The 57,924-nt window shown below is 34.1% G+C and overlaps 3 protein-coding genes across 4 annotated transcripts in view; 2 read left to right on the top strand and 1 right to left on the bottom strand.

The window, feature by feature from the left end:
* The window catches only part of LOC107864055 (39S ribosomal protein L46, mitochondrial), a gene marked incomplete in the record, with an annotated part of 6,990 nt that extends 5,968 nt beyond the window's left edge, over nt 1-1,022 (top strand). The window contains 3 exon segments of the mRNA XM_047409228.1: nt 41-170; nt 257-379; nt 526-1,022. Of these exon segments, the coding sequence (XP_047265184.1) occupies nt 41-170; nt 257-379; nt 526-669 (397 nt within the window).
* Nucleotides 1,023-1,883: 861 nt separating this feature from the next.
* LOC107864054 (sucrose synthase 2) lies at nt 1,884-11,551 on the bottom strand. Of its 2 annotated transcripts, none has more exons than XM_016710308.2 (15): nt 10,857-11,551; nt 10,059-10,191; nt 8,678-8,829; nt 8,387-8,579; nt 7,987-8,105; nt 7,662-7,878; nt 7,359-7,454; nt 7,102-7,275; nt 6,643-6,759; nt 6,381-6,547; nt 5,092-5,316; nt 2,907-3,228; nt 2,586-2,830; nt 2,355-2,493; nt 1,884-2,212 (listed from the first exon to the last, which is right to left on the bottom strand). In XM_016710308.2, exons 1-15 carry the CDS (start codon nt 10,952-10,954, stop codon nt 2,162-2,164), a joined length of 2,448 nt encoding a protein of 815 aa, XP_016565794.1. In that variant the 5' UTR covers nt 10,955-11,551; the 3' UTR covers nt 1,884-2,161. The 2 variants fall into 2 exon arrangements, with proteins under 2 accessions (XP_016565794.1, XP_047265183.1); XM_047409227.1 differs by having other exon boundaries at nt 11,227-11,265.
* Nucleotides 11,552-32,481: 20,930 nt separating this feature from the next.
* On the top strand, nt 32,482-37,290 carry LOC124896620. Its single transcript, XM_047408216.1, has 2 exons — nt 32,482-32,821; nt 36,506-37,290. Exons 1-2 carry the CDS (start codon nt 32,482-32,484, stop codon nt 37,288-37,290), a joined length of 1,125 nt encoding a protein of 374 aa, XP_047264172.1.
* Nucleotides 37,291-57,924: the final 20,634 nt, after the last annotated feature.

The raw sequence follows: 57,924 nt of genomic DNA, 5'->3' as shown, positions 1-57,924 counted from the left end.
TTCATGTTACTGATCCTGAGATTTTATTGATATGCGTAAGGTCATTACAGCGAGCACTAGACAGAAGACTCTATCTTCTAGTTCATGGTACCACACATGGTTCTGATAGTGGAAAGCCTGTCTGGCATTTCCCTGAAAAAGTTTATGAGTCTGAAGAGACCTTGCGTAAGGTAAATAGCACTAATTCAGTTCATTTCTTTGGGGATTTGAGTAATTTGGGTTAGAAAAATGAAATATAAGTTGCAACTATTTGCAGTGTGCCGAGTCTGCCCTAGAGTCTTTAATTGGAGATCTTTCACATACATATTTTGTTGGAAATGCCCCTATGGGTCATATGGTCATTCAACCCACTGAAGACAAGAAAACTCCATCAATCAAGGTATGGTCATCAAAAAATTATTGTTGTGAAGAAAAGGACAGTCAGCAATTCTTTCGTCCCACAGGCAGGGAGGGAGGGAAATTCCCTGATAGCTTCTGCAAAATTTATGTGGTTCTAATGTATATATTCTATATTTATTGTGGCAGCGCTTCTTCTTCAAATCCCAAGTTATTGCAGTCAACAAATTTGATATTAAGAAGTGTGACGATTTTGTGTGGGTGACAAAAGATGAATTGTTGGAATACTTTCCTGAGCAAGGTGAATTCTTGAACAAAATGATCATCAGCTGATGTTAGTTTCTACTCAAACTTGAGGAAAGTAGGATAGCGGAAATAGTTTTGATTATATACTGATCTGAAAATCCATTTCTTTCTGCCAATGTAATGGCTTTGACTGCTGGAGACCAATTTTATGTCCGGAAAGTAGAAGATCTGACTGCAATTTGCCAGTGCGCCATTCATCAAATTTTGTAGAATTATAAACATAGGATATCACCATTCTGCCTCAGTTATCAGCATTCCTCTGTGAGAAGCTATGCTCAGAACTCTGAACTAGTCATGCAACTCAGTACGAATATGCTTGTAGATGAATGATTTCATCTCGTGTCATGAATAAGAAAACAAATTTCGTGTTGTAGCCTTTACATAGCTGCATTGTGCATAGAGAGTACTTGGATCATCAGCATCTTTGATCGTTAACTGCATGCTCTTTAAGTATGAAAATTCCTTAATATGGAGGTTTCAGATTCGTCTCCAGTGCTTTTTGCTCTGTTGTTTGCACATCGACTGCCTTTGCTAAATGCATTCATGTTTGTTGTGTCATTATTCTCTCCACTAATTAAAGGCCAATGTTATACGAGAGATTAGCCCCACGTTGCTTTCTTTAAAGCAAGGACCACTACGGCAGGTCAAACTATTGGATCAAATATTAAGGCCCGTAACATTCACCTCTTTATTGATTCAATACAATGAGGGCTGTGCTAGTGTTTGTTGATGCAAACGGTGATGTACTCAGCTACACAATTCTATGTAGTAAAATTTTCTTTTTTTTAATACCATAAGCAACTGAGTTTGTATGAGAGTGTATAATAAACAGCTTATAGTATACATTGGACAGTGAGTGATATTCAGTGCCATTGATGTTGCAAAGCTACTGACAAATGCCATATATCTTGGAACTTTAAAACTTGTTTTAAGACAAAAATTTAGCTATTGGATCCCTCGTCAATTAAGATCTACAAAATACATTTGGACCATCATTAATAATCTGAGGATTAGAAATGTAAAGATTTCAATGCATGAAGAGATTTTCGTCATCTAGTTGATGTACGTTCTCCATCTAAAAATAATACGTAAATCCCTTGATAAGTATGCTAACCTTCTATTGAGCACATTAAGTGAATAGTGATGATCTAAGTCAATCCTCTAAAAGCAGATTATGTAACGACATAACACAACAACAACAATACCAAGTGTCATCTCACGAGTGAGGTTTGGAGCGCAAATTACATAAACAGTAGGCAATATTTCCTAATAATAAGTGCGAACTGGTTTAACAACTACAGCAGAAAGACGGAAAAGCGATCATAAAGTGCATATATTGGTCCAAGTCATTTCGGGGGCAAGCGGAGGGGCAGTACATTTCTTTTTTACATAACATATATAAACCACGGTACACAATGAGTTAGGTGTAGTAACATTTATGTCTTCATTTTGCTATAGCTGCTCCCCTCTTAGTCCACATTATTATGTCTACTTTGCAAAATCCTATAGCTTTGCACCATCATATCATATGCTCAGTGCTGTCTTCAATTGCTAGAGGAACAGATTTTACCTGGAAAAACAGTAAACACTCGCATGAATCCTCTTGAAAAGTCCTTTCAACAGCCCCAAATGTGAACATGTTTGAGTATAATAGTATTGAATTGCATTTATATTTGATTGAGCTGAAAAGGAGCAAATTAAAAGGAACTCACCAACTCGCGGAGTTTGAGAATGTAGAACATCTCGAGGTATCGTCTAGTTTCACGCCTCTCAAGTTTTGAAACAAGCTTCCAGAAACCATATACACCAGCCAAAGTCATCAGCCTTTCGGAGTAAATCTTCCATGTATACCTTAAAATTGATTAAAAACAAGATAAATTGAGTAATGTTCAAAACAAGGGAACACTTTAATCTCCTTTCTATTCATGCACACAACTACAAACCTCTCAAGAATCCTTTGGAGACCAGATGAAGATATTTTTTCCCAGTAAGTAGGATCTTGTTTGCAGCGTTGGAAGAATTCCACCATGAGCTCAGCAGCTTTATTGGGATGATAAGGATCTACATGGAACCCCGATACACCGTCTTCAATGATCTCCATAGGACCACCATGGCAAGTTGCAAATGTTGGAAGACCACAATTCATAGCTTCAACCACAGTGAGTCCAAACGCTTCATAAAACGCAGGCTAAAACGAAGATATTTGTCACGATAACCACCTCTAGAAGAATGAAAGTGGAGATGATACGGTACAAACATCATACCTGAACAAATATACCTCGCTTGTCAGCTATATAGCGATAGAGCTCACCATTACGTGCCCTGTTTGTTTGGGATGATATCCATCTGAATTGGCCATTCAAGTTATGTTCCTTCATAAGAGCATGCATCTTCTCAATTTCAGCTATTTCTTCTCTATCACTTGATTTCTTTACATCGTTGTATCCAGCTACTACAACAAGGTTCGCCAATTCCCTGAGTGTAGTATTTTTAGCATAGCACTCAACTAGTCCCGTAATGTTCTTAACCCGATCAAGCCTTGCCATTGAAAAAATTAAGGGTTTTGATTGATCATCCAGGGTACCTCTGTAATCGAAAGAGTATGACATCAATCAACAGCCAGTTTACAGACTACAATAAAACTACCAATCAGAAACAAAGTACAAAACCCCATTCTCTAATATATATCTGGCACTCCCTCCGCTTCAATTTGTTCGCCTCGTTTTGACTACGCACGGAGTTTAAGAAACTAAAGATTTTAAATCTTGTGGTCTTAAACTATAGATATGTAAAATGTACAAAAATATCCTTTAATCTTGTGGTCTTGAACATGCTATGTGGAAAGTTAATATTAAAGAGTTGTCAAAAAAGGAAAGAGGCGTTCTTTTTGAAACGGACTAAAAAGGAAAATAAGGCAAACAAATTGGAAAGGAGGAAGTGTCTGGTATTTTCTTTGGAGACAAACCATTGATACTTAAAAAACTAACCAGTTCAACAACAACCACAACATACCCAGTGTAATCCCACAAGTGGGGTTCGAGGAGGGTAAGGTAGTGTGTACGCAAACCTTACCCTTGCCTTGAGAGATAAAGAGGTAACTTTTGCTAAACCCTCAGCTCAAGTAAACAACAACAACAACAACAACAAACCCAGTGTAATCCCACAGAGTGAGGTCTGGGGAGGGTAAGATGTACGCAGTCCATACCGCTACCTCTGAAGAAGTAGAGAGGCTGTTTCCGATAGACCCCCGGCTCAAGATAAAGAATACTAAACAAGAGAATGGATGACATAACAGAAATAAAGAGTAAGAAATGATAAAATAGAAATCAAAGCAATATGAAATACGAGAAATAAGGGCAACACGAAATAAGAAAATAGAAACTAAGAAATAAAGAATAGGACACCCACATAGTAGTAACATACACTTACAAACCAAAGACACCTATGTACACAGTCCTAGGATTACTAACCCGGCTACACAAGGTCTCTCTTGACTGCTAGCTACAATCCACACACTCACACTAGCCTTCTACCCTTATCTGCGATCTCCACACCTTCCTATCTAGGGTCATGTCCTCAGTAAGCTGCAGCTGCACCATGTCATGTCTAATCACCTCCCTCCAGTGTTTCTTCGGCCTACCTCTACTCTTCCTGAAGCCATCCAACGCTACCCTCTCACACCTACGAACTGGGGCATCCGCGCCCCTCCTCATCACATGCCCAAACCATCTCAGTCTTCCTTCCCTTCCCGCATCTTGTCCTCCACCGAAGCCACTCCCACCTTCTCCCGGATAATCTCATTCCTAACTCTGTCCCCTCTAGTAAGCCCACACATCCAACGAAACATCCTTATTTCCGCCACCTTCAATTTTTGGAAGTGGGAGTAAAAACAGCTCAAGTAAAAACAGTTCAAAAACGAAAACAATGGGAAAGAAGAAGCCAAGACAAAATGCTAAAGAAAGCATGACAAATTGACAATGTATACTAGAAAAGGAACGGTCACTACAACAAAATAATGCAATCTTAAAAGTGCAAGAAACACTAAATAGTAACAAACAAAAGAACAAGAAACTCCTAAAGTAATACTACGACTACTAATATGAAGGAAAAAGCAAAATAACTCTCACAACTATCCAAATGACCCTTCTAATTTGTAACCCCCATAACCTCCAATCTAAGGTAAAAAATATAGCATTAACCATTTATATAAGAACTTAAAAATACTATAAATAAGAAAGCAGAAACAGAAATAATTAGGGACATCTACGGCTGGTTCTCTTCTTTCCCTTGTACAATATCCAGGACATTTTGAGCAAATATCATTAGAAGTTCATTTGAGGAGAATCATATCATGCCCTTCTTTTTTAATGTAGGGGTGTCCGGTTCATATTTATGCAGACCATTATGTAATATACTCCAAATTATTAGGGCAGATAAATGGTCACTTACATATGCACTTCATTCTGCTCAGGATCAAATAACAACTCCTCAATCGAGCCATGCAAAGATGTTAGTCTCTTTTCTGTGTCAGAATATGGGAAGTAAATTGTCATATCGGCTCCTGGAGACACTATATTGAATTTGGGATCGAAAACATCAATGCCATGGACAACCCGATATAGGCCTGGGAGAGTGCAAGCAGTATGACTCTCGTACTGACCAACAGTATTCTTCCTGAAACAAGCAGCGATCAACATACAAGCAATCCATCTAATGTCTAACATCACTATGTCACTAGAACATTAAACGTATAAACATAGATGTGTAATTACGCAACCTGAATGAACTTTAAAAGACAAAATCATAGCCCCCCCACCAAACTGTCCATCTAACAAGTAGGTCAGAGCATGTTTACTGGATTAACAATCGACCATTTACTAGTTGTCAACCATCCAATTATGGTATCCCATTCGTGAATAGAGACACGAGTCACAATGCTATCCATAGGTACTAACACCGACGTGATTTAACAGGGAACTTTTTTCTGATTGGTCTTCACAGGGAAAACGTGTTTGCTGTGTTGTATCGATACTAACTGGTGGATTTTTCTATGATGCAGCTCAAACTAGAAAGGGGAGCGTGAATGGAGGATCAAAGTACAGGCATGAACAGGAACACTGAATTGAGTATCCAAATCATGAAGCCAACGGTGCCATCGTACGTTAGTATTCACCACAAGCATAAACAATTTCTACGTGCAACTTTCTAACAAGTCTTAACAATCCATTGAGGATGTTACATTTCTCTCTCCTTTTCTCTCTTGCTTATGAGGTGAATAAAGTCCAGATTTAATTTTTATTAAATAACATTGGTCATTCATGAAGCAATATATCTACTGATTTGTAAGCATTCAACGATAACGGATCAACTAGCATTCACTTTTGTTTTAGTTTCAGCCATGTAAACATGACCAACAACAAGAAAAGCCCAAATATATGTAAGACATCGAAAGATGGAATAGTAAATTGCCACACATAAAATATAGTTGCAGTATCATCCTACTTGACACATAGTGAATCTTGTTCTAGCTCAAACTTGACAAATTATTTCTGAATACATGCTCAATTGGAAACAAAATATTGCTTCTCCAATTACAAAAAAAAATTGTAGAACAATCCACAGACGTGATAAGCTTACCATCACAATTCCTCAAATCATGATATCGAACTAAACATGGACTCAATAGACAACCAGGGCAAGAGTATCATATATTAAACGACCATATTAAGATGACTTACGTTCCAGCAATCTCTTGATAGGTACTGGTGATTATGAAATCTGAATGGTTCATTGCCAGTAGATCAGCAGTAAACTGACATGAAAAATGATACTTCTCCTCAAACTTTTTCCAATAGATGTCAGAATCAGGATACTTTGTTTTCTCCAAAGCATGAGCAATGGTACACTGGGAAAAAAAAGGCAGCAACGCGTAAAATTACTATTGCAGATACATAGCTTCAAGAAATTGTGCTAGCCAGGTAAAGAGTCGTGATTTCCTACCTGCGTGATGCCCATTTTATGTGCTAACAGTGAGGCGACCAAATTTCCATCACTGTAGTTGCCAATAATCAGATCGGGTTTTCCCTGGAGCTCAGCAGAGATTTCACCTGCCACGTCCTGGTCAAGAAGACACATCGAAATGTTAGATGGGAAAATGTGTCGCTAATAGAAAAGTTCTGAGAAAATTATGAAAGGGCAAGCATGTCTTCTCCAATATAATATATATAAGCAGAAAAACATGAAAAGTGCATTATCCAGTATGACAAACCAACATATATAAATGAGGACCAAAAAGTATCCATTTATCAACATGTTCGCAAACACAACAGATGGGATACAACAGATGGCTACAAGTTTGCTCAATTTGTACTTGCGAGGAACTAATTGACATCATTCGCTTAAGCACACTGGAACAAACATCAGCAACAAAAAGCAATTTCCAAGGGACAAAGAGGTTACCTGAGTAAACGTTTCAAGGTAAGGCCATACATCAAACCTAGATATCCATTTATGAAGGATTCCATTCTCTGTCCTAAAAGGGACACGTAAAATATGCGAGTATTCAGTTCCACTAATTCTCTCCAACCTCTGGTTGCACGTGGTTCCTTTAGCATCAGGTATCAGTCGGGTGACCTTTTGCAATCAGAGAAGGCATATTTATGTCAACTGCAATTCCACAAATCAAATAGAATTTTGCATAACAAATATGTACTCACAACAAGGATTCTAGGCTTGAAGTTAAGTCCTTGTCGCTTTATTCTAAGAAGCATTTCAGCCTCCAAGGCACGCACTTGATCCAGTATATAGACAACCTACAAATCAACCCAAAGGAAAATAAAATCAAGGAAAACCATGGATGGGAAAGAGGACTTTAGATCGTAGGAAAAAACTAGGCGATAATGATTATGGGAAAGAAGAACTAGTTGATAGCAAACTGTTTAACGGGAATATCCCAAAAGAGATTGGAGCTGTAAGAAAACTAGTAACATAATACAAGACCCCTTTCTCCTTGTTATTACCTGTCCACCAGTGTCCGGTAAACCCAAGACATTTGCTTGGCCAAAGTATCCATGAGGAGATAATATGACAACATTGAACACCATTGGTAATCTACCAAGAAAGGCCTCCAAGGTTGAGGGATCAGGAGCCTGAAGAATGTCAGAAAGCAGATGCATGGACTCCAAAACACGTTTTGCAGTATCACCCCAACCTTTCTCAAAGCCCATTTCTTGCAATCTGCATGCACATTGTTCCATAAACAAAGTTTCAACTCCTATGTCATTCCCTTTTCTTGAGAAACTACATACACTTGTAAGAAAACAAAACAAATGTGTACAAACTCACGCATATTCAAACTCATGATAGGATGTATCTGATGGTAACTTTGAGAGGTAATCATCTGCTTTATTAAGAGCAGACTCCAGCCTGGAGATTCGCTGTATGCGATCATTCAACATCAAAACCTGCATAGATAGACAATCCATTTTACACATAGAAGTAGTTATACTTGCTGAACACTTTCAAGTGAGAAAATATTAATCCCAAATGTCAACTGTTACACAAAAAGTAACCGGGCTCTTCATCCAGCCATAGAGAATACAACAGCGATAGTCTGTTGATGATCAAATTAGAACTAGGAGCATTTTACATATTTTATAATGGTGGCACGTACTGAAAGATATGAGTGGTAAGACAATCAGGGGTGAGAAGACATCACAAAGGAAAAACTGCTTTTGGTACTTACATTCCCTTTATGATTGTGTCCTCTAAGGAAATCAAGTAACGGGTCCAGAGAATCTTTGTTGCGGAACATAATTGAGGACAAATGACGATTGAGGAATTGGACTCCATTGCCAATGGATGATGAGCGTGATGGACGAGGAACTGATGCATTAAATGGCTCAAAATCCAGCTCAAGCACAAAGGGATCATTACTCCTAGCATACATTTGAAATCAAAAAATCTTGTAAAGATATTCAACTTCTCTAGGTCTTGATGTTTAGTGTTTGCAATAGAGATGAAGAAAGTAACTTACTGTCCATCCACAAGTTCTTCCTTGAAACAAAGATATTCAGGAATTGTCAATTGCTCAACACTCAGATCATATACATTAACACGAACATATTCCCAAACACCTGGCCTTGGACGAACTGCTAATGCAACAAATGGCGGGAGCACAATGGCTTCCTATTTTGACAACAAAGCAAAAACATTAACAGAATACAACCTACTTGTCAGCAAAACAAACACGAAATGCAGTCAGAGACCAGTAAATCTCCAGAGTGAAACAACCGTGTAACCTATTAAAAAATGAAATATCAAAAGCTGCTCCGATATTAAGCAACATATTCAAACATCAAAACGAGTGCGTATTAGTCACATGAAGAAGTGGAAGCATAGAGACAGAGGCAGGTACAACCTACTGGTTATTGAGTTCAAATGAATCCAGTATTTTCATCATGGAGCTTAACTTTATATGTAGAAATTTGCAAATATGTTAGATAAATATTAAAGCATGACCCCATAATTACAAAAGTGAATTGGATTCAAGGACAGGATTTAAAGGATGAACTCCCCCACTGCATGTTAAAGGTATGATCAACAACAACAACAAACCCAGTGTATTCCCACGTAGTGGGGTCTGGAGAGGGTAAAATGTACGCAGTCCATACCACTACCTCCGAAGAAGTAGAGAGGTCGTATCCGATAGACCCCTGGCTCAAGACAAAGGACAGTAAACAAAGTCGTAATAAAACATGAAACAAGATGGAATATCAGAAATCCAAATAGCTGATTCCTTAAAAGAGAAAATGAACACCAGCTTTTACATCTTATTTCTTCATATCTTGAGCAGAACACCAGCTTTTACATCTTATTTCTTCATATCTTGGGCAGACTCTTCAAATGCTCTTTTCATACATAATAAAACAGTTCTCTTTTATTGATAACTGTGGGTGTCCGTACTAACTTGCAGGCACCTCGACTAATTCCATGCCTGTTACCTCCCACCAGCAACATCCTATCACCTCCCACCAGCAACAGGTACCAAGTAACTCTGTCCCTCAAGGCTATAACATATGGAAAGAAATCTCCTAGTGTTTTGTCTCTGCTGGAATAATTTGAAACTGAGACCTTATGTCTCTCAACCCACTTCCTTGACCACTACACCACACTCGAGCGCATAAAGAAGTTTTTATCGATAAACGAAGGATCTTTTAAGTGCATTTCCAGTTTGTTTTTTTTAGAAAAAAAAAGATCACTCTCATTAAGGCGACAAACAGACATGAGACAACAATTACATTTCATCCTCAATTTTCTTGAAAGACACACACACAAACACAAACACAGAAAACAAAACAAGAAAAAAAAAAAAAAAAACTTGTCTTATGTTTAATGGCCTGGATTGGTGAATGTACCTGAGTAGCTTTCAAGATTTCACAAAAGGGACCTTCTTGGAGCTTCACACAAGCAGTATCATCACATACAGCATTGTTGAACTCATCAATTAAGTGGTGAGGTTGCAATATCCCCTTCCCCTGTGCTACGTATCTTGAAAGAAACAAACACACACACACACACACATAGATAAATCACTAAAACTGGATAAACAAACAAACAAACCAAAAAACAAAAATCAGCAGTATATTAATCCTGAGCTATAAATCACCGAATCATTCGATCAACATAAACTAGACGAGGTCAAGATTTGTAGTAAGCTTATTTTTGCCAAGCTCACATCTTATATACTAGTTGAACCCATTCAAAATAAACCAAAATTAAGCTTTTGATATGTTTTGGCCACAAAAAAAGAATCAGAGTCAGGTGTAAGGCATAATATGATCAATCAATCAAGTAATTAAAAGTGCGATGTCTCGAATGTAGCTAACAAATTACAAGTTCAACATCTAATACGGAGCTTATATACATGAAAAAAAAATCAGTAAGATTTCAAAAAATATAACATCTTGAACTCATAATTCAAAAAAAAGTAAATGATTAAAGTGGAACACAAATCACGTGTTAGATTTCATAACAGTGTCTCAAATAGTTATTATCTGTACAAAAAAAATGACTTTCTGAATAATAATCTAACTCCAAATCATGCTCTATCAAAACCAAGATAATTTAACCAGAGCATGTAAAACAAAGGAAAATAGTTGAATTAAATTATGAGTTGATCTATCATGATCAAAGACAAAACATTTATGTTGTACCTAGAAAGGAGAGCCACTAGTTGATTACGATGAGCAGAGAGAGTATCCTCAACTCTCTCCCTCATGCTAGGTACTCTTGTGAACTTGGGATTAGACATTTTCAACCAACAATTCTAACCAAAAATTAAAATAAAAAAATAAAAAAATACAGAACAGCCTTGTAGAAATGTAAAGATGATATTGTATGAGTTCAATTAGGAGGATGAGACCTTGTAGAAATATATAGAGGTTTCTTAGCAGTATATAAGAGAAAATGGGTACATATTATTATCTGTATTCTGAAATAAATAGTATATTAGTCAGTAGTAGAAAAATGTGTGCAGATTAAAGACACACAACAGAGAAAAAGATGGCGGCTTACTGTCTATACCGTTTCAGACTAAAGGGTGTTTGGTATTGCGGGATGCGGGAGACAAAAGTCACTTCGGATGGGATAATAATATAAAATTAATTTTATCTCATGTATAGTCTAATATATAGTACTATTAACTAATTTTGTAATTATTTGTACTATCAAATTAGTGAGATGAATATTAGTACATACTAAGGGTGAATTTAAATAATTTCATATGATATTTCAATTTATAAAATATCCCTACTTATCTCATTTTTATATAAGAAACTAATAGAACATCAATTAGGAACAGGATACAGGGATTAGTCAGTGGTAACTCAACAACTAATTGTCTAATTCCATCATTTAATACAAATAATGAGATAAATAGTTTAAAAATTAACACTAATTACATGCAGATGTGAAATTACTATTTCATATTAGCAGTGATAGAATCAAAATTTTCTTAAAAAGGATTTAAAATTTTTAATGTACACATACAAATTAATCGAAGGAAATTTAATATTTATTATATATACATAAAAATAGCTTTAATCACACATAATAGGATACTTTCTTCGTTTAAAAAAGAATGAACTATTTTAACTTACATAAAATTTAAGAAAATAAATAAAACTTTTAAATTTTATGGGCTTAAATTAAAGTTGTGTCAAATGTATTAAAATGTTCTTTAATTTTGTGACTTTAAATATGTCACGTAAATAATTGAAATTAAAATATTATTAAAAAAAAATAATTCTTTTTTAAAATAGATTAAAAAAATCGGATCTACGCGCATGCGGACTAAGTGACTCTAGTCATAAACCTCGTCCCATGGGACCCATGCAGCCCATTGTAATACTGCATTAGTGTAAGAATATGATTGTTTGATGCATTCGTGTAAGGATATGATTGTTTGCTCCATCCCACAGGACCCACACTAATAGTTGATAATATTAAATCTTTTAATATAGAAATAAAACTAATTAATTTTTATAAATTTGAAAAATTCAAAGAGGTATTTAAATATGAATAAAATTAATTTAGTTTTATTTGTAAAGAAAAATAAAAGTAACTTTTTTTGAAGTATCCCTAAAAAGAACGAATTATTTTTCTTTTTGTTTTAAAAAGAATGATTTTTTTCTTTTGATAATATTTTAATTTTAACTTTTCATATAATATATTTGAGATCATAAAATTAAAAGACATTTTGATATATTTGATAAAATTTTAATTCAAAATCATAAAATTTAAAAATCTTATCTATTTTTTCTAAATTCCACGCTGAATTAAAAAAAAATTATTTATTTATTTTAAATGGAGGAACATATGATGAAAAAACATGATACGTAAACAAAGAGTAGAAATGTTGGAAGGAAAATGGAGACCCCTCCTACCATGCTAATGCTATCCAATCTAGTATCGGATTCAAAATTAAGAAATCATGAGTGCTCGAAAGATTTGAATACATATATTAATGTATAAAGTTATAAAATTTCGTTTACAAATTAAAGCACTCAATTATTTTCTTAATTTATTAAGTACTTTTTTAATTTTTATACCACATTTGATATCTTTTTATATAATTATATTTAGCTTGTATTGACTTTTATAGGCGTCAAAGTACCAAAACATAGGCTAGAAAAATGATTTACGTCTCTTAGGATTATCCAAATTTATGGGTGCGGATGTGATATGTCGACTCTGTAACCAGTTGAATTATCCAAAAGATTATATTATATTTAATTAGTTATAATAAGTGAAATTAATACTCTGAAGGCTCGTTTGGTACGAGTAGTTTCAAAATTGATTTTAAGATGAATTCATCTCATATTTAATTGAAATAAGATTATCGAATAATTTATTCTATGACTAATTATCTCAATCTTATGAGATTATTTTGATCTTACTTTATGAAATAACAATCCAAGAATAATTAATTTCAAAATAAATTACCTCAAGATAACTTATTTTCTAACGAAACGAGCCCCGAAATAAATATTATGCAATGTCGTATTCATAAGTTAAATTTAATTTTATTTTCACAACGAAGAAATAAATGCATAGATTTTATCTCATGTGGAAACAATTTTAGTTATATGAAATATGAACTTATTGTTATGCAAGTAATTCATCTGTTTTATGTGATAAAATTTTATTAGACACAATTCTTAAGATTCTAATTTGATATTTGTATTCTACCTTAAGTGAAAATACTGAAAATATTAAAGTAAAATAGTTTAGCAAATTTTTAATAATCTATTGAAAATAACCTCATTCTTTATTCATAAAAATTAGAGGAATTTTATGTACATTTGATCCTGATCTCCGGATCTCACCATATAGGATCATACTGGATGGATTGATTGTTGCTATTGGTTTTGAGACTCTGCAGTTTGCATCATGTTATAGAAATTGAAACAATGACAATTGACTGACAAATGTTGATGTACCATTGCCATTTGGCTTCTAGATATTGTTTCATATTTTCTTCCCTTATCTACTGTTCAAACAAATACCACTAGTATTGATTTTCGTGGTTTGAAAGAATTCAATGTGCTGTCGTTGTCTCAGCTCAAAATGGTGGCAAGTGTAACGTGACATGTGTCCATCCCCGAAATTTTAGGCAAATTAAAATACTCTCTCGATTGCCTTTCATAGGACACAAAATTTAAAAAATAAGTAATAATTTTATAAAGTTTATAATATTGTGTTGGATGTATGATCTTACTAGAGGGGATAGAGTTAGGAATGAAACAGTCTGAGAGAAGGTGGGAATGGCTTCCGTGGAGGATAAAATACGGGAAGAAAGGTTGAGATGGTTTGGACATATGATGAGGAGGGATACGGATGCCTCAATCCGCAGGTGTGAGAGGATAATGTTGGAGGGTTTCAGGAGGAGGAGAGGTAGGCTGAAGAAGTACTGGAGGGAAGTGATTAGACATGATATGGAGCAGCTGCAGCTTACCGAGGATATGACCCTAGATAGGAAGGCGTGGAGGTTGCGGATAAGGGTAGAAGGCTAGGATGAGTGCGTGAGTTGTAGCAAGTAGGTAGGAGCCACTAGTCAGGAGGGCCCAGGTGTTCCTGATCTGTGAATGTTTGTTACTACTAGGGGGTGTCGTATTCTGGATGCCCTATCGCTTATCTCTTATTTATTACGCCTATTTATTTTATTTAGTATTGCTCGAATTTATATTTTATTTTATTTTTATTTTAGTATGTCTTATTCTTTTTTATGTTATGTTATCCATCATGCTTCACTACGTTTTAGTTACTATTCACTACCTGGAACCGGGAGTCTATTGGAAATAGCCTCTTTACTTCTTTGAAGGTAGCGGTATGGACTACGTACATTTTATTCTCCTCAAACCTCACTTTGTGGAAATATACTAAATTTGTTGTTGTATAAATAGTTGTCAAATAAAGAAATTTTTTTTTTTTTTGGATAGATAAAAAATAAATGAACATGAACGACACAAAAAATAGACAAAGGGAGAGGGCGTAATATTTTAGTGTTGTGCTAAACAAACTAGACGTGTAGCAGCCATTCTTTCGTTATCCTTAATCCTGAGAGTTTGGATTAATTTGTGTGCTTATGTTGTAAGTTTTTATCATCCATGTAATTAATTTATTTTTGATTTAATAATAATTGAATAAGTTAAATTCTAAATCTGTATAGGTAAATTACCTATTAGATTAAAGCTACTGACTATTTTGTTAGTGAAATAATTACTGACTGTTAGTGAGATAATTACTAACTGTTAGTGGATAACTATTGTTAGTGGGATAAGTATTATATCCATAAATTACGATGGAATGTGAAAACATAACTGTTTATTTCCTGTGTTATAAAAGTGTTGCTTTCTCTGCCAAAAGAAAAATAAGCTCCATCAAAATTATTCTGAAAAGTAAGGATTAAAATTATTCTGAAAAGTAAGGTAAAGAGAGAAACAATTCAGTACTTCCGCTAATTTTGGTCAAATAGAAAAATTATGAAAAATTTCGCTATGTTCCTGACTTGCTTATTGTTATAGAATTATTATGAAAATCATATAGTTTTACGTTCCTGAATAATTGATAGAATTTTATATATAAGATTGTTTAAGTTATATAATCTGTTAAATCCTTACATGTGGTATTCGAGTAAGGTTTCGAAATTAATGATTTTTCATTAAAATTAATGTTTCTTCAAATCTTGTGAATTTTAATTATGTCTATTAAAAATTTCACAATTACTGAATAACGAAATTTGAAATATTGATATTCTTATAATTGATTCTATTTAAAATAATATAATTTAATAGCCTTTTTGCATATTAAGAGCTGAAACGGTGGATGTATGTTTCCGTACTTTAAGTGATTATATGTTTCCGTAGGTAATGTGATTATATGCATGAGAAATTCTAGATTCGCAAAATAGAATTATTCGTACTGCTATTGCATAAGAAGTTCTGAGATTTGGAAATGATTAATTTTTTTTTAAACTTGTTTTTTAACTGTTTCATAAAAAAATAATAAAAAAGATTATTATTATTCCTATTCATGATGTGTATCCACTGTTTGCATACGCATAACGTGATGTCATGGAGAATTTTGAATTCTGCTTTTTGAAGTTATTGAATATGCGTGATTTTATTTTATGATAAGATTACAATAAAAGAAATCTTTGACAGTAAGTTTAGTTATTTGGTTCACTGAATTTTCAAAAGAATTGTTCCTATTTTGTACCTTGACTAAAAATTTAATGAAAAATTAATGTTTTAAAATTTTCTTTTATTAGAATTATATCTATAAGATTCGTTAATCACTAAAGTGGTCGAATCTTTATAAAATTAATTTCAAAAGAAAGATTAAATTTAAAATCAGTTACTCATTAATCTTGATGCTTATAACCAATATAACAATTATGAGTAAATTGAAGTTTTTTTTTATTATAAGACATTTATGAATCACCCAAAGGTTGATTATTTGTTCTTATAATTAATAAACATTAAAGAGAAAATTTAAATGTATCGTTAGTTTTATTTATTTATTTATTCAAAGATAATAAATATTATTAATTGATACTTTAAATATTATCGATTTGTGTTACTTTCATGTTTCGCTCAAAGGAGAACATCAATATACATTTAAGTAAATCATTTTTGAATTAGATAATATGTTTAAACTCGTAACTCAAAGTAATAACAAATGAGCATGTTCTACTCGCAACATTTGCTCTTCATTCGCACTCTGCCTCTGTTACGACTTTTGACGGTCTTAACTTTTTAGATTGGTGCGAACAGATCAGATTCCATCTTGGGATTTTAGATCTTGATATTGCACTTTACTCTGAGAAGCCAACTGCTATTACTGAAACTAGCAGTGATGAAGAAAAGTCCTATTATAAGCATTGGGATCGGTCTAACAGATTAGGCCTAATGTTCATGAAAATGAATATTGTGGGCAACATTAAGACTACTCTTCCCAAAACTGAAAATGCAAAAGAACTTCTGAAACTTGTGGAAGAATCTTCCCAAATTGCTGATAAGTCTCTTGCTGGGACACTAATGGGTACTTTGACCACCATGAAGTTTGATGGTTCATGTACTATGCATGAGCATGTCATTGAAATGACAAACATAGCAGCATGACTTAAGTCTTTGGGAATGAAAGTGGAACAAAATTTCCTTGTGTAATTCATCATCAACTCATTACCGTCTGAGTATAGTTCTTTTCAAATGAACTACAACACCATGAAAGACAAATGGAACATGCATGAATGGCATGGTATGTTGGTTCAAGAGGAAATGATCTGAAGAATCAAGGAACCCACTCCATTAACTTTGTAAATCATCAAGGAGCTGAAAAGAAAGGAAAGAAGCATGGCAAGGAACAACAAAAGCAACTTAATGTTAATTAGTCCTTATCTCAAATACGTAAGAAATTAAACAAGAATGGTAAGTGTCATTTTTGTGGAAAAACTGAACACTTTCAGAAAGATTGCCTGAAATGTAAGATATGGTTTGAGAAGAAAGGTGAGCCTAGTGCTTTTATATGTCTTGAATCAAATTTAACTGAGGTTTATTATAATATTTGATGGATTGACTCTGGTTGTACTGTTCATTTTTTTAATACTATGCAGGGATTCCTTACAATCCAAACCATAAAGAAGAATGAAATTATGTTTACATGGGGAATAAAGTGAAGGCTCTAGTTGAAGCTATCAGGACTTATCGTCTGATTCTCGATATTGGGCATCACATAGATTTAGTTGAAATTTTTTATGTTCCTTCTCTTTCGAGAAATTTAGTTTCTTTGTCTAAGTTAGATAAGACTGGATATTCCTTTAATTTCGGTAATGAATGTTTTAGTTTGTTTAAACATAATTATCTCATTGGTACTAATACTCTTTATGATAACTTACACAAATTAAATCTTGATAATCTATTTGCTGAAACACTCTTAACTCTGTGAAGTTTATTGAATGAACAATCTGCTTACTTGTGACATAAACGTTTAGGTCACATATCTAAAGAAAGGTTGGAAAGATTAGTTAAGAATGAAATTCTTCCAGATTTAGATTTTACTGATCTTAAAATTTATGTAGATTGTATTAAAGGAAAACAAACCAGAAATACAAAGAAAGGAGCCACAAGAAGCACACAACTTCTTGAAATTATACACACTGATATATGTGGTCCTTTTGATATCACATCTTTCAATAAGAAAAAATATTTTATCACTTTTATTAATGATTTTTCACGTTATGAATATATCTATTTGTTGCATGAAAAATCTCAATTGATTAATGCCTTAGAGGTATTTATTGCTGAGGTTGAAAGACAATTAGATAGAAATGTGAAAATAATCAGGTCTAATAGAGGTGGTGAATATTATGAAAGATATGATGAAACTGGACAACACCCAGGTCCATTGGCTAAATTTCTCGAAAAACATGGCATATGTGCTCAGTACCCAATGCCTATCACACCACAATAAAATGGTATGGCAGAAAGGCATAATCGTACATTAATGGACATGGCTAGGAGTATGTTAAGTAATTCATCTTTACCTCCTTCGCTATGGATGTATGCTTTGAGGACTGTCGTTTACTTGCTAAATAGGGTTCCTGGTAAAGCAGTTTTAAAGACATCTTTTGAATTGTGGATTGGTAGGAAACCTATTTTGAGGCACCTACATGTTTGGGGTTGCCCGATAGAAGTTAGATTATACAATTCACAAGAAAAGAAACTGGATTCAAGAACAAGTAGTGATTTCTTCATTAGTTATCCAGAAAAATCAAAGGGGTATAGATTTTACTGTCCTAATCATAGTACGAGAATAGTTGAAACTGAAAACGCTAGGTTCATTGAGAATGACGAAGTTAGTGGGAGTGAAAAACCACATAATGTAGAAATTAAAGAAATTAAGGTGCGAAATACTCTACCCTTTACTTCTTTTAAATTTGTTGTTCTTGAAGCTGTTGTACAACAAAGTAATCAACAAGAACAACAAATTAACGCTCCTACTAATTATAATGAAGCCATAATTAATGAACCTGTAGTAGATGAACCACAAGAAGTAGAATCAAGAAGATCTCAAAGACAAAGATTTGTTATTTCTGACGATTATTTAGTATATCTACATGAGTCGGAAACTGACTTGGGAATTGATAATGATCCAGTTTCATTTTCATAAGCCATTGAGAGTAACAATTCTGATAAATGGATACATGTTATGAAAGATGAGTTAAAATCTATGAAACAGAATGAAGTTTGGGACCTTGTTGAATTACTCGAAGATTGCAAAAGATTTGGGTGTAAATAGGTTTTTAAGACCAAACGCGACTCAATTGTCAACATCGAACGTCACAAGGTCAAACTTGTTGCCAAAGGTTTCACTCAAAAGGATGACATTGACTATAAAGAGACGTTTTCACCTGTCTCTAGAAAAGATTCACTCAGAATTATAATGGCCTTGGTAGCTCATTATGACTTAGAGCTACATCAAATGGATGTGAAAACAACCTTTCTGAATGGAAATTTGGAGGAAGAAGTTTATATGAATCAACCTGAGGGGTTTTCTATTACAGAAAAGAAACACATGGCGTGTAAACTTAAGAAGTCAATATACGAATTTAAGCAAGTTTCTCGACAATGGTATCCTAAGTTTAATAAAAGATTGCCACCTTTGGATTTAAAAAAAACACTATTGATCGGTGTATATATCTGAAGGTCAGTAGGAGTAAGTTTATTATGTTAGTCTTGTATGTTGATGACATCTTACTTGCTACTAATGATCTTAGTTTTTTGCATGATACCAAGAAATATCTCTCTAACAACTTTGAAATGAAAGATATGGAAGAGGCATCCTATGTGATTGGAATAGAAATATTTCGAGATAGATCACAAGGATTGTTGGGATTGTCTCAGAAAACCTATATTAATCAAGTATTAGAGAGATTTAGAATGGAAAAATGCTCATCAAGTCCCGTTTCAATTCAGAAAGGAGATAAGTTTAGTCTCAATCAATGTTCAAAGAATGACTTAGAACGAAAGCAAACGAATGATATTCCTTATACATCAATAGTTGGGAGTCTAATGTATGCCCAAACATGTACAAGACTAGACAACAATTTTGCTGTTGGGATGCTGGGCCGATATCAAAGTAAACCTGGAATGGATCACTGGAAGGATGCAAAGAAAGTATTGCGATACTTACAAGGAACGAAAGATCATATGCTCACTTATAGAAGATCTGACCATCTAGATGTGGTTGGATATTCAGATTTAGATTATGCTGGTTGTGTGGATACAATAAAATCCATATTTTGATATTTGTTTTTGTTAGCTGGAGGAGCAATATCATGAAAGAGTGTGAAACAGTCTGTTATAGCTACATCCACTATGGAAGCGGAGTTTGTGGCATGCTTTGAGGCCACAGTCCAGGCTAATTGACTGTGGAATTTTATTTCAGGACTTGGACTAGTCGACAATATAGCCAGGTCGGTGAAAATTTATTGTGATAATACTGCCGTAGTTTTCTTCACTAAAAATGATAAGTATTCAAAAGATGCTAAGCATATGGAATTGAAATACTTTTTGGTTAAAGAGAAAGTCCAAAAACATAAAGTATCAATTAAACATTTAAGCACCAAGCTTATGATTGTTGATCCTTTGACGAAAGATTACCGCCCAAAACATTTGTTGAACTTGTTGAAATGATGGGTCTTATTGATAGCAATGAATGATTTTATGTAAAGATTTTATTATATTCATATAATTGACACTTTGAACTCAAATTATATATGTTTCGGTTGTTACCTGTTTTCTCTTGTATACATAATATTATGAATAATGATGACATGTTCTGATTTAGATAAAGCATTCTAAGTATTATCGTTGGACCCATTATGTATTTGAAAAGTTATGTTAGGTAATAGACTAATATTGTAGTACATGGAAGGAATTATGTCAAGTAAAGTGACGTACAACCGTCATGACTCATTTTAGTTGATTTATTTAACAATGACAAATGATGTTGGATTTAACGTTAATTGTGCACATGATTGACGTACATATTAAACCACTAAATTAACATTGTGTGTGCCAAGTGTGAGAATGTAAGTTTCTATGACCCACGTGATTAATTTATTTTGGTTTAATAATAATTGAATAAGTTAAATCCTAAATCTGTATGGGGAAGTTACCCACTAGATTAAAGCTACTGAATACTCTGTTAATGGAATAATTACTGACTGTTAATGGGATAATTACTGACTGTTAATGGATAACTAAGGATAATTATTGTATCCACAAGTCAGGTTGATGGAACGTGAAAATATAACTATTTATTCCCTGTATTATAAAAAGGGTCCTCTCTCTGCCAAAAGAAGAATAAGTTCCATTAAAATTATTTTGAAAAGTAAAGTAAAGAGAGAGAAAGAATCCAGTTCTCCCTCTAATCCGGTCAGATATAAAAACTATAGAAAATTTCGGTATGTTCCTGACCGGCTTATTATTATAGAATTATTGTGAAAATCATATAGTTCTACGTTTCTGAATAATTGATAGGATTTTATATATAAGATTGTTTAAGTTATATAATCTATTAAATCCTTACGCATGTATTTTCACACAAACTAGATAACTAGACAATGAAGAGCCCGTGTATTGACCTACAATTAAAAGTTTGGAATTTTTTGTGCTTTTATTATTTTGTCCTTTCTTATAATTATTTTATTTTATCTATGAATTGATTTTCAATGTATTCGAAAGTGTTAAAAATAAATTTATAATTTTAAACATTCCACTAAAAAAATTAATTTAATTTTAATCAAGATTTTGTGATTCGAACCTTCAATGATGATTTTGACACTTCGATTACATAGGAAACGTGGTGGATTTGACAAACGCCAACACTTGAAAAGAATGATTAAAGAATATGGCCTTTTAAATACGATTTGGTGTAAGGGAAAATTTGTACGTGCTCCAAATATTATAGGATGCACTTGAAACAGATGGAGTATTTTTATTTCTAGAATAATAACTCAATAGTTATTAATCAATACACTTGTATTTGATTAATTTGTGTTATGTTTTTTTTATTTACTGTAGTCATTAGTGCTGAACTCATCGTCTATTTGTCCTGATGTTTTAACTTGTTCATAGTAGCATATCAACTTCACAACCACCTTCTTTTCATGTACTACGTTAACTTTCAATTTTCTATCAACTCATTCAAATTAGAATTTAAATTTTATGCATTTAGTGTACTAAATATTCTAACACTATCAGATAAACTCGACCTGCTACTTCAGGTTACCCAATTTTTTACATAAAAAAAAAAAGATAACTTGCAATGACCGATCAAATGCAAGATCAAGTTTGCGTAATTGTTTAGAATATTTTATACACTAACGATGTAAACTTAAATTCTTCAATTTATTTGCTTCAGATCTCTTTTTTTTTTCTCATAACCCGGCCTATTGTGACAAATTACATTTGGATTCACCATAAAGGTACGAGCATACCAAAGAACAAAAAAAAATAGATAAGTGAAATTTTAGACTACTATTACAAACAACTAACGAAAAGCTTTTAGCATAAGTCCAAATAGATCAGTTCTCTCTCATATATATATATATATATATAGATAGATAGATAGATAGATAGATATAGGCATTTTTCCTGAGTCCCAAAGATATTTTGAAATATTTTTATATGAGATCTCCCACTGTGGCTAAATTTATAAAATGCAAGTCAAAAAGAACCTTACAATGTTCGAGTAAAATAGAAATAGCAACATCCACTTGACATTGGCATACATCAAACAAAAGATCCAAAGTAATATAAACACAACAATGACAAATTGATTTATATCCTCAGTGTTGCTTAAGTGTTCTAGAATCTTTTGTGTGGCGCATTTCATAGAAATGTAGTCAATAAACTAGTTTTGAATAGACAAAATTTGAGACCATCTTTTATTTTGTTCTTATCTTGGAACAGAGAGATATTAGATGCTAGTTGTGATTGATAGATCATACAATGCATACAAATTGTATAAATAATGGAAGCATGATCTAAAATCACAAACTTACGTTTAAACTAGATAATATAAACTGAAACAATATCACGAAAGCTATTTACCTATTGAAGCTTTCACACAATTCGTTGAATGTTTTATTCGCCTTGCTCGCCAAGTCTAAAGCCTTCAACTAATTTCTGACTAAATCTCAAATCAATACTTGTGTGGTCTAAGTGAGTTTTTAATCTGAAAAGGTGCATATCTTGGTAAAAAACAGTTGTTGGGTTTAATTGGTGTGAATGAAAAATAAAAAAATGCTAGGAAGGGACACAACTCTTTGAGTAAAAGATACACTATTTTGAAAAAAGGTATGACTGTTTGGATGATTATGGCTGTTCGAAAAAGACACACTCTTTCGAATAGACAGACATGACTGTTCAGAAAGGATACACTTTTCCAGTGAACCATTGTCACCTGTCGGAAGGGGCACTTAATGGCTATATAAACCTGCATTTTTCACAGGTTTAATACGAATTTTTATGCACTTTAAAACATTTATTGTTTTCTAAAATACTCCGTGTGATCATCTAACTGTTGAGTGAGTTCGAAGAGAATCCGATCATTTGAGGTACCACTATAGTCTGATTGTTAAGCCATTTTATCCTGGGAAGGGGGGAGGAAAATTCTGCAAACTCGGGTCCTTGAGGGAAATTATTTCCTTAAGGACACTCCGTGAATTTGGAGGACTTGGTTTATTTTCTATTTCATCTAATTTTCTGAAAAACACACTTCTTTGAAAGGTCATTTTGATCTTGTGTTGAGGGTGTTACATAACTTCATAAGTGTTCTTGTTTTATACTTGAACTTGTGTTGAATTTGTTGTGCCAAAATACAGATTTTGTGTACCCAATAACAACAATCTTAAGGAAATAATTGAAAAAAAATTATTTTTTTCTTGTTTGGTGAAATTTTCTTTTCACTAAAGTTTTTTTTTCATAATCTGTATTGTTTGGTTTCTGGAGATTAAAGCTTTAAGCTTTCTACTCCGTTTGAACTTAACAAGTGATTTGAAGAACTAAAATCTTCATTACAAGTTAGAGGTCATTTTGTTGACAATTGGAAGTCATAAAAACTTCATTGTTAAACTAGAAACAAGGGGTGTTTAAAGTTGCTACAACTTTATAAGTAGTATTTCGATATACTAAAAATTTGTTGTCTTTTTGTGATAGAAAAATGACTATTGACAGTTATATGAATGATGCTTCAACGACTGTGGCAGCAACTAGTGTTGCCACAATGAGTTGTACGAGTGCTTCACAGACAATGGCACCAGCGGAGAAATCCAAAAAATTCACAGGTGTTGATTTTAAAAGGTGGCAACAGAAGATGTTCTTCTACCTTACAACATTGTATCTTCAGAGATTTACATCTGAAGAAGCTCCAGAGTTGCCCGAAGGAACTTCTGTCCAAGAGCGATTTGTCATTATAGAGGCTCGGAAACACTCTGAATTTCTATGTAGGAATTATATTCTAAGTGGCCTCCAAGATGACCTATACAACGTGTATAGTGGAATGAAGACGACAAAAGAGTTATGGGGTACGCTAGAAAGAAAATACAAGATTGAGGATGCTGAAATCAAAAAGTTCTTTGTTGCAAGATTCCCTGAGTATAAGATGATTGACATCAAGTCTGTTGTATCTCAAGTTGCAAGTTATCATCTACGATCTCCTCGCGGAAGGTATGAATTTGATGAATACCTTAGTTGGACATGATAAAAATAATCTTAATGTTCACATGAACTTAATTGTAGGTATGGTTGTGAACGAGGCGTTTCAAGTCGCGGCAATAATAGAGAAGTTACCACCTATGTGGAAGGACTTCAAGAACTACTTGAAACATAAGCGAAAGGAGATGACAGTCGAAGATCATATAGTAAGACTGTGCATTGAAGAAGACAACAAAATCATAGAAAGAAGGTCAAAAGGAAATTCTGCAATAAGTGGAGCAAATATTGTAGAAGACGACCATAACAACTCCAAAAAGCGAAAGAAAGATGGACATAAAAGCAATCAACCCAAGAAATTCAAGGAAAAATACTTTAACTGTGGCAATATTGGCCACAAGCCAACGGATTGTCATGCCCCAAAGAAAGGAAAAAAAAAGGACCAAGTAAATATTACTGATCCAAGAAAGAAACGGATGATCCTGTGCCATGCTGTCAGAATGCAACTTGATGGAAAATCCTCGAGAATGGTGGATGAATTCCAGTGCCACCCGCCATATTTGTGCAAATAAGGAGTTGTTTGCTGCTTTTGCTCTGGCTCAAGGCGAAGAGAAGGTATATATGGCCAACTCCGCAACTGCAAAGGTTGAAAAAATAGGAAAAGTCTGCCTGAAAATGACGCCAGGCAAAGTGTTGACTTTGAACAATGTCCTATATGTACCAGAGTTAAGGGAGAACTTGATTTCTGTATCACTTCTAGACAAAAATAGATTCAAATATGTATTTGTCTCCGAAAAAATTGTACTTAGTAAAAGAGAAATGTACGTAGGAAACGGCTACCTCACTGAGGGCCTATTCAAAATGAATATAATGAATGTTGAAATCAATAAAAGTTTTGTTTCTTATTACTTGCTTGAGTTTAATGATTTGTGGCATGAATGATTAGGACATGTCAATTACAAAAAAATGCAAAAACTGATTAACTTAGAAATTTTGTCAAACTTTGAGTGCAATACATCAAAATGTCAAACGTGTGTGAAATCAAAGTATGCTAAGTATCCGTATGTTAAAAGGAATTCCAATCCCTTAGACTTAATACACACTGACATTTGTGATATGAAGTCAACACCATCTCGTGGTGGAAAAAAGTATTGTATAACTTTTATTGACGATTGCACTAGATATTGTTGTCTATTTTCTAAAAAAGAAGTTGAAAATCAGTAAGAAAAAAAGATCAAAACTATAAGAAGTGATAGGGGAGGAGAATATGAATCACCCTTCGCAGAAATATGTGTAGAGAATGGAATTTTCCATCAACTATGACCCCGTATTCACCTCAATCTAATGGAATTGTGGAAAAGAAAAACCGAACCTTGAAGGAAATGATGAATCTCTTACTTATAAGTTCAAGTTTACCGCAAAACTTGTGGGGGGAAGCTCTCCTTACAGCTAACTGAATACTCAATAGAGTGCCCCATAGTAAAACACTATCAATTCCATATGTAAAATGGAAAGTAAGAAAACCCAACTTGAAATACTTCAAAGTGTGGGGGTGTCTAGCGAAGGTCCAAGTTTCTATGCCTAAAAGGATAAAGATAGGACCTAAGATGGTGGACTGTCACTACTAAAAAAATAGGAAAACCGACCACATGTGGTCAGTTTTCCTGCATTTCCGACCACAAACCAAAATGCGTGGTTGGTAAAAGCGTGGTAGCTTTTTTAAAACCGACCACGTATGGTCGATTTTTTGAAAAATATATATATTTTTAAAATTTATTATTATTTTTTTAAAATAGAAAAAAGAGATTTTAAAAATAAAAAAAATCAAAATAAACCGACCACAAGTGGTCATTTTTTTATAAAATTTTTAGAAAAACCGATCACATGAATTTTTAAAAAATAAATAAAAAAACAACCAGCCAAACAAATGAAACAATCATACGATACAACAACATACCAAGTGTATTCCCACTCAACTAACATACAATGCAAGTCTAAAAACATACAAAAGTGTAAAAACTACAACTCATCTCCAAATCCAAACTACAACACATACAAAAGTAAAAAAACTACTACTCATCATCATCGTCTACGTCTTCCGTATCCTCAACCGCACACGCAGGGTCTGATTCCTCATCTATGCTGATATTATCCAGTGGGCCTAGACCTTTTACAGCCCGAACTGCATCACCAGGACATGGAGGAAGAATCCCTGCAGATTGAATAAAAGAGCTGAACTGCTCCAGCAGCATCCTGATTTGTAATGCTGTTCTCCTCCTCCTTCTTCTGTGCCCTCTCTCTCTGTGTAGAAAGCTCTTCAGTGAGTTTAGAAACCATATTTTTAGTGATTCAATGCTTTTTTTTATCAACTGATGAGGTATAGGATGTAGGGCCGGACGAAGACCTAACATTCTCACCAAAATAATTTCTGTAGTATCCGTAGTAATGGCCTCTAACTGCAGGACCCACAGTTTCTTGCCATAACTCCTCCTCTACATGTTCAGGTATTGGGTCACCTTGACTTTCAGGAGGCTGAGTACTACGATACTTATTAATGAGCTGCATATATTTGTCCTATATTCAAAGTAAAGTTAAAATTAATAGTAAAAAAATATTAAAGCACTTGTACTTAAATAATATCACTTTGAGAAAAAGATTCGTAAACTTAAAATTTGATTCTTACATGGGTGGCTTTTGCACGAGGCTCAACCCAGACATCTTCATTAGTTGGGTTTTTTTCTTCTTCACATGCGTCTCCTTGAATAGCTCATTGTGTGTTATCTTCCTACCCATTTTTTTTCCTGCATATGAAAAATTATTAATCTTCAAATAATTAAAAATTTAAATAGAAATAAATAATTAAAATTGTAAAAGTTACATACCATTTTTTCCTCCACAATAATCATACTAACTGCACCCACAGTATGTAGAAAGCCACCCTTAGATGATGTCCGGGATTTCTTTCCTTTGTCACTCAACAATTGGTATTCTTAGCTATTCCAATAGCGAATATACTCTTGCCATATGGATTTGAGTATAAACCCTGGCCATACCCTGTTGGTTTTGACATAATCAAACAGACCGTAGCTCTTCTATAAAAATTCCTCCTTATAGCACATTCATTCTCGTCATCCCACCAGTAATATTTCTACAACAAAAACAAAAATATAATATTCAATCTTTTATTCTAACAATGTGTTAAGTAGTCGATAAGTTAAATCCTTACAAGAAATTCTTTAAGCATTTGTTCTCTGACATTTTTGGAACCTTTTGCCAACTGGTTTAGTAGTCGCTGAAGTGCCGAAAAATGCATTTACTCGCAATTTTCCAACTCCAACATCCGGCTTAAACCTACAACACAAGATCAAACAGTAATTTCATAGAGCCTAATAATATAGTAAATGAAAAATGAATAATGTTATTATATCTAGAAATCTTACCCTATTCCATATTGAATAAAATAACGCCTCCGATAATCATCTCTTTTACCGGCCTGCAGAACAAGTGATAGTGGATGCACTGGCGTGTGCAGATTTGAAGCACCAAATTTTTCGTCGATCAATCGGAAAGTGACATTACTTCCATTGTTTTAAGCCATTTTCTTATATTTTTAGCTCCATATTTTCTTTCATTTTCATACAAAAAGCTTAAAAATTAATCCCACATTTTGAAATCGATTCTTGGCTCAATAGCAATATTCCAACATACCTTAGGTTGTTTCTAAGTTGTAATCTGTTGTATTATTTCGGTGGTCATCAGAAAAGGCGAGATCAGGTACTGTATGGACAACAACTAAGAATAAGATGAGTACAGTTTATTAAGTCTAGGCTCATAAACCACTGTTTAGGTCCATTAAATGCTATCATCAAGGTATATCATATCTATTATAGAATATGTGGTTGTTGGTGTTATATTTTCTGGTGAATGGGAGGTGACTCCTAAATATTAGGTTTGGAAAACCGCGTCTAAAGAGACAATGTCCATTGCCCTTCGTCGCAACGGTTCATATATTGATTTGGTTAAAAGCTTAATGGTGAGCAGTGAATTAAGTTGTGATCAAAACGATATGGTAATTAGCTACTTGATGAACGGGAGGGGGAAATCTGTCCAACGTTTATAAGGAATGATAGACACGTGAAATTATATATGCTTTCTGTTGATTTTAATTATTCCAGGTCTATATTGCGGATTAAAGTTGTTGGAAGTTCCTAAGAAGAAGCTTTCACATCAGCCCCATCCCCGGCAGTGGATGATAGGTCAATGGAATATGATTGCATAAGTGGTGATGAATGGGATAATACTGAAGATTATAAAGAATAGGAGTATGGAAGAGGTGAGGACTGAAAGTTCAGACCATAAAGCAAGCCACTCTTTCTCGAACGACACTAATCTTTGTGTAGGATAAACATTCAAGGGTAAGAAAATGTTGAAGCTTTTGTTGAAGAACGTGTTCATGAAAATGTCTTTTAATTACATAACGGAGAAGAGTTGTAAGAAATACTTGAGGATGAGGTGTATAGATCCTACTTGCAGGTGGATGATACACACATGTGCAATCAGAGCACCGGGTTGGTTTCATATCCACAAGTACATGGGAGAGCATAGTTATGGCATTGATCATGTCACGGAAAAGCATAATAATGTCACCACTGATATAAGAATAATCACAGAGATGAATTTAGGAGAGTGTGCGTCAAACCAGAGACTTGAAGTGTGCAAGTGAAATGCAAAGGAACACCATATCACACATAAAGAACTGGCCATACACTACACTCCATAGGCACCTTTTGTCTTCCCTTCATTAAGGGCTTGTGGGATATTTCACTTATGTTTGTAATAAGTCTATAAATAGACTAGTTTTAGGTCTTTAGTTCTTTAGTTGTTGATTGATATTGAAAGTTGTAACACTTGAACCAAACTCTATCTATTGTGAGGAGTGTACCACCTTAGTTTAGGGCTTGGAAAAGCCACCAAATTCAAAATGAGGGTAATGCTAGGGTGGAATCGCTAGTATTACCAAACATTGTTAGAGAACTTGGTGCTTGAGTGGTTCACGCCCTCTTGTGTCATTGTAAGAGTGTTGGTGTTTCCTATTACAAGTATTAAGGGTCTTAGTGTGTGACATACACTTAGGTTCTTAGTTCTTGTGAGAGTTGATGTCTCACTTCTTATCCTTGCACTTTTTGTAATCGTGTTTGTGTTCTTGTTCTAGTAAAGTCGTGTATTGTTGTTATCTTATTGTTGTTGTCTTATCATCTTGTGTTCATCTTGTTGTTGGATATTTTGGTGTAAAATACACCTTGTATCATCTAGTTCTTGTGGTATTATTGTTGGCCGAGACTTGTTCCCCTTTTGGTCCTCGGTTTGTCTTGTGTTTTTTGTCCTATTTTCGTATTGTGGGTTGATTTCGTTATCATTTGGTATCATATCTAAGGCTGGTTATGTTCCTACACTACCAATATTGTGCTTTCTAAGTCGAAAAATAAAAAAATAAGTGTTGAAAATCTAAAAGTTCAAAAAAGAAGCAAATCTGTCCATTCTTGTTGTCTTGGCCTAAATTGTGTCTTGTTGTTGTTGTGGGCCGAGATTTGTGTCTAGATTTAGGTGTTTTTTTGTTGTCTTAGTAGTTTCTTGTGTTAGCTTGTTTTTCACTAACACCCCTTGAGTTTAAAGTCCATGATTTGAGCTCTTATCAAAGTGTTGTTGAAGGGTGGTCGGATAAGAGGTTGTTATTGTTCAAATTGTTCTTGTTGTTGTTCATATTGTTCTTAAAGTGGTGTTCAACAAAAGGATTTGTTTGATTTTGAAAAGAGAAGAGAGAGACAAGGCTTTGTGTTTGTCTCGGGAATACTTTCAAGAAAACACCAAAGTGGTAAAGAAACAAAGGGCATCCAAAAAACTTAGTTACTAAAAGGGTGAAAAACATTTTTCAAGAAGAACCAAAAGAGGAAAGAGACAAGGCAACTACAAAAAGGTGTTTTGCCAAATTAGTGCAAGTTGGTAAAAAGTTGATGGAAGCCTTTGACTCTTGAAAAGATAGTCCAAAGCCTTGTCCACCTACACTACAACCGAAAATTCATCATCAAGGAGAGAGATTGAACAACTCAAGTTTAAAAAATATCTTATTTCAACTACAACAACAACATGGGTTTAATTTGTGTGGTACTGTTGTTTATGGTTCAAGCCTTGAACCTTTGTTGGTGTTGTTGTGTGTGACGTTTTGGGATTATTTTTGTGTCCTTTGTTGGCTATTTTTGTGTCATTGTGGACTGTTTTGGAGGAATGGAACCCGAGACCTCATTCCTTCAACCCACGGTGGACCACAATGCTACAAGTACCATTTTGGACCTCTTTGATGCTATGTCCCGAGACCTTGCTAAGGTGAATGCGGGTATTGAAAAAATTAGCTCGTATGTGGTAACTATGAGTGAGAGGTTGGATCGAATAGAGATTCGAAGGAACTCTCGTGCTTTTACTCCCAAAACTTTACTTCCAATGACCAATCCTCCAAGACTATCACCTAATGCCGCAAGCCAAGCTCCAAATAGCCCTTAAAATCGATCATAACTAGGCTCATTTCCCCACAATTCAATCAAGTCCAATGAGGACTTGGACGCCAAATGCCTACACTAAAACCAAACCCTTCCATTCAAGATCCATTTAACCAAAGGCGTCAACTTTCACCTATTCAAATTCATTTCATCCAAGCTCCACAACCTAAGCTCCGCTTCACTAAACCAACCCCCTTGACCGAATCTCCACTTTACCAAAACCAATATGTCCATGTAGAGGAGAATGGTAGAAAGGAACATGATGGATATGGGGTCTACGACAATTCTTGTATGATGGTAGGAGACTTGAATCAGATGAGATTAAAGGTAAAGCTCAAGCTGGAGTGGAAACCAAGATTCAAAATAAAGATGTCAGTCGAGACTAGTTGTTATTAAGCTTTCGGGTTCTCCATGTTTTGCGGACTATTTTGAGTGGATTCCTTTAAGTGGACAATTAAACGAGGTGAAGCCGTAAATTTGTGGACAAATTCCTCTCAAGATGGAGAGGATGATATAAGAATAATCATGGAGATGAACTTAGGAGAGTGTTCATCGAACCAGAGACTTGAAGTGTGAAAGTGAAATGCAAAGGAACACCATATCACACACAAAGAACAGGCCATACACTACACTCCATAAGCACCTTTTGTTTTCCCTTCATTAAGGGCTTTTGGGATATTTCACTTATGTTTGTAATATGTGTATATATAGACTAGTTTTAGGTCTTTAGTTCTTTAGTTGTTGATTGATATTGAAAGTTGTAACACTTGAACCAAACTCTCTCTATTGTGAGGAGTGTACCACCTTAGTTTAGGGCTTGGAAAAGCCACCAAATCTGAAATGAGGGTGATGCTAGGGTGGAATCGCTAGTATTACCAAACATTGTTAGAGACCTTGGTGCTTGAGTGGTTCACGCCCTCTTGTGTCATTGTAAGAGTGTTGATGTTTCCTATTACAAGTATTAAGGGCCTTAGTGTGTAACATACACTTAGGTTCTTAGTTCTTGTCAGAGTTGATGTCTCACTTCCTATCCTTATACTTCTTGTAACCGTGTTTGTGTTCTTGTTCTAGTAAAGTCGTGTATTATTGTTGTCTTATTATCTCATGTTCATCTTGTTGTTGGCTATTTTTGGTGTAAAATATACCTTATATCATCTCATTCTTATGGTATTATTGTTGGCCGAGACTTGTTCCTCTTTTGGCCCTCGGTTTGTCTTGTGTTTTGTGTCTTGTTTTCGTGTTGTGGGTTAATTTTGTTGTCAACCACGGAGGTCATTGCCTCACTTATTTTGAAAATTTTCATCGACAACAAAGGTCCAAGCCAAAAAGAGATCGAGAAGTTCATATTTAGGGAGCAATATTATAGACCGGGCTATTGAAAGTATTGGATGGCAGGCGTCATTACGAAGAACATAGTTTGAGGAACACCCGAGAACGGATATGCAATGCTGCCCGCCTTTTCATATATTTTTAACGGTCTTAATTTTGGGTTGATAAATTCTTTCATGGTCAATGAAGAGTCGGACAAGTTTATGTACTACTTTATGGAGTTTGGGGCTTCCATCCGTGGATATGCAAACATGAGAAACGTCATTGCCGTTGATGGCACGCATTTTTCTGGCAAGTACGATGGTGTGTTGTTGTTTGTTGTTGCTAAAGATATGCAGAAGCATATCTATCCCTTAGCGTATTGTGTGGTAGATAAGGAGAATGATGCATCGTGGAGCTTCTTCTTTGAAAAGCTTAAGACCGTTGTGGTCGATGAACCAGAGTTGTGCGTTATCGACTACAGACACATAAGCATAGCCAACAAACTCACAAGGCATTATCCACTTGAGTATCATGGTTTTTGTAATACCCCGCAAAGTTCTCTTCTAGTCTGAGCCTTAGAGCGTTCCAGCAAAAAGGAAAAATCTGAGTTTAAAAGTTTTAGAAGTATCTTCCCAAGTATGAAACACTATGAATCGTGTGTAATTTCCCTAATTTCTACTTTTAGTCATGTATAGCATTGAACAAGCTTTCCATCGATAACAATTTCATCAAAATCCGTCATCGGACGAAGAAGTTATGGCCGTTTTACTGAGCGTTGTCGGAATCACAGGTTTGACGGTCAATCTGACAGACCACCAAGTTCTTGGTGGACCGTCAAGTGTCCCGTCAGACCAAGGCAGTGGCTTTCTTTTTTTATCATTATGTGATGGCCAAAGTGGTGGACTGTCAGAAAGTTGACAAACTATCAAGGGGCCCGTCAAACCGAGGAGAATGTCCCATTCTTGGACCCCGAGTGATAGATGACTTGGTAGACCGTCAGTCCCTTTGACAGACCGTCAGGTCGACCGTCACAGATCTCGATCGGAATTTTCTAGACAAATATTAAAGGGGCATTTTGGTCTTTTCCACATCCTCCCCCAGCTCTATAAATACTGAGCCAAGGCCTTCAACTTCATTTTTCTCTCTTCCACCCAAAAATTAGGGTTTCCAAAATCAAAATACTCTCTTCTCCTTTCATAAAATTCAAGAGAGATCAAGAAGGATCTAGAGAAATCAAGAACTCCTTTTAAGATCTTTCAAGAAAAGAAATTCCCAGGTATATAGATGTTGATTCTTGGGTCCCTTTCATCCAAGAAGCTCAAGTACCATTTTTTAAAACTTAAGGATTTTATGTTTTGTGATATTCCATGATTTGTATGAGTTGAAGTTGATGTTACTTGTGTTGTTGAGTTTGGATTCATGATTGTTTGCAAGATTTATGGTCTTTGACCCTAGTATGTGGAATTTATGATGTTGTGATAAGCCCTTTTGAAGTTGGTGTCTATGTGAGGTGTTCATGACATTAGGGTGTAGAGATGGTTGAATAAGCAGAGTATTCACCCCATAGGTTGGATGAAAGGCTGAGGTGAAGCATAGAGGGGCATTTTAGTATGTTAAAGGGGAAACCCAAAGTTGTGGGTTAGTCCATGCACACCTAGTGTTTGATAAAATGCCTTATGAGCGGAATGAGCCATAATAATAATATGGAATCCCCGAGTAGGTGTAGAACCGGACATGTCTAGTGGTTGTTGAAAGACCTTAGTGAGTAAGTTGAGACGAAATAGCGGTAAATCTCCCAAGTGAGTGCTCTTTGATTTATTTTAAGTTTTGATACATGTTAAGTGGATTGCAAGAGTGTAATGACATGATAGTGTAAAGTTTTCCCAAAATCTCATAATATCTAGATATATGTTGGGACCGATATAGGTGTGAAGTACTTGATACAAAACTTCGTTGAATGGTGTATAATTTAATAGCATGTCTTCTTTAAGGTAGTTTGTGACGATGAATCAATATTGATGACCCCCTCCCCCTAAATGTTGGGAGTGATTCTTTGGTAATCATGATGGTGAATAGAGGTTTATATTTCCTAAATAATAGATGCGATGCCGTAAGGTTTGTGAGGGGGAAAGTACGTTATGATTCTGAAATGCTTAGAGTGACCCATTGGTAGTTATGATGATGAGTAGACGTTTGTGAATCCTTGGAGGCTTGAGGTGATGTTCTAATGATTATGAAATTGAACATATGGCATGATTTCTGACTTTCTTGTGAATATGCCTGAATGATGGTAATGATGCATAAATATTTGTGATGCTTGAATGTATGATGATGCTTTACTTCTATGTTATCGAGTCCTGGGGGTATTTATACCCAAAAATAGATCTATTGTCTAGAGCCCGTGTCAGTTTCTCGATAATTCCAACCGAGCCATTATTCTCAGAACTCAGTGAACTATAGAACTCTGTATCCACAGACAAGTGCGAAGCTTAATAAAGCTTAGTCATCTCAGTTATCTCTGTAATCCCTGTATCGCTAATAATCTAGCCTCGGACCTGTACTCAGCCCAGTCCTAATGGAACTCAAGCGATTCAATTCTACTCTCAGAAATGATTCGAATAATTTAATCTAGCTATGTATCGTCTGTTAGATACCGTGATTTGATATTATTTCTGTTAGATACAAAACTAAGTGATCTCAGCGTATTTCAGCTAGATCATTTGAGAAACATGATCATGTAATTAGATTCAGCTTTATTGTGTTCATTCTAAGAATTCAGTGAGAGTCTTTTAGTTGGGAGTAGAAACTAGCACCGAGCGAGGAAAGAGATGGCGATTCTTCCCGTCAGAGAAAGAGGCCGGAGTCGTTAGTAGCAATCCTTGAACTCCAGAACTGCATAGCCAGCGCAGGATACAGGAGTACCCGTCAATAGAGGCTTTCACCGTCAGAGAGGTTGACTATTATATTGCCTCAGGTCGACTTCCTACGAGGGTCATCCCATCAGAGAGGCTTGACCTGAGAGTGAGTCTTTACCCGTGGCACGATATTGACGCCCTTCCAGCTGGGGTTATAAGTTGGACCCCACCTGTGGTAGGTCGGGGCATGTCGGTTAAGTAACTACTTCCCACAGTTGCAGTTTTAGTATCAATCTTCAGAAGTCAAGACTGTGTGGTACAGTCGTCTATCTCAGTAAGGAACCCAGATAGTTCCATTGATCTATGGACCATCCCGTCAGATAGGCTTGGCCTCATATACAGATGCTTACTATCATATTTAAAGATCTCCCTCAGAAAGGCCTGATATCAGTCTCAGATCATGTTGAATATTCTTATTATCATACTTAAAGATCTCCCGTCAGATAGGCTTGGTCTCTTTCTCAGAATTTGTTGAGTATTCTTGTTGTCGGATTCGGATATAATCCTATTTTCTTATCATTGATAAAGCTTCCGAAGTTATCTGTTAGAAAAGTTGAATCTCTAATTCTGTCGGTTGAAAGCGGTAAGCTCAGATCCTCCGTTATCAATAGCAGATGAGTCAGTGGTTCAGTGATGGTAGTCAGTTTAGCTCGCATTCAAGTCTCTAGAGTCGTGATGATTATGAGTATGATTTATGCATTCTTGTATGTGTGCTTGTTTTCGTGCGATATTCTCATGATCATTCAGGTTATACATATCTTGCATGCATGAGCCCTTGCATTTAGCCTTACCCTATCTACATACTCGGTACCTTTTGTGCTGACACATTTGTGCTATGGTGTCTTATTTGACATCATAGGTTTAGAGGCACAGGACCCAGAGTATCACCAGCAGATCAGTCCCAGTCAGCAGCAGTAACAGTGAGTCCTCTTCTTTCGAGGATGAGTTTCAGTTTTCTATTATTGTAATCAAAATTTTATTTACTTTCAGTTGACAGAGTTAGTTGGGGACCTGTCCCATCAACTCCACAGTTCAGTCAGATTAGAGGCTTTTCAGACAGATGTATTGTATAGTATTCAGTTTTATATTTTGAGTATTTATAGATGTGTTGAACCTTATGGCTAGTTTCTGCATTTATTCCAGATATTATGTAGTGTACAGGTACAGATATCAAAAAAGGGTTAGCATGTGGTCCTTCGGGGTCACAAGCACCGTGTGACATCTCGGGATGGGATCTCGGAGCATTACAGTTTTTGTATAAGGCATCTCGGTGAAAAAATTCGAACGAATCACCATTGTACAGATTCTGTCCTTTTGTACTACCATGCGGCCAAGGCGTACACGTTGGAAGAATTTAATGACTTCTTCAATGTCATTAAAGAAAAATGCCCCAGCGTAGCAGCTTTCTTCGAGCATGACGTTGAATTTAAAAAGTGGAGCCGATCTCACTTTCCAGGTAATAGTTTTAACGTCATGACCACAAACATCGCCGAGTCGCTCAACGTAATATTTCTCAATGAAAAAGAGTATCCAGTGGCGGCCATCTTCAATTCAATTGCACATAGGTTTGGCAAAATATTCAGAAATAGGTATGCGGAGGTGAACAATTCAAGGAATACATTTGTTCCCGTAGCCGAGAAGATCTTGAGGAAAAACATGACCGAGGGTAACAAATTATATGTGAACAACATAAATGGAAGCACCGATGAATTCACCGTGCTTGGTTGTGGTCCTTCCGCCAAAGTAAATCTATCGAAAAGGCCATGTTCTTGCAGGAAGTTCGACTTGGTTAAATTGTCATGCGCTCATGCAATGGCAGCATCGCATTTGAAGCATGGGGACAATTACGGTACTAGTATTTACAACTACTCTTCGCCCATTTATTCGAAAGAATCATACCTCCTTTCATACTTGGAACTAAGTTGTGTAGTACCTCCAGAGTCAGATTGGAGCGTAGCGCGAGAGTATCTAAAACTGCAAGTTCTTCCACCCGATTTCGATCTTAAACTAGGAAGGAGAAAGGTGGGATGCGTTAAGGGTATGTTGGAGTCTTCAAGGCCCAAGAAAATGAGTAAGTGCTCCAAGTGAAAAAGGCCGGGACATAAGAGAACAACATATAGCCTTAACGTAGGATAATAGGATTGACATTGTATTTTTTTTTGTTTTGTCAAATGCACTGGACAATTTGTAATGTGTATTCTGTTTTTAAAGGTAATGAACTGCAGTCAAAATCGACTTCTTTTGTTGTGCATTATCTATCCCAATTCAATTATTATATACTACGTACTAAATAGATTATACACTATAGTCATCGACTTGCCTCGTAATATATTATAAATCAATGTTTAGTCTACAGAGTAAATATTCAATATGTAGTGTATAATAAACCTTTCAAGGTTTCTATTGAACAAACCCTTTTCTTCGTACACTGAACATTTCAATGTAATAATGACGCTTCAAAAAAGGCGTCGTTTTGAAAATATCCCTCCCAATTTTTGTATTAAATACTATGTACTAAATAAATTATACACATTACTCATCAACTAGATTCATAATATATAATAAATATGTGTGCTCTACGGAGTAAAGATTAAAATACGTAGTAAATGATACATCTTTCGAGTGGTCTATTAACGAAACCCTTTTCTTTGTACACTGAGTATTTTGATGTAATAATGACCCTCGAGAAAGGCACCATTTTGAAATGACTCGACTGCCGTGACTTTTCATTACCTATTCCCACATACCTTTTCACTTTTCCTATGGTCTATTTAAAGAGGTCAACCGTCGATTGTAAACTCACTTTTTACTACGTCACTAAGCAAGAAGAAAAGTAGAGAAAAAATGGGAAAGGAGTAGGTACCCTCTTCGTCCCATGCGCAGGATGACAATAACCCACAACCTTAATTTGCTCCGATTAAAGAGTGACCTGAATTTTTTTTTCAGGATCTTGCCGCTAATCAGTGGAGGCTGGACATGGAGCTCTGGCAGATGGTCCATTTTCTTCGGGCCATAGCCGAGAGGCTCCACTTGGACCCCCATAACCTCATCACCCCCTACTTTCCCCTAGTCTAGTGTAGTTTAGGAGAATGTAGTTCATTGCGGAAGCTTTCATGGTGGCAACATTTTGTAAATGAAAGCTTCTTTTTTTGTCTTTTATATTGGGATTTTATCTCAACATTATTATATGTAAATGCAAAGAACATTATAATGAAATGCAATGAACTTTATCTTCAGTATTGTATTTAATTTATGTACAACCAACTTCCTGTTTAATTTATCTTCTATTTATGTATAATCTCATCTCTTTTTTTTAATCTCATCTCCTCTGAAAATAACCTCCATTGATCGATACATGACTATTAATGTAGTTTGGTATAGATAAAGATAATTATCTATAATAAATGCGAGATATCATCATAGGTCTATTTTTAAAGAAGGTGAGATTTAAAATGGAAAAATAAAATAAAATAAATAAACATCATTCACGCAATGTAAAGTGACTAAATATCATAGTATGAGAGTACAAAATAATTGGTTTCTTGACCAAATCAGTATAACGGAGGGTAATGATAGTAACAACTAATTACTCATAACAAGCGTTTGTATTGAGAAGGACTTCTTGTTATCAAACACTACTTGTCCCAATAACACCCACAAGTGACAACCATCACTCTTCCTTATGCTCATTACACATGTTTAATCTCTTGTCATGATATGTAGTTGTTCTTTAGTGCTTGGATGATTCATATTTATTTTATTTCTCCCTTTTTTGTGTCATCTTAATGATCTATGACTATAACGTGCCTTAGATAACACTTGATCACTTTCAAAAGTGATTGGGTATCACTTTCAATATTTTGTCTTTCACGTGCATGTTGTTGATGTCATCAACAATATTCTTAAGAAAATCATCTATGTTCGCCAATGCATTTTTATTTTCTTCCTCTGCAATACCTGATGTTTTTCTCCTTGTATTGTTGCCATGGTTCCTCCCCCTCCTTCTTTTTCTTTTCTCTGCTCTTCCCCTACTGCTACTATCTTCTCTCCTTCTTTTTCCTCTTCTTCCTCTACTTCTCCTACTGCATTCTTTTCCTCTGATTCATTAGCTTTGTTTTCTTTTTCACAAACAGTTTTTTAATTTATTTTTTATTCTTTTTCTTCATCGCCTTCATCCGAATTTTTCTTCTCTACAACAGTTGCATCATCAGGGATCATCACCTCATCAAAATTAATCGAGGCCTGTTCCAAAGCTGCTACCTCAAGGAGCACTTCTTTAATATCGTTGTCATCGCAGATAATCCTCACTGATGAATGCTGACTTTGGACCTGCACACCTACATTTTTAAATATTTACCATTTATAATAAACTATGTTATCAGTTGATGAAGAATGATATAGATTTTATTATAAGAAAAATGGATTATATAAAATATGAAACTTCTATAATATACAGAGGAGATATTAACTTCATCTTCATCTTTCTTCTTCTGTTTCTCCTTTTCTACTCTCCTCAGCCTCTCTTCTTTCACAAAATCAACAATGTCTTTCATCGAGTCCTCCAGCCTAAACACACGCTCTTCTAAATTTTCGATCATCGATGTCTTTCCTGATGCTCTAAACTTACTTGTCCCCGCCTCGCAAGTGACATGCCTTGAAACAACATTTTCACTCAAATCCTAGTCATCATACCCTTCCTCACCATCCTCCGATGAGGTAGTGACAGTCACACCATCCAGATGGGCCTTCAAGCCATCAATGAATGTGTCATTCGGTTCGTCCGTGAATGCTTTGAATTTTTTCATGTAGTGTTGCTTTATTTCATGGTCTGTGGAGATAAGGTGCGGGTGCACTCTCTACAGATAAATAGGCAGATGTGATTATTAAGCAATAGAATATTGGTAAAAGTATTCTTTGGAAAAATAGTTTCATACCTTTGTGCTCCATCCGTTCAAACATGAATCACCTTCTATTAGTTTATTGCCTTTTGAGGTGTGCCATCTGAGCAATCGGGGAATGGGCAGCGAATCTTCTATTGATTTACCAGTTCCCCTGCCGAGCTCGAGAAAGACTTTGTATATCCAAATCTATGATCAAAAGAAAAAATAAAAATATATAACTCAGACAGTATAGTATAGACACTATAGATAAATTACAGTATAGAATAAATTACTTCAATGGTTTATAATCAATACCAGAAATGCCTAGGAAAATCCGTAGAGCGCGTACGATGGAACTCCCTTTGTTACATATGTATTCTTATGCTTTGTGAAGTATATTTGCTTCTTTAGATAGTCTAGACTCAAGGAAAATGACTCCTTACCTCAAGGATATCTCTCAAAGAAGCTCACGTTATCCACCATCTTGATGGTATCTATGTCAACGATTTTTGACAAGTCCCTTGCAAGCAATATGCAGTGCACAAACCAAATCAAGCAGCATTTGAACTTATCCTCATTTTTCAACCTCCCACCTCTAATAATCTTCAACAATCTCTTGGCATTTACACTTGATATTGGGTGAATTTATGCATTTTAGCGTTGTTATTCTAACTTTTTTAGTCTTATTTTGAGGATGATTCATGTGCTTAATGTGGTGATAATGATATAAATGTGCATATTAGTGTACATATGTGTGTTTACAATGTTTAATAGCATTTCCACACAAGTTTTGATTCAAATTTATCATTTAAAAGTCAACCGAGAAAACGAGTGTGACTAGCTTGAGCTAAGTGTTTGTCTAGTCTATCGTATTGGGTTCTAACGTGTTTAATGAGTTCCTAAGGTTGTTTTTGTGTATTTACATGTTAAACAACTTATTTGTAATGTTAAATAGTTAATTGGATCAAGACAAGAGTCAAAACAATAAGTTAGAAATCAAAGTGAATGAAGCCTATGCTTAGCTCGTGTTTCTAGTTCTCCGTCTTGGATATTGTGTTGTTTTGAGATCTAAATTATTGTGTTTAATGCTATAGGATGCTTGGTGAACATATTATGATGATATATGAAGGATTTACAAGCTTCAAATCAAGTGGAAACAACTCAAAAAGGCTTGGAATGGATCACGGAAGCACAATAAGCAACTTGACGCAAATTTGGACACCTGAAATATATTGGGGGAGTGAGGGCGCGTGATAAGGGAAATGGGTACGTGCAACACATAAGTAGAATCATAATGTACCTAAAACAGTGTGTATGTGCAATATGCATGTGTCGCATGCTCCATTCTTATGTACTACAGTGTGCGATGCATGGTCCATTTCACCCCTGGACTGCTCGTTGATTCCTTGGCCAACACGGCTTGGGCTTACCCTATTACTATAAATACAACTTTTTAAATGTTTTTAATCATTTTTTTGTCGTCTTGGAGGATTAAGGAGGCTACCACAACTTTTTTTTAGGGTTTATATCTCTTTATTTTAGTTTCTTTCATGATTTGTATCATTAATCCAAGGGATTGGATGATGAATATTTCCATTAAAAACTAAAACTCCTTTTCCGGGGTTAAGGCCAAGATCATGATTACTTTTGTTTTGAATTAAGTTTGTTGATTTGCTTATCATTATTGATTGCTTATTTATTATTTTAACTATTTTAAGGATTAGCTACCCTTAGAATACATCAATTGTCAACCTTGTGATCTCGGGAGAGGGAATAGGGAGATAGAATATAGGAATAAACAAAGTTTGGTTCTTGTTTCTTTATAAAATAAGAAATTTGAATTAGTATCTAGGACAGGATGTACTTAGATGTCTTACTTGATTCATATGTAGGATGATATTTGTAAAGAAATTAAGTGAACTATTATATTCCATCTCAACGATGTAGGTGTAAGGTCCAATTTAGGTAAAGGATTAGAGGTTGGAAAATCATAATCATGCGATTAACTGTACAAATCAACAACCGAGATAAGCAATCTAATGAATGAAGTTCAATAATGTAGTATGATTGGTTGTATGCCTTAACCCTGGGCTTCTATCCTTTGATTGTCCAAAGTCATTACTTTTCCGCATTGGTTTAGTTTCTTTTTAGTTTACAATTCTAAAACTATATTGTTTACTTTTTCTCAATTGTTGAACTAGAATTGGATAGTCGGTGAACGCAAGTCCCTGAGAGATCGATACTTGGACTTTATTGAAGTCACTTTACTACTTGATAAGATCACGTACACTTGCGTGTGCACTTGGGCGCTGTCAACACTTCTCTTTTTCGCAATCCTTTTGAAAAAAGTTTCACTCTCCTCCATCGCTTTGACATATTTTGAATCACAGGGATAACATCCACAGTTTAAACATGTGATTAGCATAAAATCCCTCAGGCCAAAACATGCAAACCTCTCATTGATGCAAAACCACATTTCATGCAACATGTTGTCCTGTTGAACTCGCCGATGAAGTGTATAGTGGACAAGTTGTCCATTGAACTTCATATGTTCTGGCAAGTCCCACAAACAACCTAAACAAGAATTCTTAAACCTAGACTTCAGACGTTGATCAACCACAACTTGTTTGAATTCATAAAATATTTTTCAAATGAGACCTAGCGGATATCTTAGCCGAAAATGATCCAACATCATCCATGACTGTGGCGAGGTCGTACCTCTCAGCCGAAATAAATCTTGTACAGTGGGACAAGATCAAAGCTTCCTCATCTATCATATGCTCAATTTCTATTTCCTCCGGCTCATCTCTAACCGAAGCTTGAACAGCTTCTTCGCTGGAATTTTTATTCTTCAATTCATCGACTACTCATTTTTTTCTTTTCTCGGACCTCTCAACTTCTACATCCTTGCATTTATTAGCTATAGCCATTTTTTATTATCTACGTACAAAAAATAAGATTTCTCAACTATAATAATAAAAACAATACTTAATCGACCTAACAGTCTATTAACATGACAGCAGATGCAGCACACCAATTGCATATTAACAGAACAAGAACATGCATCTAAAACACCATTATATTGAATAAAAATAGGAAGGAACTCAAATTTTTAACACGATAACCGAGAAAAATTAGAAAAAAAATCTCAATGCAATCGTCGAGAGAAATAACAATCCATCAAAAACAATGTACAATCAAACAAATAACAACTTACAAACATAAATTTTAAGTAAAATCAAACCCCATTTTTTCAAAAAAAGTTTCAATTTTTTTCGTCCAAATCAAATAAATACCTAATCAACCCAACAGTATATTAACAAAACAAGAACGACGTATGATTCAAACCAAGGAATTTTCAACATGAACATGCATCTACAACACCATTACATTGAAGAAAAATTTAAAGAAAAATCAGATTTCTTGGCACATTTCAATGAAATTAGCAAAAAAATTTCACCATGCAATCGGCAAGAATAATCAATATACACCAATTATCCATCAACAATCAAACAAATATCAACTAAAAAAAATAATTTCAGTAAAATCAACCCCCGTTTTTCAAAAAAAAAAATTCTCTCAAAGCAACTAAATAGACACAAACTAAAACAACAAAAAAACAAAGAAAAAAACATCAATATGGAGCACAAATTACTCGGGAGATGAATAGAAATTACCTAAGTTGAAGATTGAAGTTCTTCAAGATTTACACAAGGTAGAAATTTAAAATGGTGGATGGGTGCAAAAGTAGCGGGAGAGACGAGAGAGAGCGAGGAGAGAGAAAAAAAATTGATATTTAATGAAAAAATGGAGTGTGAAAAGTATTTTAAAAAGACTTAAAGGATGCCAAAAACTTTTTTGTTTTTACACTTTAACCCATACCCCATCCTTTTTATTCCAAACCCTAAAAATTTAAATGGAAAAGAAAATGATGTTTATTTCTCCAATTAAATTTTGAGAGTATCCTTTTTCCCAAATCTTCTCTAGTATCTTGGTCCTATCCATTAGATCATATGCAACATATCTTTTAACTCGATCAGAGGCTGCAAAATCATTAGCCAATTTTATATGCTAATGCATTGTATAGTTTCCACTCCGAAGATATCCAATATGAAGTGCATGAGTAATCTTCTTAGAAACAACGATGACAAATCTTGTTATGAACGACTTGGGCCAAGACTCTACGGTTGAGGGCAAATTTGAAAAATAGAAAAATTATGTGTGGGACTTCGATGGTGTGTGATAAATAGTATGTATGAAGAAGAGAAGAGGCAAGTAAAATTTTTTATGGAAAATCTTTATCCTTTCATCCCCAATTTTGAGTTTGAGCTTCTCATCTCCCCTTCTTCTCTACCCCTAGCTCATCTTTTAGTTCAATCTTTCCATTTCATTATTAGTATTTGCCGTAATTTATTTATATTGAGTTGAGTTGTAATTTTCTTTTTATTATTCAAGTAATAGAAAAGGAGTTTATAAATTAGATTGGTACGGACTTCATCTGATCAATTAGGTACTTCCCCTTAATGAAATTTGTTGGTTCACCAACAAAATACATAAATAAATTTCCTATGGACGCTCCCAACAACTTCTAAGGGGCAAACAAGATTTTAAGCTCAGAATCACTTTTAGCCATTTTAACTTCACATATACATGCAATTATATAATACTAGAAAACTTAGTCGCGCTTCGCACGACCATAAAATACATTATTAAATATAGACTTTAATCTATTTTATTATATTAAAAATAATCAAAGAGCCTTAAATTGTGAAATTCAACCGTGAAATATTTTAATTGTATACAATAATATCAAACACATGTTGTACCATATTAATATACAAAAAAAATAACTTTTTCATTCCAAGAGTATAATGTGAACCTTTTCAGTGTTCAAATATTGTAAATTTGTGGTCAATTAAATCCACTTTGATATCATTGTGTTCCAATACATATCCGATCTAGCCAAAATATGTTTATTTCGTAAAATCTAAAATAATTGAAAGAAAAGCATCAATGATTTACACATAACTATTTAATAATTAATCGTCACATCATATATTGCATATTAAAAAATAATGAAAATGAGATTATGCATAATTGTTCACATTTGTTGTATACTACTAATCACAGGGGTAAAATGAGAAAAACTGATTAATTCTATTCTAATTTAGTAAGTGATCTACTAATATGAGACATTTATTTTTAGTAAAATGATAAATTAAAATATAGCGGAGAAAGTATCATTTATGAGCACTTTTTATATGTATACCGTATTTTAAAGAACCCAAAAGTCTACGAATATATCTATTTAGCTTTTTTCTTCCACTACAATATTATTTTATTTTAAAAAATAGTTTTAGTTTATTATGAGACCAAACTTTTTCATTATCCTATAGTTACTTATTTCTTACGTATTTTATATTTTTTTAATCATAATACGCAATAAAAATATTTTCTTACTTCTCTTCAACAAAGGAGAAAGACAATTTCATTTCACAATTATTTTTTTGGTGCAAATACAATATGTAAAGAAGCAAAATTAAGTTTTAATATTAACTAAAAAGTGTTTTTTAATAATATTTTAAAAACTAAATAGGTGAATAAACATATAGCTTCAAATTGAATCATCTAAATTAGTGAAAGGTTGACAATTATAGAGAGAGATCATAAATTTATACTTAACTTTTTGGAGGCGATAAACATGAAAGGTTACATTAATTATGATTATCATTAAGAACAAAGCTAATAAAGATAATTAAAGGTGGAAACTAAGTGCTTTAGTGAAATATTGTCAATTATTTATAGAGAGAAGTATTATCAACTTATACATCAATTCTGGAGGTTATAAACATGAAAGATTACATTGACAATTATGAGTATCATTAAGAACAAAACTAATGGAGATAATTAAAGGTGAAAGTTAAGAGCTTTAGTAAAAAGTTGTCAATTATTTATAGAGAGAAGTATCATAATCTTGTACGTCAATTTTGAAGGTTATAAACATTAAAGGTTATGTTGACAATTATGAGTACCATTAAGAACAAAACTAAGAGGAGAGAAATTGAAAAGAATACAGTAACCACTATAGTAAAATGAAAAAGTCATCATAATGTATAAGAAATAATAGTGATAATTTAGTATTTTTTTTTAAATGCGAACATACATGTATATATATGTGTGTGTATATATGTGTGTGTGTGTGTGTGTATATATATATATATATGTATGTATATATATATACAAAACTAAGGGACGACCCGGTTCATACCTACTCCGTAGGTGTCGGGGAGGGGGGGAGACCACTCCGAGCCTGACCTACGTGCCCTCACCCCAACTTCGCTGGAGGGGCGTTTCGAACCCCTGACCCTGGCACACCACGGTAAGCAAGCTTACCGCTGAGCCAAGGCCATCCCTCATATATATACAAAACTGCATATCAATATAAAAATTTCAACAACAAAAGAAGAAAATGACAAAAATTTGAAAAGAAGACTACAATTAGCCGAAAGATATTAAAAAAATGCAGTAAGCTAAACGAATACTTCCTTCTGAAAATTCAAAATGCACCGTATAATTAGTACTTACAAATATTCTTTCACACATGAACATTGTATTACATTGTAAATGAAAATTTCAACTTAAACAACAATGAAAAGAAAAGAAAATTCTCTACTGGTAACTTAAATCAAAATTTAGAAGATACCAAAAATAGAAATCAAATATGAAGGAAGGAGAATAGAAATGTACATCAAACACTTTATGTTTGTTATTTATAAATTAGTTTAGCCATAAAGAAGGGAGTTCAAGAGACATGTTTTTAAATGGAGAATACAAATAGATGAAGTTTTTTTGTAACCTATGAAATATAATTAAATAAATAAATGTGATAGAAGTATTTAGGTTTTTTGTAACCTATGAAAAAATCACAAAAAAGATAAATATGAATGGAGGTCATAGAGAGATGCCACATCACCTCCTCTCTCTATATATATTGCAATTAAGCATCTACTTACAATTTAACATCGAACCATGAACATCCATAAATTGAATTTTCTAAATATTTACCAACATCCGTAAATTGACTTTTCTAAATATGTATTTCTTCCATTTTAATTTGTTTGTTTTACTTTTCTTTTAATCAGTTCAAATTGTTGGGTATCTCTTTAATTATAACTTTTTTCAGTGACATGTATAGGACCACAAGATTAAATAGCATTTTGATACATTATATCTTTAGTTTAAGACCATAAAATTTTTTTTAAAAAAATTTACTTTCTTAAATTTTATATCAAATCAATTACTTAAACAGATCAAATCGAAGAGAGTAATATTTGGGTCATTCTCAGGATTGTGGGGGGTTATATTTGACAAGGACCAACTTGTTTCTGCATTTGAGCAAAATGCAAGAATAAATTATGTGCATATCCTAAGATGCCTTTTTTCCCCCTCCCGTGTGTTTTAAGACATGATTTATCTCTGTCTCGTAGACTTCAAAATGTCAATTCACATGCTTATTAATTTACTACTGTATAAAAGAGTCTGCTGGCAGCTCAAGCATTATGTCTGCTTTAAACTGTCTGATTGTTTCGTGGTTATACTATATTATTTTTAATTAATTAATTACTATATGTCATTTATATATTAAAAATTAATAATATTTAATAAAAATATAAAATAAATTTTTATGATATGTCTGTTTCAACTATTTCAATCTTAATTTTATCCGGCTATTAGTTTGCACTGTGATTTTACTATATTATTCCTAATTAATTATTTATGATATGTCTGTATCAACCGTTATTTTACTATATCATCCATAATTAATTATTATAAGTCATTTAAGCGTTAAAAAATTAATAATATTTAATAAAAAGATAAAACAGACATATAATGATAAATTAACTCTTGATATTTTATATTAATTTGCCATTTATATGAGGCTCACTTAAATTTTTTTCACAAGTATTTTCTATAGCAATTTTGCTATATCACTTTTAATTAGTTATTATGAGTCATTTAAGATATATCTACTTTGCTACTTCAATCGTGATATTAGTACCGTTTAAATTGGAAAATAAGAAAAATGATTATAAATCACAATATTAAGTACTTAACTTATTTTTAAAATATAATTGACTATCAATACCACAAAAGTTTGAACAAGGAGAGTATTATAAATTACAATAGCTAACAACTTAAAATAGTAAATTATAATACCAAAAAAATTATAAATTATAATAGCTAACAACTTAAAAAAATATATATATATATAATTAATTATCTAAATTTTATTTGCATCACATAAATTGGGATTGTCACACCCCTGTTTTTCACCGCATCCGACCCCGCTAGGGAGTTGGTTTTAGAGAAGATGGGTTTTTCCAAGTAAAGTAATGTTTTGAAAAGGGATTATTTTATTTACAGAGTCGCCACTTGGAATTGAGTTTGGGTGTTCCAAGTCACCTTATTGAATCCCTATTCAAAAGGAAATGACTCTTTATTTTTTTTTTAAATTTTTTTTTAGTCTGCGAACTAGAAATCCGGATAAGGAATTCTGTTGACTGAGGGGAAGGTGTTAGGCACCCCTAGAGTCCCGTGGTTCTAGCACGGTCGCTTTAATGACTTATGTCTGGCTTAAAATAATAACCTTTTGGATATATAATATTTGTTAGCCTAAAAGTGATTCCTATCCCATTTTAACTTATTTTGAATTTATTTACTATATTGATGTGTGGCTTACCGATAGTAGTACTTTTCGGCCTTACCGCAAGTTTTGATATATTTGTTATGCCTTTGTGGCATTTATGAGTGTCCCCATTTTTTCAAATCTAAGCAAAATTCTAACATGCTTAAAAACTTATCCGTCACGATTAGATCGGCTTTGAAAGTAACAGGGCTTTCCAATTTCATCGTTAACTTTCTCTTGTATGTTAAACTTTAAATTTTCTTTTGATTAAAATCTAAACTCGGTCTTTTACAAGCTCGCTCCCTTACAAACGAATTTTCCCTCTCTTTTTATTTTCTTTAGTGCGAGGGATCTTGATACAACCACCTTATTTACATCACACTAAATAATGATTAGACCTTAGGAACCGTTCCAAGCCCTACCATTATTTAATATTGTAATCCCAAAACATTAAATATACGCAAAGCATCGAAACCGTAGACATGAAATGAAATCATTGAGAGAACCCACTTGAGATAATAATAAGAATTGCACCTTTTACAATTATGCATGGCAATGATTTTTTTTATTTTTTATTAAAAAAAAAAATGTGTAGTCCAGAATCCATTTCATGTTATCTGTAGAAAACTCAAACAATCTATTTTTCTTTTTTATATAGAAAAACACAAACCGAAAATCACGTGGGATCAACTTGTTAAACATTCTAACTTACAACAAAATAAAATTAAAGTCCAGGGACGGGTCTTACTAGTTTCAAATTTTACTACCATTATTTACATATTACCTTTCTACATTAACTTATATTATACATATTTAGTACCAATCCTACTCCCAAGTGCCTCTTAGAAGTGCACATATTGGAGCTATTTTCCAAATTCAAACAATTCAATTTTTTATTCGACTAAAATGATCACGTTTTCAAAAAAAAAAAAAACCTAAATTAAACTATTGATGTTAAAACTAATAAAGGGTTGACCCATTATTTTTTTTTGACTAAGTAGACTATTATATAATTATTAGCTATAGAAACTTAAGCATTTAATCTTTACAAAACTAATGACAAAGCAGTAAATATAATTAATAAAATTTTTACTGTAACATAGCCAAAAATATATACTATATTTGAAAGTAAGCTATTACAGTTGCTAACAAACGGGTTAACTGAATTCGTAGTTATCAAGAAATTCATTAATTGATATTCATCGTTAGAAAGGCAACATCCGTACACAAATTAGCACCAAATAATAACAACTATGTTTTCCTTGAAGTGAACAAGAGTGACTTAAGCATACAACTTATATCAAGAATGAATAGTGACATAATAAATCAAATCACATAAACTAAATGACACACGAAACTAACTAAACAACTTTATTCGTGATTTGATTCACAATAAAACTTGTAAAATAAATAGTATGGGATCAAATAAAAACCTGTATGACGAAGTAAATCACAAAAGAAGCTTTTATGTCGGACCAAAAACTCAAACAGAGATCCTAAACTCCAAACCCTAATTTCCTTTCCTCTTCTCCTTTGATTTTTCTTTGTTTTTTTTCAATCTTTTTTTTTTTCCTTATTTCTCTTCCGTTTTTTTTTTGTTCGTGCCTTTTGTTTTTTCTTGTTCTCTTTCTTTGTTTCTTTTTGTTTTTCTCCTTCCCCCTTGTGTGCATATGTGTGTTATATATAATTAATATATGTGTGCGTTTGTGTCGTGTGTGTGTGTTTGTCGTATGTGTGTGTTATGGGAAGATGGGGGAGAGGTTTTGTGAGAGTGGGACTTGTGGGTGGTTTGGGTAGTTTAGGATTCTTTTTTTTTTTTAATTAATATTTTAAATAAAATAATAAAATCTATTTTAAAACTAACAAAATACAAGATAAGTTAATTAGCTAGTCTGAGGAATATGGTTAAGAAATATTAATATCACAACATTCTTTATTAAAAATTGAAAAAAAGAAACAAATATAATTTAGAACAATTTCTTTTTTTTTTCTAAAAATAAATAAACAAATAAAAAATAAAAATAAAAATAAAAACTTATTTAAAATGTGACTCTATTTTTGTAGTTTTTTTCAAAAATTTTAAAATAAATTTAGTAAAAATAAGATAAATTTAAAATATCTAATTTAGACCCTAAAATGAAATTGAACACTAAAGTGGCAAAAACACTTAGATTTGGTAAAAAATTAGGTGTTTACAGGGATAAAAAAAAATAACATAGCATGGGCTCCTTGAAATCTAGTATCGTGATAAACAATAGTTGTCAAGTCCCATGACCGTTCATAAAAGAAAAGGAAATAATTCATTAATCTGATACACGAATCCAAAATTTTAAATTATGGGTTTATCATTAAGAATAAAGATAAAAAAGATATATTATATCAAAATTGATATCTATTTTGTTGAATTATACAAATTAATTATCAACGAGGGACTAGGTCCCTTAAAAATATTTGACTAAGGAAATAAATAAAGTACACAAAAAATTGCAGAATAAAATAACACATGAGATTTTACATGAAATTTTTTTTATTCAGGGGAGGAAAAATCACGACATGTTCTTATAGAATTTCACTAACTCCACTAAAATCAAGCCGCCAAATGATTACAGACTCAAGCAAACTTAGGGATTTAACTCTAAATCTTATCTCTTGTAATACCTCTATTACAAACGAGTATGGTAACACTACCACACCATTACCAATCAACTACCCCTAGTTGATGCGGCTAGGTAACTCTCCCTAAGCTAACATTGAGCATATTGAAATAAGATTGCTACACCACAATTGAAGGAGTAGACTACACTTTTTGAACGAGACTCAAAAACTCAAGAAATAAAGATGAAAGCTATCAGGTCCCTTGAGAAGAAGAATCTTCTCATTTCTTAAGAGAGTAATTTTGTCTTTACGAAGAATTTCTTTTCGGGCAAAAACTAGATTTGCCCATATTATCACATCTTTGCTTATATAGTGAGGAACAAAAATGAATGTTGTCTTTATACTCGATCAGGTGTCCTCACATCATACACGAAACTGCAGTACAACTATCATACTAACAGACAAAATAACACACAGTATACAACAGTGCACAACTATCCAAGATTATATTCGTAGATTTAGCGTACGACGAACCTGATCCCTGAATGTCATGGATGAAAATCATCATCAGAACACAATATAAATATATTTCTTAAGTAAATAACACAACAATCAATCCAATACATCATTCGACCCTCTTGGAGCATGAGTGTCAATACTAGCATTATACCAATTTACTAATATATATAATTTTATTTAGAAATTATGAGTTCACATGAACCGTAATTACTAATTAACTCACCAAATCCACCCAAAATTTGTTTAATGTTAACTCAGCATGATAAAAAATGTGATAGAAATTTTAGTCCTTAATTATGATAATAGGACACGGCGATCAGATGGCCAAGCAGAGTCAAAAGCAAAAAATTAGAAGTTTCTGAGATGGGTTTTAAAAAAAAAGTCACTCAATTATTGATCAGTGTTAATTTTTGTGATGTATTGAATACATTTCACCATTAATTAATTAGTATATGCATTTTTCATCCATTTACCTAAAAAATATTTAAAATTACGCTCTCAAATACGAAGTAACAATATAAACTCATAAAAATATTGATGATTGAACGCATATGTAATAGTACTTTTGTCAAATTTAGGAAAATTCACGAGTAAAGAGATCAAAAATGTATATGTTAATTAATCAAAAATTAAAATTTTAATATCATAATTTATTAATAATTAAGTAATTAAAAATAAAAATCTCACTAACAAAATTAATATCATTCAGAGATCTTCCGAAATTGTTAAACCTAACAACCTCACATATTTTGTTGAGTTATTTTTAAGATAGTTGCTCAATTAGTAATTATGATTTCAAAATGATACATGTCAAATAGCTTCAAAGACTCTAGCTCAAGACAATTGGCGAAGCTTTAGAGATGAGAAAGAGTATTGCGACCCGCCATAAGGAGGATGCATGAAGGAAGAGTGTCTTGTCTTAAGTATTTGAATTTTTGGGTCACTTTTGGGCCTATACTCATGAGTATTTGGTTTTTGGGTCACTTTTGAGCCTATAGTCTTGAGTATCCGGTTTTTGAATCACTTTTGGACCCAATTAACACTTGGAATCACTTTTGGGCCCAATTATAATAAATAGCCTTGGCTCTAAATAAGTGGTCTTCTCTTAAATAGGTTACATGATTTTTAATGAAAACTACACTTGAGAATGTTTAACAAGCTTGTTGGGAGCTTTATATTTGCTTAGAAACGTTGGTAGTGAGGGGTCCAATATCCCTCTCGCTCTTCGTAGGATTTAGGTGTTTATCTAGAATTATCGTTTAAGGGCCTCGATTTAATATATCGTGGTTTATTTACGATTTCTTTACTTGTGTCTATCTTTAATCCCTCTTTTATTTCTTATATTTAATTTTCTTACTTTGTGTTTCACCTCTGTATTTTCACTCGTATCATTTGGTATAAGATTCGAGCTTAGATTCATTCCTACGAATTCAATCTTGGGTCTTGTTATATAACAAATCAAAAATCACAAAAAAAAACTATTCACATTTTTAGGTCTAGCCAAATTTTAAGTTTTTGATTTTGGGGTTTTCTTGAGGTTCTAGTGTTAGATTCTTGTTCCCTAGCACTACTTGAGCCTAATTCTTGAATTTGAACTTAATCGGAGCTAAATTGAAGACTACCATTGTTGAAGCTTGAGTTGAAGAAAATTAAAGTAAGTTCCCAAATTTGAAATTTTTGGTTAAGCTTTTGAGCTAAAAATTGCTTGGATGCTTGGATTTTGAATTTCAAGTTCATTTGCTTAAGGGACAATTTTTTTAATGTTCTTGTGTTCTTGATGATGTTCATATCTTGAAGGAGAAGATTATTCAAAAAAGGTGTGTTTGATCGACAAAAGGAGAAAGAGAAAGGCGTTTGGGTGTTGGTACAAAAGAATATCCCAAAAGGAAAGAGAATACCTAGGAGAGAGAGAATGCAAAAGGGCCCACACGAAAGTACAATTTCGGAGCTTTAGCTAGGCTGCTTGAAGGCACCTGCTCCACTATCTGCTTATGCAGGTGGCACCCGCAGCCACATTTAGCCAGTGTAGGTCACTTCAGCAAGATCCTGCTTTGACTTGTGAAGTGGCACTTGTGAGACATGTGCCCACCTGTGGCCACAACTCATCAAACACATGTTAGGCACTCCAAAATTGTTTTTTCACTCAGGTTCCATTATCCTAAGCCCATTACTTGATTCTTAACGCTAATTAACAATTAGTAATTGATCTACTTAGTTGATTAATTGATTTTTGAGTCCATTTCTTTTCTTTTATGTCCTTTTTTTCTTTGTATGCTTTTGTTGTTATTTCCTAGTTAATTTCTTTGATTCAAGTCCATTAGTTCTAATCGAATCATTCATTCTTCTCTCAACAAGAATTTATTATAACCGAGAATAGCAAGTTGACACCTCATATACCAATACGAATAAGCAAGATCAACAAGTTGAGCTAATTGTGAGACAATCCAAGTGTGCAAACGCTAGTGATTGAGAGATTTGATTTCACTAACGTTAACTTTGTTTATTAGTTGAGTTGAGTGTCTTGTTGACAGGTACCATGACACCGGACAATGAGATCCAACCCACGATGAGCGGAGCAAGTTTAGACACCTTAATTGAGGCTATCATTGGGTTGTGACAAGATGTGGATGTGATGAGAGAGGATATGTCAAACATGAATGAGAAGTTATCAAATGTGGAAGGGAGGGTGATGAATATAAATTGAAGGATGGTGAGTATAGAGGGAAATCTTAACTCCTCGAAGAATGAAGGTTCCACTTCAAGCGGGCATGTCTAAGAAACTTCCGTCACCATTGCTCTTGGAACTCAACACCACATGTTCTACCCTCCCCGCAAGTAAGTGTTCCCTTACCTACTACTACCATCAGCCAAACTCCACGACATGCAACCCGACCACTATAATTTAAACCAACAAACGCCCCAAAATCTGCCCCAAGCGCTACAAATTCTCACCCTACCCTATCAAATACCATAAAACCAAGTTTCAACCCAGCAAATGCAATTAGGATTGAACCCACAGGGCCTAAACCTATCATATCAAGTACCACAAATCCAATTACCACACTATTAAAGACCACAACATCCAAACCTACCTTATCAAGCTCTACTTAACCAAATGCCACCCAACGAAGTTGTAGGAGTTCAAGTAAAGTTTTAGGATACTTAGAAGGATGTTATGGGTACGATGCTCAAGGACATGATCTAAGGGACCAAGGTGGATATAAAGTTCGTTACATGGGACTTAAATCTATCAAGGTCACCCTTTCCAGCTTTCATAAATTTAGTGATCCCAAAGGATACCTCAAGTGGGAGTCGCAATATGATAGGATCTTCCAAGCTACTGATTTACCTAATGTTAAGAAGACAACCTATGCCATTGCCCAATTTCAAGGATATGCTTTGACTTGGTGGGAATCGACTAAGAGAATGCAAGGGGCTTCTCATAGAGGTCACTATCCACCATGGGAAGTAATAAAGGCCCTTATGACTTCTTTTTGGCTAAAAAGGGTCCTTATGAGAGCCAAGTACGTACTAGAGAGGTATAGACAGGGGTTTCTTGCTAAGTTGTATAATTTAAGACAAGAAGATAAAAGTGTTGAAACATACTATGGTGAATTTTAAAAGAATTTCAAAACCTACTCTCAAAGCTTGATTACAATGAGGATGGAGAGCACACCAAGATTCGATTTAAAGTGGGGTTGAATCAAGAAATTTCCTCTAGAAGGTCAATATACAATTTTGCCCGAATGGATAATCTCTTAGAGGAGACCATTGATGTTGAACGAGATGTCAAGGCGGGGAAGGAGACAATCAAGCCCAAGATGGGAAACCAAGTGTCCTCAACTTAGAGTCAAGGCTTCAAGAAGACTTTTGAGAATGAGGTTGTTAATAAGAATGCTCCAAGTATCCCTTTAGAGAAGGGGTAATCCTAATCTTAAGAGTACCCAATGTTTTAAATGTCAATGATGGGTCACCAAATGAGTGAATGCCCAACTCGAAGAGCAGTCAGATGAAACGTAGTAGAAGGAAAGGTATATAGTAGGGGTTATCAATTTTGATGAGAATGCGAAGGTTGAAGCAGATCCATGTGATGGGGATATTGCCGCCCCTAATGTCTAGCTAATAAAGTGCCACTTGAAGAGATTTTTTTCTCAAGAAGGATATATTAACATTCCACTTTACTTGGTTAAGCAAGTTATGATCCCTCTAAATTCGAAGGACTCCTCAGAAATTCTTGATCTTGAACATAATAAATTCTTAAATTTGAGGATAAATTCTCTTCAAGATGAAGAGAATGATACAAGACAAAACACTCCAAATATTCTAACTCAAGGTAATTGTAGAGCTTTAGGGATGAAGAAGAGTATTATGACTCGTTATGAAGAGGATGGATGAAGGAAGAATGCCTTGTTTTGAGTATTTAGGCTTTTGGGTCACTGTTGAGTCCATAGTCTTTGAGTATTTGGATTTTGGGTCACTTTTGGACTCAATTAGCATTTAGGATCACTTTGGACCCAAATATAATAAATAACCTTGACTTTAAATAGGTAGTCTTCTCTTAGACTTAGGGTTAGGTAATTTTTGATGAAAACTACACTTGAAAGTATTTTAGCAAGCTTATTGGGAGCTTTGTGTTTGGCTTAGAAATGTTGGTTGTAAAGGGTCCAATATCCTTCTCGTTCTTCGTAGAATTTAGTTGCTTGTCTAGAATTATTATTTAGGGGCCTTGGTTTAATATATCGTGGGTTGTTTACGATTCTTTTACTTGTGTCTATCTTTTATCCCCTTTTTATTTCTTATTTTTCGATTTCTGTAATTTGTGTGTTGTTTTTGTATTCTCACTCATATCACAAAAGGTCAGTTTTCTCATTAATTCTAACTTTCTAAAGAAAAATAACTTTGTAAAATACTAATAATTATTAATTGATTGATCATCTGACAAAGTCCTCGGGGTGATTCTATGGAGGTGCTTGGAGGCTATAGGGGTGCCCGTGGCGTACACTAGGTTGATTCAGAACATGTTCGACGATGCAAAGACTCGTTTGAGGACAATAGGAGGAGATTCATAGCACTTTTTTATTTTGACAGGATTGCACCAAGAATCTACTCTTAGCCCATTTTAGTTTGCCTTAGTGATGAATTTTTTGACATGACATATTTAAAGGAGGTGTCTTGGTGTATGTTATTTATTGTTGATGTTATACCGGTTGATGAGACTCGGGGAGGAGTTAATGATAAGTTGGAGGTTTGAAGACATACCTTTGAGTCTAAAGGATCTAGGTTGAGCAGAACCAAAATGGAGTACTTGAAATGTGAGTTTAGTGATTTGTCGCATAGGGCTGACGTGGTAGTAAAGTTGGATTCTTAGGAGAAAGAGTTTCAAGTATCTTGGGTCTATGATTTAATAGAATGATGAGATTGAGGAGGATATCACGCACCGTATTGGTGTAGGGTGGTTAAAATGGAGGCTTGCTTCGGGAATCTTATGTGATAAGAAAGTGCCTTCTAAGCTTAAAGGTGAGTTATGCAGAGTGACTGTCCGATCGGCTATATTGTCTAGAGTAGAGTGTTGGCCAGTTAAGAACCCCCACATCCAAAAAGTTAAAGGCGGCGAAGATGGGGATGTTGCAATGGATGTGTGGACTTACTCAGAGGGACAGAGTAAAAAATGAGATTATTTGGGAGAAGATGAGAGTAGCTTCGATGGAGGACAAGATGCGGAAAGTGAGGTTGCGATGGTTCAGACATGTGATGAGAAGGGGCACGGATGCTCCAGTACGGAGGTGTGGGGGCTGACTATGGATGGTTTTAGGTGGGGCAAATGTAGGCCAAAGAAATATTGGAGGGAGGTGATTAGACATGACATGTAACAGTTACAACTTACAGAAGACATGACCCTTGCTAGGATGGTGAGGAAGACAAAGATTAAAGCAGAGGGTTAATAGGTAGGGGTATATCCATAATAGTAGGGAAGAGTGCTTTGTTGGTATCTGTACCTGTAGTTTCTTGTATTCTCTTGTTCGTGATGTTTTTATAATGCCT

This window comes from Capsicum annuum, chromosome 3 (assembly GCF_002878395.1).
Source record: "Capsicum annuum cultivar UCD-10X-F1 chromosome 3, UCD10Xv1.1, whole genome shotgun sequence".
In the NCBI taxonomy this organism is placed as follows: Eukaryota; Viridiplantae; Streptophyta; class Magnoliopsida; order Solanales; family Solanaceae; genus Capsicum; species Capsicum annuum.
Note: the sequence above shows the minus strand (reverse complement) of the source record. Positions and strands in the feature narration are given on the sequence as shown.

What these genes read in the sequence shown, in the direction of transcription:
- LOC107864054 (XM_016710308.2), bottom strand. Translation starts at nt 10,954, where the DNA reads ATGTCTAATCCCAAGTTCACAAGAGTACCTAGCATGAGGGAGAGAGTT. An exon ending in CTAGTGGCTCTCCTTTCTAG is followed by an intron (nt 10,192 to 10,856) that starts GTACAACATAAA and finishes GTTTCTTTCAAG; the next exon opens with ATACGTAGCACAGGGGAAGG. An exon ending in CTCCAAAGGATTCTTGAGAG is followed by an intron (nt 2,494 to 2,585) that starts GTTTGTAGTTGT and finishes ATCAATTTTAAG; the next exon opens with GTATACATGGAAGATTTACT.
- LOC124896620 (XM_047408216.1), top strand. Translation starts at nt 32,482, where the DNA reads ATGGTCAATGAAGAGTCGGACAAGTTTATGTACTACTTTATGGAGTTT. An exon ending in TTATCCACTTGAGTATCATG is followed by an intron (nt 32,822 to 36,505) that starts GTTTTTGTAATA and finishes ACCATTGTACAG; the next exon opens with ATTCTGTCCTTTTGTACTAC.